General features: G+C 39.3%; 3 protein-coding genes across 3 annotated transcripts in view; all 3 read right to left on the minus strand.

Moving 5' to 3' along the window:
* Positions 1–4,544: 4,544 nt before the first annotated feature.
* On the minus strand, positions 4,545–34,240 carry ptk6b (PTK6 protein tyrosine kinase 6b). Its single transcript, XM_034131819.1, has 8 exons — positions 33,610–34,240; positions 32,035–32,156; positions 29,132–29,295; positions 27,043–27,208; positions 11,969–12,130; positions 7,510–7,691; positions 7,266–7,419; positions 4,545–6,092 (listed from the first exon to the last, which is right to left on the minus strand). The coding sequence occupies exons 1-8, from the start codon at positions 34,041–34,043 to the stop codon at positions 5,911–5,913; spliced, it is 1,566 nt and encodes a 521-aa protein (XP_033987710.1). The 5' UTR covers positions 34,044–34,240; the 3' UTR covers positions 4,545–5,910.
* A 2,093-nt stretch (positions 34,241–36,333) lies between these two features.
* On the minus strand, positions 36,334–57,262 carry zgc:194282 (tyrosine-protein kinase Srms). Its single transcript, XM_034131799.1, has 8 exons — positions 56,248–57,262; positions 53,028–53,149; positions 49,764–49,930; positions 45,849–45,996; positions 43,796–43,954; positions 40,502–40,683; positions 39,277–39,433; positions 36,334–38,200 (listed from the first exon to the last, which is right to left on the minus strand). Exons 1-8 carry the CDS (start codon positions 56,628–56,630, stop codon positions 38,001–38,003), a joined length of 1,518 nt encoding a protein of 505 aa, XP_033987690.1. The 5' UTR covers positions 56,631–57,262; the 3' UTR covers positions 36,334–38,000.
* A 7,154-nt stretch (positions 57,263–64,416) lies between these two features.
* LOC117483484 (nucleolar protein 4-like) overlaps positions 64,417–72,089 on the minus strand; it is a 146,975-nt gene continuing 139,302 nt past the window's right edge. The window contains 7 exon segments of the mRNA XM_034131842.1: positions 64,417–65,759; positions 66,997–67,195; positions 67,197–67,229; positions 68,239–68,352; positions 69,596–69,784; positions 71,073–71,255; positions 71,926–72,089. The exon segment at positions 71,926–72,089 is cut by the window's right edge and continues 92 nt beyond it. Of these exon segments, the coding sequence (XP_033987733.1) occupies positions 65,515–65,759; positions 66,997–67,195; positions 67,197–67,229; positions 68,239–68,352; positions 69,596–69,784; positions 71,073–71,255; positions 71,926–72,089 (1,127 nt within the window). The 3' untranslated portion in view covers positions 64,417–65,514.

Consider the following 72,089-nt stretch of genomic DNA (forward strand, 5'->3'; position numbering starts at 1 on the left):
AACGATGGCACTGATGGTGCTTTAGACACGTCCTGCTCTTAGCTTTAAAATATAAAAAGATGCCACAAAGGGTGAAGCGGTTTACGTTGTCCTTGTGTTAAAACTTTTCTTTTATACTCTTGTCGCGTTTCTCAGTTTGTCTTCTTGTAGGATTTTTGCACGTTTTAATGAAACATTTAGGCTCTAAAGTAGGAAGCCGTTGCTCTTAAATTCTGTTGGCATTACATCAACATCCTTTTAGTTTACTGTAAATACTTTGGACTGCTGAACAACTTCTCCCTCTCCTAGTTTTACTCTCATTACTTATTTCTCGATCTTTGAGAAATAATGATTTCATTACATAGAGACCAGATGTTGAGGCAGATCACTTATTTGGAGATTTTAATAGATTGTAGGCGTTAGATGGTTTGGCCATTTCTCTTTTTTTATCATATCACAGGAAATGTCATTTTTAATTTGAAGCATGAATCACTGTTGAGGAAGCAGTGGGATGAACAATTAGACTAAAATAGGAGTAGCAGTCCTCTCTGAGCGAGTTTGTTCCTACATCAAATGTTTGTTTTTCAGAGTGTTACGTTCCCTACTGGGCTAGGGGAACCAAAGGGAAGTAACTAAATATAAAATGACCTGGCGAGAGAAAAAGGAGAGGAAACTGATCTCTGAAGCCACAAGATGGTCTTTTAATGGACAAAAGAAAAAGGGCTCACCAGCCAACTTGCAAAGCAAACTAAGATAAACTAGAACACAAATATACACTGGAGCACATCTCCTAATAATTAACAAAACACAGGTCTCACACAGAGACAGAGAAACAGAGTGAGATCATGTTACATCCTGGAAAGTCTCTTCTTCTATTCTTATCAACATGTGGAAACAACGGTCTAGTGTCCTTCCTGTCATTTTCATTCTTTCATTCTCTCAGACTTGATAAACATCCAACCCCTGTGAGACGACTCCTCATCATGATGACTTGTATATTTTCTCACTTCCACCTTGTAGTACCTCTTCATGCAGATAGTCACCTTTTGATTATTCCAGGTTTTGAAAAATCAATTTTAGAGATTGTTTGCGTCTACTGCATTTTTGTTTGTAATGCTCCCTGGATGGATTGTCAAAAATAATTAATGTGGACTAACAACAAAAATAAACAGATGCCTGCTATTTTCAGTCATACAAGATTAACCAGAAGACAGAAAGACATTACAAAACGTCCTGAACAACAACAAACTGACACATTCATCGTCCATATTGAGGATTAACCCCATTGGTAACATCTGTTTAAATCTTAATAATCCTTTCAGTCTCTTCCCGCCAAATCAAGCTGGGCTTCAAGCTAATTTGCAATTGCAAAACCAGGGATTTGGCCCAAAAATACATTTTGCCAATTGATTTTCACTGGGAAAGAGACGTCTGTAATCAGCAGACAGCAGATAATGTGTTTTGAGGTGAATAAACTTCCCGGTATGCACACTTGAATAGAGTTCATGTCAATCATTGGTTCCTAAATGTTGTAAAACCTGCTAATCCTGCCAAATCCAGAGTTAATGTCCCTCCTTAGTTCCTGTGAATGACCCGAGACCGGTAGAGCAATGTTGGCTTCATGCACCACTGAGCACCTTTCAAGATACATAGAAAGTCAAAGTCAACTTTAATGTCAATTAAGAGAGATCGAAATAACGTTTCCAACAATCGCGAATACAAAAATACAATTATACAAATATACAAATATGTATATCCTATGTACACAATCAACATACAGTGCATTCAGTTCTCTTTATACATCCATGCCTCAAACAAAAACATTTTATATTGCACACTATGTTGATATCTTTGTTACATTTCTCCATCCTCAAACGCATAAATGTATCACCTTTATGTTTGTGTGCATGTCTTTATGTGCTTCCTTCTGTTGCAGAGCTCTGTATATGTTCCTATACTAATAACCAGAACATGTAGTTCCAGCAAAACAACACACGCACAGTGCATGTGTTGTTGCACTGCACTCACATTACACAGTATGGGCATTACTAACACCGATGACAGAACCCCGCCGCGCTGTGTTCTCCTCGCTGGGGCATTTCCTTGTATGAAGTTTAGTCTGTACAAAGGTCACTCTGCATAAAGGTGACGGGAAGCTGGAGTGCCAGGAAAAGAGTGAAGAGACTGTAAACAAACTCCTCTTCATTTCTCCTCAGAAAGAGATGTCTAAGTAATCTCAAACATTGTATCTTTTAATGCAAACTAAGGCTTTTCCCTTTAAACTGTGGGTTTTTTCTCCGGAAGTGTTTCCTTGTACGATGTGAGGGTCTAAGGACAGAGGGTGTCGTTTTCTCATACTGAAATTCTGCACAAACTGTGCTGCTGTATTTGCTGTAAAGTGTCTTTATTGTAGGGTATTTTTATTATATGTACAGCACTTTGGCTCGACCAAAAATCGTTTAAAAATGTGCTATATAAATAAAACTTGATTTGATTTGATTTGATTTAGATCCCATTTAGTGTTTCTGTTTAGTTTTAAGCATTTTTTTAAAGTTGGAGAAACTAACTTTTACTGGAAACGGAGGAGCGGGGGGAAACACTAACATTGACATGTTCTATGGAAATGTGTGTTTTTTTTACATCAGAATACCAAATGTGACCTGTTTGTAACTTATTACTATCAGTTTTTATACATATAAATGGTAAAACTAGAGAAGTATATTACAGTAAAGATGGGTTCTTGAGCAATGTTCTACAGTAACAACAGTAAGCACTGGCCTTCATTGCGATTATGAAGTGTTTCAATTGACTAAGATAAGCAGATCTTAACCAGACTGTGGTATAGTATCACATGCAGATATTATAGGACTCAACCAAAAAATAAAAAAACCTGATTGAAATGTGAAATCTGTAAACCTGAATTATGCAGAATCATCTCTCATCAGCACGAAGAGATCTGAGGAGACAAAGCATCTTTTGTTGAACACACTTGACCCCACATGTGTTGCTGATCCAGTTTGTTCACAGTCAGCGCCTGTCTGCATGTCGCGTCATCACGGTGAAATAATGTCTGTTCTTGTGGCTCAATGTTATGTGAGCAAGGGTAAAAGAGAGTACATAAACCAAAGTAAATCAGTGTAGTCTTTTTTAATGTATTCTAATCTGAACATACACACATCACACGACTATTGTCAGAAACAGTGGGACCTATTGTCCAAATATCATGAATACCCATTGTGTATAAACATCAATACATCTACTCAGACATATAAAGACATGTATGTTTTTGCTACTTTTAACGTTAGTCATGAATATAATATGATCCTATGAATATAATGTTTACCCTTTTTCTTCAGAGTGACTTTTTTGAAGTGAGGGTGCTTTATTCTCAGTGTTTTGTAATAAGTTGGAACACAGTATAAAACTCATGCTATCTGCTTTAATGTAATGTACATTTAGTGTGTGTGTGTGTGTGTGTGTGTGTGTGTGTGTGTGTGTGTGTGTGTGTGTGTGTGTTTTGTTTGAATGGCATTCTGCTGTGGGGCCTGCCAGGCGCTCAGGGTGAGCAGGTTCAAGGCAGCTGTCTGATGAGGGGAAACACTACTGGAGGAACTGGATGATAATAAAAAAAAGGAGTCTTGGCAGTTTTCCCATTCGGGGGCGGGACACTCCCAGAGCTTATGATCACAAAGCTGAATGGGGATCTGATCCAAATATTCTGTATTCTGAAACCAACATTTTAAAAACAGAAGCAAGAAAACCTGTGATGAAAGTTTTATATCTTGAGAAAGTACTGTTTTTCTGTGTTTCATGAAAAATGAATTGACTGTAGCTGTTTGTTTAGTTAGCTTTGTTGTTTGACAGTTTGAGCTCCTGAAATGCCCCCCAAAAGCTTTTTTCAGAGGTTAATTTATTGCAATGCATTGTGTTGATTACGATTTCCTCTTTAAGGCTTTGACGATTTGTGTTTAGTGTTGAGGTCACTCGGTTCACCTAAAGCTGAGGCTCAGACCCTATTTCAGAACGTACTCCATTCATAGAGACCTCAGTTAACCTCACACACACACACACACACACACACACACACACACACACACACACACACACACACACACACACACACACACACACACACACACACACACACACACACACACACACACACACACACACACACACACACACACACACAAACAATAACCTCCTGGATATACATATGAAGGAAACTGGAAAGAGTCTGTACGTGCTGCTGAAGTGGAGACTTCTGGCTCAGAGTCTGAGAAGAAAACTTCAATCGTGTTGTGCGACACACTACAGGGGAATAGGGTAAAGAGGATATAACCATTTAGTTTCACAATATTTCGTACATTTATACAAGTATCTTAACATTTCCCTGAAATGTGATGTTTAAAATGCCAATACGTATTGTCTTATACTAACTTTTGGTCAATTTAGGATCAATCTACAGACTCAATTTGGCAAAGTTAGTTAAAAGAAACACCTACATTTGTTCCTTGGATGTTTTCTTTTGAATAATCTGAAGGTGAGCAATAAAAGACACACACTTTTCAATACATAGTCATTATTATTACATTAGTTATAGATTCAGAACGTCATTGCATATTAAATGGCACAAAAACAGGTACAATACAAAAGGTATCCTCTACAGAGGACCCTATGCAGTGAGTCACGTTGTGGTGGCATCAGATTTCACTGCAGAAACGTTCACAGAAGTTGTTTGGGTGAGGCGGGAGTTTGATAAGAGTCCAAAGTCAGACAGTCCTTCTGCTGCTGCAGTGAATCAGTTACATGTCTGACTCTAAAAATAAGGTGAAGGTGTTGCAGTGCGTTTCATCAGCAACATAGATGATAAAACACTTTGACAATTTAAAAGAACTAGTTACAAAATGGGACAATACTGTAAATCAAAATATGTTCAAATATAGTTGATAAAGTAGTTTATTATTGATAGTTCAGGGACCCTATAAGCCTTCCTAAGATTAAGGAAGAAGAAATACATTCATATCACACAACTTTAAGCAACCTTTTTGAATACAATAATGACTCTTTGGTCTCATTGCTTGTTTCAAGGAGTGCTGATTTGTTACTGATGCAAGAACTGTCTTTAAGATGGCAAAGGTAGATTAATGTGACTTCTTATCCAAATTCCAGTTTATAGTAGCTTAGATTTTGGTTGTTTTTGAGAGAAACTGTTGAAATACTGGATGGGTTTGTTCTGTAGGAAAGCAATTAGGAGTCATTTGTGCAATAAAAACATCACTTATTAGAAAAGAAGGCAAGACAATCTTCAGATGTGACTGCGCTGCCCCTTGCTGGTCAAAGGTTTATATTGCAGACAGCTACAGAGTTTAACAAGTGAGACATTTGATCTTGCAAAATGAGTTTGTTTAATGCTTTACAAAATATTTTGCACAAGGTTGCTGCTTTTGAGGTTGTGGTGTATTTCTCTTTAATGCTTTTGAGGTTGTGGTGTATTTCTCTGTAATGCTTTTGAGGTTGTCATGACGCAACATATTAGTTGAAGAAACGGGAAACTGTTGGCAACACAGTCTGAGTTTAGGGTCCCTTTAGAGCTCAAATGAACATATTGAATGTATTTTTTATCTTACAAGTAGACCATAACCTAAAGATATTACAATATATTGTTACATACAACTAGATAACACTTCAAATGCTCACAAGCTGAAGAGATTTCTTTTATTTTTGCTTTAAAATGACTAATTCTTCTTTTCAAAAGGTTTCAGCTTTTTAAAAAAAACAAAAAATCATCAGATTATTCAATGATGGAAATAATTAATAGTTGCAGGCCTTGTGGACTGAATAAAAATACATCAGGCTTTGTAGGTTTACACATTGCACACACACACACACACACACAATCAATGTCCTTTCATGCAAAAGCCTGAAGAATCACTCCAACTCATAGAAGCTGCTGTCCAGTTTGGTTTTGACGGTCTTGAAGTCCGGCCGGTCATCAGGCTCGAAGCTCCAACATTGCAGCATGATTTTATAGAGCAAGTTGGGGCAGTTGGACGGCGCCGGCATCCTGTAGCCGTTTGACACCTGCTCGTAGGCTTCCTGGTTGTTAAAGGCTGAGGGAGAGGAGAAATGGTGATGAGAGGTCATTTATATCCATTTAAAAGACCTCTAGATACACCTGGAGGCCTCCTAAATGTACTCTTGTGCAAGCTTTAGTTGTTATTAGGTTGTGAAACTTTCAAAAGCAAGTACTGCAGACGTATCTCCATCATTCACACAGTAACTATACAGTACATGTCACTGCTAAACCACAAAAGTATATAAATATAAATGCTAAACATGGTTGTTTACTTTCAGTTCCCCAAAATGGTTCATCTTTGTAGGGAAATTGTTACTTTATTTCATCATCTTTAATTATATTCAAGCACTGTGAACCTTAAAATGAGCAGAATGTGTTGAGAGAGTTACTAAAGTCAACATATATTTTCTGTAAGGTTAGTAATGGTATTAGGGCTGTGGGGTTAATACTTTGAAGACTAAATTCTGGATTCGGTCTGTGTAATTTCCTGCCACGTTTGCATTAGATCAGGGGTGTCAAACTCAAATACACAGTGGGCCAAAATAAAAAAATCGGTACTAGTCGAGGGCCGGACTGGTTAAATGTTTATTGCAAAACTTATTGAAATTAACTTATTGCACATATTAAACCTGGAACTAACAAAGCTTAAATTATTGCCTATTGTTTTTCAACATTAAACATTACATAATCAGTTGCATTCATTTCTTATGGCACTATCTGCAGCTTTTCCGGAGTCATTTCTTATGATTACATTTTTCCACAGGCCAACAACAGCTTCAATAAAACCATTTCCCTCAAAGAAAAAACCAAACATGCCCTGTTGTCTCAAGAAAGAAAGTGCAGAAGGAAACTCAGTTTGCTGCTCTGTGATGCTAGTTCAACCAGATACTTGGCATCTCATCTTGGGTGCAAGTTCATCAATGTTTGGGGTCAGGCTCTGAGCTGAGGAAATCCTCAAGTTGAGTGAAGGTGTGCGTGCAATATACCGGCGGGCCAGATCTAATAGTAATTAAAAATTATCCTGCAGGCCGAAATTAAATCCACCAAGGGCCTGATTTGGCCCCCGGGCCTTGAGTTTGACACATGTGCATTAGATAGACCCGCTGCACCCCCCTAAGAGGCATCAACAAATGTGAGCATTAGGGTTGTGACAAACACAGGGGCAATGGCTTTAAATGATAGTTTTGCTACATGTTATTCCACCAACCTGGGTAAGGAGTGCCTCCACATGTGATAATCTCATAAAGCAGGACACCGAAAGACCAGACGTCCGACTTGTTGGAGAACTTCCCGTGGCTGATGGCCTCAGGAGCGCTCCACTTGTAGGGAATCTTTTTATCTTCTGTGATGTAGAAAGGCTCCTGGAGGACAAATGCTTTGTCTTAAACAAACTGCCCGCTTGATTTGACTTCAGAAAAGACTCTTTATAACCCTTCCTCCTCCTCCCTTACCTTGATCACTCTGGCCAGTCCAAAGTCGGCCACCTTACAGATGTAGTCCTCCCCCACCAGGACATTTCGAGCCGCTAAATCTCTGTGGATGCTGTTCTTTTGCTCCAGGTACGACATCCCATCAGCCACCTGGGCTCCCATGTCAACGAGGGCCGCAATGTCTTGATTACGCCCCTCTGGACCTGAAACAATAAAAAGAACAAATATAGTTTAAAACTAGGGCTGCACAATATTGCAAACATTTAGTTATTTTTCACCATAAATGTTGTATATTTAACATTAAATGCATCAATCTGGTGCACTTTGTTGGCACAGTTAAGATGCTACATCTAAATGCTAGATGCTAAAGCTAAATCTTGGCACATTGTGTTTTTTCCTTTTGAATCAAGTAGCAAATCACTGGTATGCAGACAGGCATGACGGGTTTTAGGTCATTTGTTCTTATTTGCATATAAGCAAATAACAATGTCAATGCTGAAACGCTATCTAGTGCAGTGCGATAAAAACTTAGAATCAAGATGTTACATAGAGTTAAAATAACCTTAAGGTGCATGTGCATTTTTTAAATCATATATTTATATAGTTATTCAAGGTTCAAGGCTTTTATTGGTCATGCGTACATAGCTACAGTGTAGTTATGACGATGAAAATCTTAGGTCACAGGCTCCAACAGTGCAACACAATAAAACAGAAAAAACAGAAAAAAATAGTGCAAATAAATACAAAAAGAATTAAAGCTGCAAGCAGCGTTGAGCGGGTCTTCGACGCTCCGCAGGCTGTTGTCCGCACGTCGAGGTATCATGCAGGAGTTTTCCGGACTCGGCCGTTGGCAAACGTGGGAAGTTTCAGGCCGATCGGACAACGTACATACATACGTACGAGTTACAGCAGTATCATAAACATTGTGTTTGATGGCGAGTGATCTGTCGCCATGGCAACGGCATTTGATGACAACACATAATACGCCTAGATATGTTGAGGGCTGCATCGGTATAAAACCTGTGAAGTTTTGGGCCGTTTGGAGCATGTTAACTGGAGTTATGTTTTTTGGCGAGGGATACGTTGTCATGGCAACAGCTTTTGAGGAAAACTCACTATTGTTATATTGAGGTGTTGAGGGCCGGACCATTAACTGTCATCTGAAGTCTGGTGCCGTTTTGAACCTTTTCCATTGACTTAAGACAACTTCATGTTTTACGGCGTGGGATGCGTTGCCATGGAAACGGCATACGGTGAGATCTCAGATTTCGCGTAGAGCTGTTGAGTCATGGACCATTAACTGTCATCTGAAGTCTGGTGCAGTTTGGAAGCTTTTCCATTGACTTAAGACAACATCGTGTTTTACGGCGTGGGATGCGTTGCCATGGAAACGGCATACGGTGAGATCTCAGATTTCACGTAGAGCTGTTGAGGGCCGGACCATTAACTGTCATCTGAAGTCTGGTGCCGTTTGGAAGCTTTTCCATTGAATGAAGACAACATCGTGTTTTACGGCGAGTGATGCGTTGCCATGGAAACGGCATACGGTGAGATCTCATATTTCACGTAGAGCTGTTGAGGGCCGGACCATTAACTGTCATCTGAAGTCTGGTGCAGTTTGGAACCTTTTCCATTGAATTAAGACAACATCGTGTTTTATGGCGAGTGATGCGTTGCCATGGAAACGGCATACGGTGAGATCTCAGATTTCACGTAGAGCTGTTGAGTCATGGACCAGTGATATAAAAGTGAAGATTGTGGGACGATGGGACCGTGTCCATTGGATTTACAGCGACACCGTGTTTTATGGCGAGGAATGCGTTGCCATGGAAACGGCATACGGTGAGATCTCAAATTCCCTAACCCTAACCCTAACCCTAACCCATTAACTGTCATCTGATGTCTGGTGCAGTTTAGACCATTTCCCATTGACTTAAGACAACATTGTGTTTTATGGCGAGGAATGCGTTGCCATGGAAACGGCATATGATGACATCCCAGAATACGCGTAGAGCTGTTGAGGGCCGGACTAGTAGCCATGATCTGAAGTCTGGTGCAGTTTGGAACCTTTTCCATTGAATTAAGACAACATCGTGTTTTACGGCGTGGGATGCGTTGCCATGGAAACGGCATACGGTGATATCTCAGATTTCACGTAGAGCTGTTGAGTCATGGACCAGTGATATAAAAGTGAAGACTGGGGGACGATGGGACCGCGTCCATTGGATTTACAGCGACACCGTGTTTTATGGCGAGGAATGCGTTGCCATGGAAACGGCATACGGTGAGATCTCAAATTCCCTAACCCTAACCCTAACCCTAACCCATTAACTGTCATCTGATGTCTGGTGCAGTTTAGACCATTTCCCATTGACTTAAGACAACATTGTGTTTTATGGCGAGGAATGCGTTGCCATGGAAACGGCATATGATGACATCCCAGAATACGCGTAGAGCTGTTGAGGGCCGGACTAGTAGCCATGATCTGAAGTCTGGTGCAGTTTGGAACCTTTTCCATTGAATTAAGACAACATCGTGTTTTACGGCGTGGGATGCGTTGCCATGGAAACGGCATACGGTGATATCTCAGATTTCACGTAGAGCTGTTGAGTCATGGACCAGTGATATAAAAGTGAAGACTGGGGGACGATGGGACCGCGTCCATTGGATTTACAGCGACACCGTGTTTTATGGCGAGGAATGCGTTGCCATGGAAACGGCATACGGTGAGATCTCAGATTTCACGTAGAGCTGTTGAGTCATGGACCAGTGATATAAAAGTGAAGATTGGGGGACGATGGGACCGTGTCGATTGGATTTACAGCGACACCGTGTTTTATGGCGAGGAATGCGTTGCCATGGAAACGGCATATGGTGAGATCTCAGATTTCACGTAGAGCTGTTGAGTCATGGACCAGTGATATAAAAGTGAAGATTGGGGGACGATGGGACCGTGTCCATTGGATTTACGGCGACACCGTGTTTTATGGCGAGGGATTCGTTGCCATGGCAACAGCTTTTGAGGAAAACTCACTTTTGTCATATTAATGTGTTGAGGGCCGGACCATTAACTGTCATCTGAAGTCTGGTGCAGTTTGGAGCATTTTCCATTGACTTAAGACAACATTGTGAAGTTTTGGTGGCGTTGTGAGCATGTCAGTTGGTGTTATGACATCATCGTGTTCCATGGCGTTTGATGGGCCTAGCATCGAGCGAACGCGAACTTTGGCGCCAAATAACGGCTGCGCCGTGCGAAAGAAAAAAACTTCCGTGATAACTTTAAATTGCCAATGTCTGGAGATGCTACCTGACGAATTTCGAGTCGTACGGGTAAAGTCCCTGGGAGAAGATAGATTTTGCGCGGAGGACGAAAAACGCGATAAATGGCGTTTTTTGACGCCTTTTTCGACGCCAAATTCAAAATGGCCGACTTCCTGTACGTTATTTTATACCCCTCCAAGAGGCTTTTTTGTTTGTCTCCGCACCTTAGATAGGCTTAGCGAGTTTCGTTCGGTTACGTGAAAGTTAAAGTAGGGGGAGTTAACGTTAAAAACGGAAGTGGGCGTGGCCTACGCAATTTTTGACGTTAAGTTCCGGGACCAATTACACATCGCAATTTTGCGCACTTCTGACGCGTGTGCAAAATTTGTTGAGTTTTCACATATGTGGCGGGGCTCAAAAGTGCGCGCGATGTTCTAAAATAAGAATCAGAATAATAATAATAAATAATCGGACCAATATCAATAATGTGCTAGTTTAACAGTGACGTGGGCTACGCCCACGTCACTGTAGGCCGTGGGCTACCTACTGTCATGATTTAGGCCACTTTTAATGGGCTTTTACCCGTCTTTTCCCCTGTTTTTAGTGGGTTTTGCATGGTTATCGCTCGCTTCGCGAGCGACTAAATTGATCGTAACGATATTAATTATGCGAGTTGCACTCACGTGGGCTTCGCCCACGTGAGTGGGCTCGCGCGGACTATCTGCCGTCACTATTTCCGAACCTTTTCTGTGCTTTTGCCGGTCGTTTTCCCTGTTTTTGGGTGTTTTTAGCAGGTTTATCGGTCGCGCAGCGACCGATTTCAATAGGGTCTTCGCCGACCTATGGTCTCAGACCCTAAAAATAGTAAAAAAGTGAAATAGTGCAATAAGAGTCTATACAGTATGCAAGTGATTGAATATGATATATTAGATAAATAATTTCTAAATTGCAGCTAGATTAATGTTATGGATGTTGTTTCAAAAGTTCAGGTGTTATAGTTATAAATTAAAATTTGAAATACTGAAAATGTAGTTTATACCTACAAAAACCTTCGAGCCAGAAGAACAATCTTTAACCCCTTGACCTTAACCCTGGGGTATAAAGCTCACACTCTGGGGTATAAAGCTCACACTCTGGGGTATAAAGCTCACACTCTGGGGTATAAAGCTCTGTATTTCTTCCGTAAAGACAGAAGTATGTGCCACAGTGAGGGTTTTACCTCTGAGGAAGTTGAGCAGGCTGCCTTTCTCCATCAGCTCGGTGATGATGTAGTACGGAGCCGAGGCCGTGCAGGTGGCAAACAGAGAGATGAGGTGACGATGGCGCAGACTTTTCAGGATCTGCACTTCCCTCTGAAACTCACGGTGGTTCAACTCAGAGTCTGGAGAGAGAAACAGGCCGACAGATGGAGAGAGAATTAAAAGCGTGTGAAACAGAAAAGAGGAATAAAGAGAAAAGAGGAAGAGAAGGAAACCATGTTAACCGTTGGACACATATACCACACTTAAACCAACGATGGGATTCACTATGTTTGGTGGTTTCCTGATTTTATAGTCTTTCAAAAAAGATAAATCATGAAGCACTGCTTTATTTGTATATCTTTGTATCTTCATCAAACCGAGTCCGACCCTTGTCAATTAACTACAGGGGTCCCTCAGGGCTCTGTTCTTGGTCCCCTCCTCTTCTCCTTGTACACAAACTCGCTCGGATCAGTCATTAGCCCGCATGGTTTTTCATACCACTGCTACGCTGACGACACCCAATTAATTCTGTCCTTTCCCCGCTCAGAGACCCAGGTCGTCGCACGCATCTCTGCTTGTCTAGCGGACATCTCTCAGTGGATGTCTGCTCACCACCTCAAGCTCAACCTTGACAAGACTGAACTGCTTTTTCTTCCAGGAAAAGATTGTCCCACTCTTGACCTAACAATCAACATCGGCCCCTCTGTTGTTTCCCCGACTCAGACTGCAAGGAATCTGGGTGTGACCCTAGATAACAAACTGTCCTTCACTGCAAACATCGCTGCTACAACCCGCTGCTGCAGATACACTCTTTACAACATCAGGAGGCCCTTATGAAACAAAAATATATTGTAATATATTGGTAAATATAATACAATATATTGGATCATACATTTCCATATATGGGAAAGTAGTCCTTATATTTTTAAATATATTGCAATATATGCATGGACCATGTATGGCTATATATTGATACATATAAAAAAAAAATATTGCAATGAAAACAAAAACTGCACTATACATTTATATGTAATAGTTTTATTGAAACACTCATTTATCTTTCATGAGTTTACATAAAATTGAACAGATATTCATAAACAGTTATCTCACTTCGTTTTGTATAGTTACCCACTTTATATATGAACATATGTTTGATGGTAGCCTACATATAAAAAAAGTACAAATTGTCCATTGAATGATGGAAAATAATATACAGTTTATAAATATATATAGACACACACATATATGCACGCATATATATATGCATATATGCACGCATATATATATATTCATATATGCGTGCATATATGCACGCATATATATATATTCATATATGCGTGCATATATGCGTGCATATATATATTCATATAAATATATATATATGCATATATGCACGCATATATATATGAATATATGCACGCATATATATCTATGCATATATTACGGCCGACCGGCTATTTGGAGTGGAACGCACCCACGGCAGACAGCCCAAACAGTATTCCAATGCGCCACTTCCGGCTGATTTCGGGGAGCCCCCCCCCCCCTCTCCAGCAATAGATTGATCTGATTGGCAGATTCAAATCTGCGTTGCTGCCTCTGTCTGTTGATTCTGTCGCTGAGTGTCAAAGAGAAAGCATTCATCAGGTGCTTCGAAACGGAAAATTAAAAAGAAACGAGAGGAAAATACAGCACCAGAGTCAGGTATGTGTGTGAGCATTTAAAACTATTTTAAATTGAAATAATTCTGCATGTACACTATAAGTAGTCTAGTTGCTTAATCCGTATGTCCCGTCTCTCGGCACTACACCAGCTACATTAGCTAACGTTAGTTAAATTAGCTATGTTAGTTCCCTCGTGTATGAGTGTATAACCGGTCCGCAGCTTTGTGAACATTCAATTTCGAAGATTTTCGATGTTACAGTCAACTGAAGTCGACCCAAAACAGCCAAAAATAGCGGACCTTTAGATCGCTAACATTTTAGCATAAGTCAATGGAGTTTAACATAGCGAAAACTAGCCCCACGGCTAACGGACATTTTCTGACTGGTGACGATGATGAGCTAGTTTAGTAATGTAACCACAGTTAGTCTATGTCTTGTAAATTCCCCTTGTTCTCCTTGATCTGCATTATATCGTTCGTGTTTTAGTCAGGCACATTTAGGGACAGCTAAAGTAGTTCAGCTACGGGTCTTCGAGCTGGTTACACATGTGCGTTCAGGACATTATTGCGCATCGTCACATGCATAATTACCATCGTCACAGAGAGAATGCGTTCGTGAAGAATGTGAGCATATATGCAGATCTTTAGTGTTGGTAATGTTATAAGATTGTATGCATAGTGTCCTGCTCAGTCAGTGTGTTAATGAGTCTTGATGTCCCGTTTTTAGTTTCTATGTTGTTCAGGAATTGAGCTAATGCTAGCTAGTTAGCTAAGTTAAGCTATGATAGTGTGTGGATGAGATGCTAACTTAGCTTTTATTAGCCGTGTGTTTGCAACGTGTCTAATGTGTTTTAGCACAGGGTTCGCGCGGGGTCTTAAAAAGTCTTAAAAAGTCTTAAATTTGATCATCTGAATTGAAGGCCTTAAAAACAGGGTTCCCGCGGGGTCTTAAAAAGTCTTAAAAAGTCTTAAATTTGATAATATGAATTTAAGGCCTTAAAAAGGTCTTAAATATGGCCAAAAAAATAAGAAAGGTCTTAAATATGATTTAGAAGGTCTTAAAAATGATCGGATTTGAAAGGTACTTCTGTGTTGCGATAGCGTCTAAATGTGTTTTGGGGGAAATGTCCGGGCTGCAAAGTAACCAGTATGGTAATAGCCTTTCAGTTCCCCCCAACAATTTGTATTGAAATAAATCAACATGGAACCAGTAATCACTAACTTTGTTTCCGCCGGCCCCTTATTGGAGAACACCCAGCTAGTAACCTAGCAACCAAGCTTCAGCTCGCGGCAGACAGAAACTCATGTATCTTCGAATAAATATGGGGAAGTGTAAGTTCAACCGTTATTGGTTGGAAAACATCGAATTTAGTGCTTGGTTGAAACCAGGGGAGGGGAACGTGTTTAAAGCCCGCTGCACCTTTTGCAAAATAAATTAGCGTTTGTTTGGCTAATGTAGCGTTAGCTAGTGCAGCGTTAGCTAGTGCAGCAGCTCCCGCAACAACACATTGGGACCTCCGGGCAACGTTTGGGTCTACGTCAACCCTAAAAGCGGAGGTGCTGTAGACGCTAAATACCGTAGTTAAACACCAATCATACAACAGCAACGATGAAAGATTGTAGCCAAGGCAGCAGAGCTCTGAATATAGCTCTTGTCACTCTCTCTCACACACACACACACACACACACACACACACACACACACACACACACACACACACACACACACACACACACACACACACACACACACACACACACACACACACACACACACACACACACACACACACACACACACACACACACACACACACACACACACACACACACACACACACACACCACACACACACACACACACACACACACACACACACACACACACACACACACACACACACACACACACTAGGGCTGCTCGATTATGGCAAACATCATAATCACGATTATTTTGGTCAATAATTGATATCACAATTATTAAATACAATTATTAATTGACTTTGAAAACATCCATTTATTGAACTTTAAAACAAATAAAAATTTGGACAGTATCTTTTTAACTGTTGATTACCCTGAACGTATAATTCAACTGAAAAAATAAATAAAATAAATGATACATTTAAATAAATAATATCAAAAATAATAAATACCAATAAACAAGATCAACAAATATTTTGGAGCGCACTTCCACAAGCTACTAAACATATACAAATATGATAAATAAAAATAAATTAGACAAATTAATTAATCAAATATGTTGTAGTGCACTGTCACAACCTAGCAAAGCAAAATAATCGATTATGTTGTTTCGTAATTGCGATTAAAATATGATTAATTGCACAGCCCACACACACACACACACACACACACACACACACACAAGCACACAGAGACACACACACATACACACTTTTTGTCTAACACGCTAACACAGTTCTGTACTGTTATGCTGTTATGTTCAGTCATTGTTCTTATGTTGAACATGAATACATTTATGGGACGTATTTCTTCTTTCATAGCAATTTTCCTTCATACTTTCTTGCCGTGAAATAGGTCTTAAATTCTATTCAAAGTGGTCTTAAAAAGGTCTTAAAAAGTCTTAAATTTGAGTTGGCGAAACCTGCAGGAACCCTGTAAAAAGGTCTTAAATATGACCAAAAAAATAAGAAAGGTCTTAAATATGATTTAGAAGGTCTTAAAAATGATGGGATTTGAAAGGTACTTCTGTGTTGCGATCGCGTCTAAAATGTGTTTTGGGGGAAATGTCCGGGCTGCGAAGTAACGGTAATAGCCTTTCAGTTCCCCCCAACAATTTGTATTGAAATAAATCAACATGGAACCAGTAATCACTAACTTTGTTTCCCCCGGCCCCTTAACGGAGAACACCCAGCTAGTAACCTAGCAACCAAGCTTCAGCTAGCGGCAGTCAGAAACTCATGTCTCTTCGAATCTACTTACAAATAAATATGGGGAAGTGTAAGTTCAACCGTATTTGGTTGGAAAACATCGAATTTAGTGCTTGGTTGAAACCAGTGGAGGGGAACGTGTTTGAAGCCTGCTGCACCCTTTGCAAAAGAAATTAGCGTTTGTTTGGCTAATGTAGCGTTAGCTAGTGCAGCGTTAGCTAGTCCAGCAGCTCCCGCAACAACACCGTTGGACCTCCGGGCGACGTTTGGGTCTACGTCAACCCTAAAAGCGGAGGTGCTGTAGTGTATACGCTAAATACCGTAGTTAAACACCAATCATACAACAGCAACGATGAAAGATTGTAGCCAAGGCAGCAGAGCTCTGAATATAGCTCTTGTTACTCACTCACACACACACACACACACACACACACACACACACACACACACACACACACACACACACACACACACACACACACACACACACACACACACACACACACACACACACACACACACACACACACACACACACACACTGCTCGATTATGGCAAAAATCATAATCACGATTATTTTGGTCAATAATTGATATCACGATTATTAAATAACATTATTCATTGACTTTGAAAACATCCATTTATTGAACTTTAAAACAAATAATAATTTGAACAGTATCTTTTTAACTGTTGATTACCCTGAACGTATAATTCAACTGAAAAACCAATACAAAAATTAATTAAATAAATGATATATTTAAATAAATAATATCAAAATAATAAATACCAATAAACAAGATCAACAAATATTTTGGAGCGCACTTCCACAAGCTACTAAACATATATAAATATGATAAATAAAAATAAATTAGACTAAAATTAATTAGATCAAATATGTCGTAGTGCACTGTCACAACCTAGCAAAGCTAAATAATAGTTTTTTTCGATTATGTTGTTTTTGTAATTGTGGCAGGCCAAAATCGTAATTGCGATTAAAATACGATTAATTGCACAGCCCTAACACACACACAAGCACACACAGAGACACATACACACTTTTTGGCTAACACAGTTCTGTACTGTTATGCTGTTATGTTCAGTCATTGTTCTTATGTTGAACATGAATACATTTGATTTGTAAGTAATTATGGGACGTATTTCTTCTTTCATAGCAATTTTCCTTCATACTTTCTTGCCGTGAAATAGGTCTTAAATTCTATTCGAAGTGGTCTTAAAAAGGTCTTAAAAAGTCTTAAATTTGAGTTGGCGAAACCTGCAGGAACCCTGTAGCAACAATTAGTATTGCTGTTGCTTATTATTAATAACCATCGTCTGGTTAGTTATTGTAATTTGAACCTTATTTCTATTTCTGTGTATTTTGCAGAAACCATTCATTCATTCTCTACTCTACGTTAGGCTATGTGTTGTGGACTAATGCATTCAAGTTAGTTCACATTTTAGTTGTTATTGCCCCTGCTGACAATTGTGTGGATAATATGTAGCCTACAATCAATGGCATTTCACATTTTGCTCTCCAGTGTATGTTATTTTAATGTTGACCCATAATACTATATATCTATATATTTTACAGGAGCATTGTTGAAATTCATAGGTCGAACTAAGCCTGCAGAACCACAAGTCAAGAGGACAGAGGAGCCAGATAGCAGTGGTGACTGAGACAGAATAAATAAGGAGAGAGGGCCCATGCAGAGGCAGACATCAGTAGTGAGGAATCAGACCCAAAAGATACGAGGACAGAGGAGCCAGATCGCAGTGGTGAGGAACGCACTGTCATTTAATTTCACTGTCATTTTACTTTTCACATATCACTTTATTCACTATTCAGCTTAGTTATCCTTGCCATGAAGGATTGAATGGATGAATGTTCTATATTATTTTAATGACAGATTGAACCACAGCAATATTGTTTTAGAGATTTTATATGTTTAACTGCTATGCCTGTCATCTCTGCTCTGTGTCATTGTGTTGTCTCCTGGGTTCTGTAGTGCCCGGAGTCTGTCTTTTTATTTTTTTCCTCCCAAACCCCATCCCCTCAGGACGCCTTTTGCCTCCTGTCAGGTCATCATTGTAATAAGAATTTGTTCTTAATTGATTTTCCTGGCTAAATAAAGGTTCTACTACTATTTATTCAGTTATTTTATTACTGGTACTGCTAATTGCATTATGCGTATTGTTGTATATTGTATATATGTATGTATTTACTACTACTACTTACAAAATCGAGGGTTGTAGCTTTGTGTCAGTACATATTTCAGGGTTTTTCTATGCCTTTGTTCATCTAAATTCTAATACTCATAGGCGACTACCACTCCTGCCGATGCCGAGGCCCAGTTCTCCCTTCCAACCACCCCAGGCTCATTGTGCTAGGTAAAACTCTCATTCAATAAAAGTAGTCTTTTAAAGGTGGGGTAGGTAATTTTGGAGAAACCAGCTCGAGATCGCTAGAATTTGAAAATACACAGCCGGAAAAAATGTGCCACTTCCTTACAGAGCCCCTCCTCCAACACACACGAACGCGCACATGACCAATGAGGGCACGAGATAAGTTTGTGCACAGATGGAAGGCTGACAGGCAGGTAGGCCATCCAGTTATTTTAGCCGGGCTGGCTAAAATGATTGGTCGTGCTTTTTACAGTACCACGGCTTCCACAGATGATATTTTTTTATGGATTTTTTGTCAAAGCACTTAAGATATTCATTGCTATCGGGATGTTAAGAGTATTCCATGGAATATAACAAAAAGTGTATCTCGAGCCGGTTTCTCAAACTTACCTACCCCACCTTTAAAGATGAATGCAATTACATTTAAAAAAAGTTTTAAACAGAACTGTTACAGATGCAGATGCTTGGTCCAAATTCCATAAAATATACCAACCAGTAGCGCCACACTCAGACGAAAATGTACAAAGCCTATTCTTCCACTATTTGTATTCCCACATTATTCACCAAGCCAGCCCATGCTTTAATATAGATATTATGGATATTGTTATAATTCCTGCTGTCTTTTGTGAACTTCTAATTATTTGTAATTGTTCTGTTCCACAGATGCTGTAGTAAACCACCATCCAGGGACCAAGACATCAGATATAAGAACATCCATTCACACAAGAATTTGTGAGTAAAGGCACGAAAAAAACAAGATTGACGATCAAATAGGGTACAAGACTGTTTTTTTGGCCCTGTATGAAATAACAATGCATCATTTATTAACTATACCTATACAAAATGTAATACATTTTCCCTTCATTATGTAATAACACCTCCTTTTGTAATAATTTGCCCATTATGTAAGTTCAATGCCAATATGTAATACATGTCGCCACATTTTGAAATATATTATTACATATTGCTGTGGTTATTACAAAATGAGTTGCAAACAATAACATTACAACTGTTTATTTATTTATTCAACCATGAATCATCCTTAATCATAATTTAAAAATATTTCAGTAGAATATCTTTCATTGGCCAAAACTAGATCAAGTGTTACCATATTCATTAGCCAACATGTATATCAACATCAATTTTGGGATATATTTACAGTTTGGTTATGGTTACATAATGAATATTACAGTTTTTTAAAAGGGCAACTCACGCATTTTGTAATAACCATTGCAAAATGTAATAATTTATTACAAAATGCAGGGAAATTTATTTTATATTGCGTTCAGGCTGTTACAGAATGCAGCAGATTATTACAAAATGTGGGTTTTATTACATAATTACATGAAAATGTTCTTGAGTCATTACATAATGTGTTGTTTATAGGCCTTTTCTTTTATTCTTTCCTTGTCCTTCTTTTAATGAGTATTTTGATAACTGTTACACATTGATAGAAAAAAACAAATTAAGCTTCTCATTATTCAGACTCAGCTCTCAGCGCTTAAGCTTCTTTTAAATGTTGATAAAACCAAGGTAATGCTCTTTTCAAAAACTAAAAAGACACCAGAGCCTGTTTTAGATATTGTAACTACGCAAGGGATAAAACTTGAAGTGGTTACCTGTTACAAATACCTTGGTATCTGGCTTGATGATTGTCTCACTTTTAAACTTCATGTCAATAACCTGCTTAAAAAACTGAGGGTTAGGCTAGGTTTCTTCTACAGGAACAAGTCCTGTTTCTCACTTGAGGCCAGAAAAAGGCTAGTCACTGTGACCTTTTTACCTGTACTGGACTATGGTGATCTGATCTATATGAATGCACCTGCCCATTACCTGATCAAGTTAGATGCCGCCTATCACAGTGCACTGAGATTTGTGACAAACTGTAAAGCATTAACCCATCACTGTACCCTGTATGCAAGGGCAGGTTTGCCTTCACTAACTGTACGGAAGCTCAGTCACTGGTACATTTTTATTCCATCCTACATCTGCTCCCTGATCTCACGGCGAATTGTAAGTGGCTACTGCCTGAGATCGAATGCTGTGGTTTTATTAAATGTGCCAACTGCTTGGACTGTCTTAGGGAAAATAGCTTTTAGATGCGCAGCTCCGCTAACTTGGAACAGTCTGCAAAAGGAATGGAAGCTGAGCAATTTGGTTCCACTAAATGTTTTTAAAGCAAGGATAGATGCTATCCAATCGGAAACTGTTGGAACCTGTAAATGTTACTAGCTATGTAAACTGTAGTCACTGTAAATATGCTGTATGATGTCCTTTTTTGTTTTTCTGTTATGTTTATATGTATTCATGTGGAACCTACTTGTAGCAGGTCACCCTTGAAAAAGAGATCAATGATCTCAATGGGATTCACCTGCATAAATAAAGGTTTGAAATGAAATGAAAGATTTTTTTTATCAGAACATGCATTTCTCCTCATTGTGAACATATATTGCACTCATGTTCAGAATATATGGTACGTACATGGTCTTTTATAAATCTGAATATATATATATATAGTGCATACATGTCCCCATATAAATCTGAATATATAGCGCATACATGTCCCCATATATTTGTGAATATATATAGTACATGTCCCCATATAAATGTTAATATATAGTAAATGTATGTTCACATATATACACAACCAATATATTATATATATTTACATATATTACTCAATATATGGAAAGCGGCAATTACTGATGTATTATCACATATATTACAATATATTATCACAATATATTATTCAATATATATTGTAATATATTAACACAATATATTATTCTATATATCTTCAATATATTTTCAATATATTTTGTAGATATGAATAAATATGTTTTTCATGTTGATTATTAATCAGTATCAGTTGGTGTAGCCAACAGCAAGATTTCCTTTATTAAATCTTTTCAATTAACCAGTAAATCAGAAAACAAAATAATGCAATATATTGACAGTTAATATATGGGGAAATATATTTTCTTTGCGTAAGGGGGATACGTCCCCTCCTGACCCAGAAAGCGACACAACTTCTGGTCCAGGCTCTCGTCATCTCACGCCTAGACTACTGCAACTCCATCCTGGCTGGTCTACCTGCATGTGCCATCCGACCTCTGCAGCTCATCCAGAATGCAGCGGCTCGTCTGGTCTTCAACCTTCCAAAATGTTCCCACATCACGCCACTCCTCCGCTCACTTCACTGGCTTCCAGTAGCTGCTAGAATCCACTTCAAGACACTGGTACTTGCCTACCATGCTGTGAATGGATCTGGCCCTTCCTACATCCAGGACATGGTTAAACCATACACCCCAGCACGTGCACTCCGCTCTGCATCAGCCAAACGGCTCGCTGCACCCGCACTGCGAGGGGGACCCAAGTTCCCATCAGCAAAAACACGTGGGTTTGCTATCCTGGCTCCAAAATGGTGGAATGAGCTCCCCATTGACATCAGGACAGCAGAAAGCCTACACATCTTCCGGCGCAGACTGAAAACTCATCTCTTTCGACTCCACTTCGAGCGATAGAATTACTAACAAAGAATTACTAACAAAGCACTTATACACTAATAAAGGACTGGCTTATCTAAAGCTAGTTGAGTAGCACTTGAAATGTTTTGGCTCTATGAAACCTGATGTACTTATATGATTCTGTTTTCTTCAAGTTTGTATCTTCTTGGTCGAATGCACTTATTGTAAGTCGCTTTGGATAAAAGCGTCAGCTAAATGTAATGTAATGTAAAAACCATGTTAGCTGGTAATTAAACAATGTATTGAACTGTAAATATATATATATTGATTTCCTTTTGATAAAAGAGCGGCAAAAAGAATCTAAATCTTCTCAGCAAATTGCATATTTATTATTCTTGTATCTTATAGTAACTTTTCTTGATTTTGCTTGTTTTAAGAAAAGGCCAGAAACAGTAAAAGTCAAACCGAATAGTTTCAAAGCAGCGCACACCAGTTTCCCGATCTGTGTAGTCACTATCATAAATTCAAAATATGGAGCCACTGAAGAAGATGTAGACAGCTGTTATTTAAAATTCAAGTCAACACAACAACATGAAAAATACTTCTCCAGTAAAAGCTCACTGTACTTTATGACAGATAAATATTAGAATAAATCCAACTGTTTTGCATAAATATTGTGGTAGCAGTGTGGTTAAAATAAACACTTTCATGACTCAATCTGGCATGAAATGAATGCAAGAGCAAAAGACGCTCTGTAAAGCTCTTTTTACATCTGCCTCAAGATTATTGCAACAACCATAAAAAAACATATCAGCCGCTGCTAGTTCATTCTTTCTATTTTCAATTTTATAACGTTGTGTTAAAGTGGTTAGTAGATTAATCAATGACTTCTGGGGTTGTCAAGCAGCATCTTCTGATTAAAAGATTTCTGAGGAAAATGTTCCCAATTTCCCAAACAAGGGGAAATAACAAAACATTCCAAAAAAGGCAAAATAATAAAGTGGGCTGTAAATATGTGTTGTGCCAAAATGTGATGTATTTAGGGTCAGATTTCCTCACCACACCACAATTAAAAACTATATTCGGCATTCATTCATGATGGCGGCGCGTGCAGACGCAGCGGCTTGGCTCTCTCTGTGACTGCAAGCACCACTATTTAGTCATACTTATGGCTACTTTACTAATATATATTTAGACTGTAAGTGTAAATATGCACATTGAGTTTTATCTCGTTGCACTGTCATCGCTACTACCTCTGTTTTTACCACCCATTTTATTACTGCAGTGAGAGTTGCCAAAGGAATTTCGTTGTACTTTGTATGATGACAATAAAGATATATTCTATTCTATTCTATATACAGACAGACAGACATTGACAAGCAAAGAAGCTTTTTAAGACTCGAAACAATGCATTATAATTTAAAGTGTTCTTATTTTTATGAACTATTGAGCACATTCAGGGTATATGGAATCCTGAAGTCTAATTTAATACCTTTTAAGACCTTTTTTAAGACCCTTTCCATACATTTTAAGACCTCATCGCCACTTGGAGTTTCAACCGGTTACATTGGCGACACACTTTACCGCACATTTACTATATACAGTATTGATTGTCCTTCCTCCTTATCTTCCAACCATTTGGACGCAGACTTGCATTTCCCCATAACGATGTTGTTTAACAACCGGCGTAAACGGACCTTCGCGCGCTATCAAGCAGTGAGCGTGCAATGTCCTGTTCAGATGACGTCACATCCAACGGGATGCCATAAATAAACTACACAGAATCACACTACACACTTACGCAATGATTACATTCAGGCAGACTATAGAATACAACCTCTTTGGACAATTCATATACTTATTGAAAACAAGCTACAACATGTAATACCTTGGAAAATGCCATTTAATACTTTTTAATAGCCTTGATAAATTGATTTATCAACTTTGAATACTTTTTAAGACCCCACGGACACCCTGACATTTAGATATAAAATTAAATAGCTTTGTTAATTACCAAAACAGTTACATTTGTATTTAACAATTAGTGAGGACCACCACTGTGTTGGCAGGAAAGTCATTTATCAAGTAAAAATGTCTAAAATCTACTTTGTTTTGTAAAGCCTCTACTTAATTTGAATGGTAATTCAGCCAATGATGTTACAACTTGTTGTTGACCTTCAATTCTCTTCACTAAAACGATACACAACAATGATTAGTAAATATTACGTTTTATTACATTAGTTATCTGTGTCATAAACCATTGATCGAAAATATGATCTAGAATCATTTACAATAAACTGGCCGGGGTTTCGGTCTAAAGGTATATTTAGACAGTGATTCATGGAAATAAGAAGATAGTTTAGTTTCTACTTCCTGTTTGGAGGAGTTTTACGGTATTGCTGAACAATGAGTCATCAGGTCAACCAATGAGAGAGCTGCCTGACAGACTGAAGTATGAGTGGCTTTGCTTCACGCCTCATAATGGTCTCACTGACTTCTCTAACAGCGGTGTAGGAAGTTTTGAGATCCTTCCCTTAGTAGAAGTACTAATATCACACTTAAAAAAGTGCATTCACAATGTTATTTATGTAAAAGTATGTAAGTATAATCAGGAAATCGTACCTAAGGCATTAAACGTAAGAGTTCTTAATGCAGAAAAAGGTCCCCTGTGGCTGTTCCAGTATATAAGTGGATTACTAATTCCTCCATAAATAAATCAGATTCACCATGTTGTCAAGAAGAAATTGAAACCATTTTTCTTTCATGAAAACTCTGCTCTTATAGTCAAACTCCTCATATATATTTAACATACTTTTAACTATCAGATACATGTAGTGGAGTATATTATCCAGGTGTATATATTTCCCTCTGAAATGTGGTAGAGTAGAGATAGAAAGAAGCATGAAAAGAAAATACTCAAGTAAAGTAAAGTACATAACCAATAGTACGTGAATACAGTACTTGAGTAAATGGAATTAGTTTAATTCCACCTCAGCTTTCTACAGGTGTTTGTTACAATATATATCATTGTAACAATTCAAACAATAGTGATACACGTTGGTGGTACATACTTTGAGCCAAAAGATGATGAAAATCTACTCAACCAGGAAACATAATGTTACTCATCGTTGCGCAACAAAGCAGCAATTATATGTTCAGTGAATCAGAGTGCCACTTTAGCTTGAAGAGCCAGTTACAATTTCCAGCTGAGAGGCGTCTGAGGATTACCGTGAAGATCTAACTACATACTTCTTATGTCTATCATCAGTTTCTCTCAAATGTGGTCCAACATGTTATCCACAATGCATATTTGTATTTTTGCACAACACTGTTAAAGGTCCCATGTCATGGCCATTTCTACTGATCATAATTCCATTGTTGAGGTATACTCAAATAGATTTATACTGTGCAATTTTCCAAAATCACATTGGTTTCTCATACAGCATCTCTGTAAAGTATGTGTATTCACTCTCTGTCCTAAACGGCTTGTTGGAGCTCCTGCCCCCCCCTCCCTATGAGCCCAGTGGCCGTCTGCGAGACAGCGAGACACAGCGAAACCCAGCCCGAAACCAGCCCAAGCACACACACAGCCTCCCGCAGTCTCAGGGAGGAGAAATCGGCGGAGCTGCAGCTGAGAAAAGATTGAGTGTGTGTGTGTGAGGAAGTCCGCGGATTGGTCAATTTGGACCAATCCACGGACTTAACGTAACGGCTGCGCGGACGTAACGTAACGGCTCCACGGATTGGTCCATTTGGACCAATGGGTCCATTTGGGTATGGGCACGTCACTGTACCCAGGAAGAAAAAGAGAAATCTCCAACGAGGCGTTCTGGGGCAGCATAGACAGGTCTTTTCTGTGTTAGAGTTTTACTCACTACAGGGTGTACTTTGAGGGTTTGTGACTTTGCAGACCGTTTACATGCAGACAAACCTTCATAACACACAAGGGGACGGGTAATAACCGGAAAAGCATCACATGGGACCTTTAAGAAAACAAAAGCTGTGTATTTACTCAAGAACTATATTTAGTTTATCTTTCCTTTGCAGATTTACATTTTTAGTTTAAAGCCAAGGAAAAGCTAATTCATTTCACATTTGAGAAGCTAGAAACCACGAGGAAATGCCACTTTTGTGTCAAAATTACTCAAATGAATCATCAATATGAATCAATGTGACTTAATGTTCCGATTTACTCAGATTACTTTGATTCAAGAGAATTTAAAGAAGTCAAATGTATTGTGTATTTCTCTAAAGCCTCTAATTCTTTCTTTAGGATTAAGCCTTTACATACCCATAACATCTGAATGTATCAAAACATTTAAATAACTATAAAAATAAATAATGACAGGGTCAACAAACTATTTAGTTGTAAACCGTCACATTAAAGTGCTTTCACCATACATCTGATTCTTTCTAACCCATTTTTAGACAGTTTCCCTTTTTTCTCAGCCTAGATTAGCAAAATATTGCATGTAAAAGGAGCTCCAATAAACATTTCTGTATTTAAAACATTTTCAAGCCGTTCTGTTTGGTTTTTGAAGAGCTTAGAACCTAAACAACTCCTCATGTTCATAAATATATTAAATCGAGCTTTAAGAGAGAGGAACAAATACCGCTTTTGAGGATCTTGATGGCGACATTGATGTGGTTTTTCCAGCGCCCCCGGTAGACGTCAGCGAAGTATCCGCTGCCCAGCTCCTCCAACAGCGTGAACTCGTCTTTCGGGAGCTCCCACTCGTCCACCGTAAAGTGACTCAGATCTGTGGTAGGAGGCTTTTTCTGATGAGGGAAACACACGTGCACGCAATTGTTGGTCATAAAGGGACATAAATACAGATTATAAATGCTAGACAATGCATGAAAGCTAACGTTTAAAGTATATTAGATCTGTTTCAATCTATCATTCAATTTCAGGATCACTGCATGGAAATGTGAAATATGTAAACGTACGGTATATCTTGAACGTTTGGAGCTGCAACTGTGTTCTCCTTTTGGACAATCACTTTCTGTACTAATTGTTTAGTCTTTAAAATGTCATAAAATAGTGAAATATGATCCTATTAATTTCTGTTAAGTTATCCAATGTCTTATTTTGTCTAACTTGCAGTCCGAAACCAACATGTATTTAGTTTATTATCATGTTGGACAAAAGCAACAAGTAAATCCTCGGACTCAGAGCTTCTGCTACAAAATGTGTTAACAATGCACCTTCATGGCAGGATAGGTCTATTTTTCCAAGTCTGTTTTAAAACAGGACAGGTCTTTATTTTTACATTATGAGTATTTCCATTCACTGCTACTTATACCCTTTACTCATTACATTAGAAAAATGTTGCATTTGTCATGAGTACTTTGACTTTTGTTAATTTAGTTGTATTTTGATGCTTACAGTATATGTTTGTTCTTTTACTTCCTTATAACAGTGTATTTCTACATCATAGCATTGAGTTTGACATGTCTCTGGGACTTAGTGTTGCATTTTTATTTTGAAGCATTATAGTTGGCTTCCTGACAACTTCTGCATATTTGTTGCATGATTTCCTTTTGTGAATTTCGCATTGAGGCTCGATTGCAACAACATAACACACCTCCACTCAAAAGAAGTACAACAGCTGTACTTAAAGTGGACCTATCATGCTATATATAAATGATATATTGTAGGGCCATACCTATATAAGGTATATTTATACGTTTCTGTTTTCAAAATACCAAACAGATCATGCATTTTAGCCATGCCTCATTTCGCTCTATTTGCTGTTCTCCAGCCCTGTTTTTGCAGGGGGCTGATTCTGTGAGCTGCAGCTGACCACGCCCCCCTGCAGGAGAGCGGAGCGCGCTCTGATCAAGTCAGAAGAGGGGGAGAAAAATAGATCTCCATCCTCCGTGTTTTATTATAGCCTATTATTATATAGAGTCGTTATTCATTTGTTTTAAAGCTCAATAAATAACAAAGAAGACCTTTGACCGGCACTTTTCTAATTTTGTCCGGAAGATTTAAACTTTAACGGTCATCTTGACCTGCGAAAGAAAACCTAACTGAAACTCTGCCGCACGGTCCCCTCGTTCCTTGGAAGAGGCGGAGAGGTGGGTGTTTGTCATCTGCTGGTGGACTAACCGGAGAGAATTACAGTGCTTGCCTCGACGGGGAGGGATTGCATTGAATTAAAGCAGCAGGAGCAAACGCTTGCCTCGGGGAGGGAGAAAAAAAGCCACAGCGGAGAATAAACAGAAGGGTAACCATGGTAACCATGTGCGGGAAGTCTTCTTCGCTGCTTTTGTGGCAGACTACAGCGCCACTTACAGGCCTGGCATATGTACTACAGCGTCTCCAGCGCTTTCAAGCGGCAATGGCCGGCCGTGGCCCAACCCCACATTCCCCTGATAGGTGGAGAGTTGGCCCAATAGCCGTAGCGCCACTGTCCTGACGTCAGGACAGTGTTCAAATCTGGATCAGTTTTTATCAGATCCGTTGCAGCCCCTTTTTTTAGAGATTTGGGTATGGAGGAAAATAGAGAGGGTTGTGTTTTCTGACACTTGGTGAGTTTCCTGGAACACCGGGGACACATATTCATGTATAAAAGACGTACAAAAGTGCATTTTGCATGATAGGTCCCCTTTAAGTTTGAACTGTGTCCACACTTCTTGTTTTCTCATATGCAGAAGAAAAGAGGAACAATAAAGATAGAGAGAATAGCCTCCTACCCTCTTGCAGGGGTTTCCCAGCGTGCCGGTGTTGTTCAGGTCGTTGGCACAGTAGTGCTCCACCAAGTCGATCAGGGAGGTGACCTGGAGGTTGTGCTGTATGTAGAAATTAGCCTCATTTGCTGTGTGCACCTTGAAATGCTTCACCCGAACGCTCATCTTCACTGCAGAAAGATTCACAAACATACAGACAGTCAGAGAAAAGCAGAGGTCATTAGAAAAGTACAACACAAAGACCTTAGCCTCACTTACATTTTTCTCACTTGGATTTATCTTAATATTGGTTAATAGACCTATGAGTACTAAGCTGCTTAAAAAAAAAGCACCAAAACAGCATCTGAGATGTCTCACAAACATGTATCACAGAACATCCTGGGAACTATTTTAGATTTTCAATGATTGGTCAGGGCATATAAACATGTTGAAATGCTTCATAACAGGTACAAAAACAGAGTTTCCGCAAAAGATTTCAAAGAAATGTAAAATAGAAAGCAAGCTGATATTGTATTGCAGTTTCATTCCGAGTTGTGTGTTACAGGTTTGGCTGGTGTGGCTCTGGTAGAAAGTGTTGTAGGTCATGTTGAAAGTTACGAATTAGTACCCTGCATGATATGAAGGAAAAAAATAAATAGTGACATTTTCTGTGGTTACGGTTGTGCTGTTGCTCTTTGAAAGGGCATCAGTGACGATAATATACAGACGGCATTTAGCAGGAAGGAAGAAAATACAGTCAGAGGTATAACTTACCTGAACTTTGTAAATTCTGGCAGTGTTCACATATATTTTACATACTTGATATACGTGCATATTTTGCACTTGAAATTAGTGTTTTTTCATTCATGTGCTGCTACTATAGTGTCACGTGCAATATTTCCGGAAGATGTATTTATTTATCTATAAACATGAATTAGACAGTATTTGATTGAGTATGTGTAAAACTCTTATCTTAGGTTGCTAGTTCTTTCCTTCACAAACTACCACATCCTAAGGCAGACTGCTATCATTATATTTTACACATTTCAGAATCTTTACAGCATTACAACAGCAAAGTGACAGTGAAGATGAAAGACAAAAATAAAATAAGTAGGCTTGGATATTAAATCATAAAGGCAAACACACTTGTATTATAATAAAATAAGTAGCAGCAAAATAAAGTAAGTGAACAAGATGCCAGTAACAATATTAAATAGTAAGTGATATTGCACAAAAGCAGTTTGTATCTCACTCTCGTTTTTCTAAACTGAAGCTAAACTCCCTCCTTCCTCACTCGATTTTAAAGGTCCCCCCTGCTGAAAAAAACAGCATAGACCAGCTTAAGATGGTAGCTGGTTTTAGCTGGTTTTAGCTGGTTTTAGCTGGTTTTAGCTGGTTTAAGCTGGTGTTAGGCTGGTGTTAGGCTGGTTTAGTTGGTTTACCAGGCTGGACAAGCTGGCCAGGCTGTTCTTGCTGGTTCAAGACCAGCCTGGTCAGCTAAACCAGTATAGCCCAGCATGGATGTCATGCTGGGCTATGCTGGTTTTAGCTGGTATTTATGCTGGTCTACCAGCAGTCTTGCTGGCGAAACTGAAACAGACACAGACAGACAGAGAGGGCGGGACACGGGGGAACGGCGAGACGGCAGTGGTTGAAACAAAGCGGTATGTTTTGACTGGCACCAACGGTCGAGGAGTGAAGATCAGTTGAACGTTTCTGTGACTCCGCCCAGCGGCTGCTCTTCTGAGAGGCACCGCTCTGACAGCTCTGTCTACTGGGAAACGCGCTAAAAGTCCTTCTGGAGGTAAGCAACGCTACACAATTTCACCAAGTCTGAGAGTAAAAGCTTTCTCGAAGCTTCGTTTAGCTTTCTTACAACGTTACGTTAATGTTAACTTAACCTTACGTTTGCTAGGAGGCTAGCTGTCTTAGCTAACAACAGTTAGCAGCTAACGTTTTCTGCAGTTTGTGTTTCCCCCTGAAAAACGTGATGTAGGTAAGTTAACTTAAAGTGGACCTATTATGCTATATTTGAATAATATATTGTAGGGCCATACCTATATAAAACATGTCTGTCAAGTTTTTTTTTCAAAATACCAAACAGATCATGCATTTTAGCCATGCCTCATTTCGCTCTATTTGCTGTATTCCAGCCCTGTTTTTGCAAGGGCTGATTCTGTGGCAAATGAGCTGCAGCTGACCACGCCCCCCTGCAAAGGAGTGGGGCGAGGCACGAGCGTCATGTTACCATGCTGTTACCATGCTGTTACCATGCTGTTACCATGCCACGGCAACCTCTCAATCCCCTGATAGGTGGAGAGTTGGCCATATAGGCGGAGCTCCTTGTTTCTGACGTCAGAGATATTTCAAATCTGTATCAGTCTGTATCAGATCCGTTGCAGCCCCGTTTTTAGAGATTTGGGTATGGAGGAAATACTTGGTGAGTTCCCTGCTGCACCGGGGACACATATTCATGGTGCTAGTTGGCGCGCCTTACACTGTAGGTGCACCGCGTTTGGGGGTGCGGGTGCGGGTGCTAGTGGAGCCTCGCAGATGGGGGTGCTGCAGCCCCCTCAGCACTCCCCCCCTCAACAATGGAATTATGATCAGTAGAAATGGCCATGACATGGGACCTTTAACACATTACCTCTATCAATATTATAACAACATTTTAGGGTTGACTATTGGCACTTCCATTAAATATTAACACAATACCATTTTGGAGAAAAAAAACATTAGTAATGTTGATATGATCAGCCATTAAAAACCAAGAAAACACAACACTTATATTACAATATCCACAATCTACCATGATATCTAGTCTCATATCACGATATCCATATATATATATATAATGTTGCTATATTGCCTAGACCTAGTGATACGACACACATCTCGTTCCCATTTCACCACTCTCCTTCTCGTCTCACCTGACAGAACGTATCCCACGTGGTCTTTCTCGCTGTGCCGGATGAGGAAAGCTCCCGAGTCATTTCCTGTTCCCATCAGGTGGCTCTGAGCCTCAATGCGGTTCATTGTCCCGAAAAACCACCTGGATCGTGACAGAAATCCATGAATAAAAGTCAAAAATAGGAAGTGGTCATCTGGTTTCAAATTGTAACTCTTTGATTATCATAAATAAAATAATGGTTGCATGTCCATCCATACAAGTAAAAAGAGATTTAAAAATGAAATAAATTCGACATTAAATGATAATAAATACATAATCACAGTTTTAAACATATTAAAACCAGCAACTCTGTAATTTAGTTTAAGACCACAGCAGCTGTGGACATGTGGGAAAAAGTACTCAAAACTCAAAGTACACACTTCCACGTTGAAGCAATACACAGAGAGATAGAGACAAAACAAGAAGTGGTGAGGCTTCACTGCTTAGAGACACTGACATTATGAAAGGTGTTATTGACATGCTCACAGTGTGACTCACAACAGTCATGAGGGGTATGTGATGCAGAAGAGTCAGAACAATAATAACATGGAGAAACTTCTCTTGATACTCCTTATGTTAAGTTGTCATTGTATAAAAGCTCACTTGGTACCTTTTCATGGTGCATTCAAAACCTTATTAAAAAAAATAGTTTTCCCCTTGTGATAGGTGCCACAAAGTGATTTAGAACAGGTTATATAGCTCACGTTATTGCTCAACGATTAATAGGTAACAGTTAGATTACCGTCATTGTGACTGCGTCATCACTGCACCTCTAATAGGCCAAAGTACCTTTCTTAATAACATGTTGGATTCATGTAACTGTAATGTATTTAATATCAAATATTACTAAGGAATACAAAATAAATTCCAAAAATGATTTGGCAGGCCTCTCTGCAGTAACTCCAAAGACTCGAAAGCCTCATGTTCAGGTCCCATGATGTTGATTTACATTTTAGGAGGTAAACAAATCTATGTGCAAGTAAAGTCAAACTAATTTTATGATCAAGATCAAGCAAGAGTATTTTGCAGTGATTTTAACCCATAAAATGAAAGTGTAGAGAAGATTAAAGCCACACTCACTTGATAATGCCTTCAGTATCTATTAAGAAAATGCTCAATAATTTATTATTGATTGGTTTATAAAGGGTCAGGGCTATGATGCACACCTGTACATCTTGTAGAGAACTACAGAGTCATGTAAAGATACTCTGAACTCGATGTGGTATTGTTAATATCACAGATTTATTTGTGCTATAGGCCTACTATAGGTCAGATTATTTTATCACTGCAGTATGCTGATGGTGTCAAGAACTTGATGCATTTATACGATGTGCATCTTGTGATTTACTTGTCAACACAATGTGCAGCGTGTTAATAACTAATTGTTAAGGATATGGCTCCCTTTTTTATGGGTCAAGCGAATCGCAAATTAGGCAACAGTCTGTAAAATCTGAAATGTTTTATGGTTGCAAATGACCCAGTTTATTTATGTGTATTCAAATGACCTAGATAAATAGTTTATGGTCCGTTTCTGTATTTTGCCACCACCACTCACGGTTGCGTTTGCAGAGAGTCGGCCGGGTCCAGGTAGTTTTTGGGCACGACCCCGGTGTCGAGCACGCGCCCGTTCTTGTCGATCCTGCGCGCGGTCCACCACTCCCCCGTGCGGCTGATGACGCTGAACAGATCCCCCTCCTGGAAGGACAGCTCGTCCGGGTGCCGAGACTCAAACGACCACAGCGCCCGGAACATGGAGCCGCTCTCAGACCCCTTCTCCAGCGGGGCCGGGCTCGGTGGGCTCGACCCTCCGGTACCGTCACTGCTGCTGCCCCTCACCCCTCCGGTACCGTCCATACTGCTGCCCCCCCCTCCACTACTCCCTCCTCCTCCTCCTCCTCCTTCTGCACCAGGAGGAGGCTTCTTGTCGCTGAAAATCCTCTGCCATAGTGTTTCCAGACATGGGCAAGCTTTCCGTAGACACTCACCCATAGATGACCATGAATGCTCCCGTACCCCCCCTCCTAGAGTGGCCGCCCCGCTCGGTTTTGGAGCCTTCTCCCTCTGCTGCGCGTGAGCTGGCCTCACCTGTTGGACAGGTAGAGCGTGATGCCGAGTGAGGAATCCTGGTGAAACCGCTGCCTGTGGGCTTATCCTCTGAGACTGATTCTGCACTGAACGCTACTTCCTTATGCCAGGCAATAATAAAAACACGAGAACTCCGCCTATAAAAGGACACAGGCGTCAAAACCTCACACTGGCTAATGTCAGATATACTGGTAGATTTAGTTCTGATTGTTTACAACCAGTGGTGGAAAAAGGTAATCCGATGTCATACTTTAATTTAATTTAATTGAAAATACTTGTAAAAGTCCAAAATAAAAGTAGTTTAATAATAATTAGTACTTCTAATAATTAATGACCCACTTCAAAATAATGTATATTGAATTACTTTATTATGATTATTGATGCATTCATTAGAATTACTCATGCTGCTGATTATTTTAACCCAAATGTCAATCTTTATTTATTATACAATAGGCCATTCTGCTTAGTGAGCACTTTAAGTAAAAGTAACATCATTAAAATAAACTTGATGTACTCCAACTTAAACTTTGAATGCATGAATGTTTTACTTGTATAGTGTTACGGCTGTATGTATTCCCTGTTTCTTTTTCCCTTTGGCTCCTCTACCCAGGTGTGCTGCATTGCTGTAACGAGGTTCAGACGAGGTGCACCTGGAGAAGGAAGTGCTTAAAAGCTCCAGTGCAGCAGCAGAAGGGGGAGGCCTCTGGTGTGGGGACTGCTGTGTTTCTGCCTCTCATCCTAGGATGGATAATTAAACATTTGATGTGTTGGTTATAATAAATCCTATGGATTTGATGATTTTAAAAGGTGTCTTTTTGGGTCAGTGGTGGAATTGTGTTAGCCCCATAGGGCCATTTTAAGGGTGGGGCGTAACAATAGCTACAAATGCAAATATCACTGGTTTGTTCAAATAACGCAAGCTGGGAATTTGCTTTTTCTTTCTGTCTGAGCTCACCTCAATGTGGAGACAAAGCTACTATAGTGACGCAGAAATTCCAGCTTTTAAATTGCACAATTACTTTCATACTTTGCCCTGAGTGACGCACTTCATCTTTTCACAGTAGCTCCTCCCAGTCAGAAAGGTTTTTTTCTGTGAATTCAGAGAAGATGTCATAAAATGTGTCTCACTCCTAGTATCTCTGAAGCAGTTTATTCAAACCCCTTTTCAGTTATTTTATTAATCTTGCTTGACCGGATCAGAACAATGTCAGCGAAAACAACTTGAAACTAAAAATGACAGACATTCCTTGAATACACGGCACACCTTTTTTATTGTGCATTCTTTGACTCCTAACTGTATCTGCTGCCAAGATATCTTACCCACAGTAATATCATTTGAGGTTAAAGGTTCTCTTTTGAACTTTGCCCGGAATGAACCACATTTTTGTTTTTGTACAAGCCGCAGTTTCTTCATCATGTAGTAGACTTTATCTAGCTGTGATTCAGACCTTTTGTTTGAGGACTTTTCAACAGGGCCACATGTTTTTTCTCTTCTTACCATTTGCTTGAGTTGGAGGATAATTTAATTTAAGGAACTTCAATTGTAAACTACATATTTCACATGAATGTAACGTTACTGATGTGCATTGTGTGTCTTAAAAAAAATATGCATAGTGATTGTTAAAAGTGGGAATTAAAATATTGAATATGATGCCCATTACTGCAATGCTTGATACTTCACAGTACAACTGGGTTGATGAAGATGATTAATTAGTAATGATTAGTAATGTATTTAGAGGCTGATATACATGTACTCTTAGAGGAATAATGTGGTCTTTTTTTTTTTAAATCCAAATGCAATTTCTTTAGAGATAAACATAGTAAGACACTTTGTAATTTCTGCTTAAAATCCTGGCATTCATTGGGTACTTTTTTGGAAGACTGGAAGCACCAAGAGACGTACATTTGACTAATGTCTGTGTTGGCTTAAATAAAAAGCCATGGCTGTTAAGTTTATAAGAAATCAATGTAAAATCATACAGGGTGCTTAAAAGTGTGAGTGATAAAACCTGCAAAATAGATTAGAATAGATCCTTTCTGGTTTTTTCTCAGTAAACTCATTCTTCTTTAGAGTTGTACCTCAATCTTCCTTTCCCCCCCCCCATTTATATTTTTATAAAAAAGTTGTATTTCTTTGTTTGCAGTTAAAATACAGTGGAAGTTGTGATTAAAAAGCACAGGCACATTTCAAACAATACTTTAAATATTTTATTCTTTGTACTACTAGTGTTTGGTACCCAATGGCATTCAGCCTAAAACACACAACTCAATCTTGTGATTTGATGATTATGGCTAAAGTTTCCTGAACGTGGCTTTGTTGATTGTTTTCATGCATAAAAGACAAAAGTTGCATTTGTCTCAATTCCCCTTTGGATATTGTTAATTCACTGTGCAGGTCTTTAAGCCTCATACATTATTCCATATTTGTCGTTTTTACAGTCCAGTTTGAAGTGTGTGGACAGTATGTGGTGTAAACATAGGCACTCGAGTTGTTACCGGCCATTACAGTGGACCTCTTCAAAGTTTAATAACTTAAAACCTGTACACATGGCTCTATGGCCCACTGACCGTTAAAGCACCGGGTCAGACCCCAACACATTGAAAGATAAAAACAATTCCCCATATTATTCAAGAAAAACATTTATCCAGGTGTAACATGTAGCCAAAACCTTCTCAAATTCCTGTAACAGAAGGTTGGCAGATTAAAATACTTTATTTTTGTGGTTAAAAACAAGACAACAACGTTCAGCCACGCTAGAGGACCCATGAAGCTGATGGAGAGGAAGTTGATTTGGATCATTAAAGTCTAATGGTGTTAAAAAAATTCTCCCTGAGCTATTTTGTCACACAAATATAAACTGTTAAACTCTGAATAGTGATCATTTCAAGACATCTCAGACTCAAAGAACTGTACTTTGGCTCATCGGTTTGAGTTTAATTCTGACATAGGCGTAATAAGTTTTCTATATTTATCCAGTTGAGTATGCTACTGAGTTTAGCATGAATGTTATCTGTTGAGCTAACAAGTTAACATGCATCCATCTTTTTATTCTAAGCATTAAAGTACCATGATAGAGTATTGGTTTATTATTTAGAGAGTCCTTTAATCTTTAAGTACAGCGGAAGCTGTAGGGAGTCTGTTCATAGTGTTGTAAAAAGAAAATTGTTATTTGTTGCTGATGCTAGATAAAAAGTCATCAAAGTTGTTAGTTTCATCCTTTGAGGATCACAAAGGTCTTAACAAAATATCATGGCATCAGTTAAATGTCAAAAAAATCTCTACACAGGGCCGCTAGCGTGGCTAAAAACCCGAAAACCTCTTAACTATTGCACATAACCTCCATTTTAGCTTTGCAGTCCAAAGGCAGGTGATTAAATAAAGTCCTTACCTGTGATTTCATAACATTTCAAAATGTGTGCATTCACAAACATGGCACATCCAGAAGTAATAAAATATCATTTATAAAACACAAAACGGGTATAAAATTAAAAACAGTTGGTTCTGTGAATGTGCCGAGGGTTTAAGTGTTCAATTGTTTTTAGGAGTAGGAGTGTATACAAACCTTTCTAAGGTGATAGTCTTTTAATTATCTGCCTTGCTTTCTTTGAGCCTAAGATCTTAGGTATTCCTAATTTTCTTTCCTTGATTTGGCGAGCATCTTCTCCAAATGTCCAGTTCTGATGCTCTTCCCTCTGTCTTCTCACACCGTGGTGTTTTTAAAGTACAATTACCCTGTAGTGGAAGACGTTGCATGCATCCCCGTTTTCTTTCTCTCCGCATATTTGCAGTCCATCCAGCAGTTGATAGTCCGTTGCAGATCTGCTCCTGCTGTCCCCTTCTTCCTCCATGTTTCACTTCTTCTACACCTCTACAGTCTTGAAGTATATCCTGGCGTATATGGAGTCCAGCTGGCTGTGCAGGGCGTGGAACGAGGGTCTCTTGGAGGGCTCTGCGCCCCAGCAGTCCATCATTATTCTGTAAATATTCTGCGGACAGCGGCTGGGACAGGGCAACCGAAACCCAGATGACAGCAGATCCAATACTTCCTTGTTGTTTTTTCCTAATGAGAAATATAAAAAGCATGAGTTTGGGAGCTGACCAGTTTCTCAATCGTTTTCTTTTGCAGGCAGGGATATTTCACCACTTCTAGGAAACATCAGGAACTCAACTATGAAGTCAACATTACTTATTCAATCAAGGTATCTTCAAAGTACATGTTATGATAAAACTTGTTTTTATATAATAAGACTTGTGTTCCTCAATTTATATATTTCCAACATATGAAATGACCAAAACCAACAACGTGTGGATCCGCCTACGAGTAATTTTCTGACTTCCTGTTTGTGGTACTTACGTTTTAAAAAATGGTAAAACATATAAAGATCTATTTTTTTTAAAGTATCAGTTATTTCCTAAAATAGCTGGACACTGTAGTCTTTATCAAACAGGAGGAAATGGTGCATTTGTTGTAGACTATTTTGAGCTGAGGATTAATCGGCGTGTGGTTCTCAAGTGAGTGTTTGTGACAGCAGGACATGTGGGACTGAGTCAAAAATAACGTGTGTGTGTGTGTGTGTGTGTGTGTGTGTGTGTGTGTGTGTGTGTGTGTGTGTGTGTGTGTGTGTGTGTGTGTGTGTGTATTCAGGAACAAGTCACCCAGTAAAACAGTGTGGCCATTATAAAATATCCCCAAGAAAATATACCAAAAAATACGAAAGCTCTTTTTAGGGTAACGTTTAAACCCTTTTGTAAAATAAAATGGTTTAATTGTGCATGGTATTTAGCGGTTTAGAACAATGTTATATCTTCTCCCAACACTTTACAATTTGTCTAAACAATGTTGTCTGTGTTTTTCAGCCCAAGCACATTCACTCTTATTTCTACCTTTTTTTCATATGATTTGTTGACAATGAGTAAGATACAGACAAATCAACAGTTGATCAGCTTTTTGGATAACGTAAACTGCATTATCCAATGACATCATTCCATTGTATTAACTTGACAGAATGTAACCACCATTAGAAACAATTAATTGCACACTATCACCCATTGTATAACAATAACCTGTTTATTAACCAGTGGGAAAGTAATTAAATAGTTCTCCATAAAATAATAAGACTGTACACTTCAGTATACCTTCATAGGGCATCTTGCCGCGGGACAGCATCTCGTACAGCAGCACCCCGAACGACCAGACATCTGATTTTACGGAGAACCGTTGGTAAATTGCCGCTTCAGGAGCTGTCCACCTCACCGGGATCTTTGTGTTTCGACTGGCTGTATACACACTGTCCTATAGAGAGGAAGACACAGTGAAAGGTTTACAGAATATATGAACTTGGACTTTAAATCCGCACCGTAGAGCCATTTCTGTTTTTTTAAATTCAAGACTTTCTTCATTCTCCATGAAGCCCCAACAGTGGTTTGACTTGACTGAAAAACAGGAGACCATCAATCATCTGAGAACAAACTTTTTACTTGCATAATTGATGCATTGCCTTTGTGTAACATGTTGGATGAATAATTCACATTTCAAAACATCCGTATAGTCCCTATGTTTCCAGTCAACCCAAGTAATGTTAACTCAAAACCTCTACCCATCCACACTGATGAATGAGGCAAAATAGGAAGATTGAGAGTAATAATACACAAATATTTCCCTCTTAGCTAGATCATAAAGTAACAAAACCTGTCTAATGATTCTACAGGGTGTCTTACTCTTACTCCATAGCACTGAGATCAGGGTTTCTTGTTTTTTGGGATTATTTCCGTTGTTTCTTGTTTTGTACGGTAACATTAGCCAGCTGCTAGCAGAAGCCATGTTGCTAACAAAATACGAACAAGTACATCGATCTTCTTGTTAACATAAAATCAACAAACAGAAAATATGTTATCATTATTTTTGGAAACAAATGCGTTGTGTTAAATGTGAAAAATGAGAGTGGCACCGACATTAACACCGCTTGTTAAAGGAAGGGAAATAATGTTATATTTCTGCTCTAAAAAGTTATTTCTTCGCTGATTTGAAGTATTTCCATGTCCTGGAAGCTCTGTATGAATAAAACATCTTCGTCTTATTACACAGACACAGGGTGAATTATGCAGACTTGAGTGCTGTTTCATTATACTGGACAGATGGAAGGAGGAAGGAGTTTTGAATGAAGTATAAATGAGTTTGTACAGAAACAACAAAGCACATTATACATATTTAAAAAAGGAACACGGATAAAGAATTAGCGTTATTCTAAAATAAGAAACCGTTCTTGACCATTGAAACAACCAGATAACCTATTTCTATCATACTATGTGTTCATGCTCTCTCTTCCTCTCTTAATCTCACACACACACACTCCCTGCTCACCTTAATGATCCGAGCCAGTCCGAAGTCGGCCACCTTGCAGACCAGGTCGTCTCCCACCAGGACGTTTCTGGCAGCGAGGTCTCTGTGGACGATGTTCCTGTCTTCCAGATACGCCATGCCCTCTGCGATCTGACTGCCCATGTAGATCAGATGAGCTGATGTCAGCACCTGGCCTTCAGCAGCTACACACACACACACACACACACACACACACACACACACACACAGTCAGCTGAACTAGTGAACAGGATGGATTGACAATGAAATGGCAGTAAAAAGATCATATAATTGGCATTGATATTTGTTCCCTATTGAACTCGATTTCATAATCACTCACTACAGCAGTTGATGGACTGCTTAGCAGAGATAAAATCCTGGCTGAGCAAAAACTTCCTCAACCTCAACGAGAGCAAGACCGAGGTCATCTTTTTTGGACCGCAACCTCCAGCCTCTCCGGTTGATATTCTGGGCTCTATCAAAAAAAACATCCTCCCCTCGGTCATGAACCTTGGAGTGACCTTCACTAGCACTTTTAAATTCGACAAGCAGGTCAGCACCGTAGTAAAATCCTGCTTTTTTAAAATAAGACTATTGGCCAAAACCAAGTCGTATTTATCTTTTAAAGACTTAGAAAGGGTTATTAACGCCTTTGTAACCTCGAGACTGGACTATTGTAACGCTCTGTATGTGGGTATGGACCAGGCCTCAATCAAACGCCTGCAGCTAGTCCAAAACGCTGCTGCACGTTTGCTGACTGGCCACAAAAAGCACGACCACATCACCCCTATTCTGGCCTCACTACACTGGCTTCCAGTTCGGTTCAGAATTGATTTTAAAATCCTTTTATTTGTTTTTAAAGCACTAAATGGGCTGGCTCCGGCCTATATAGCTGAACTGCTCCAGGGCTACACCCCAGCCAGAGCTTTAAGGTCTGCTGACCAGCTGCTGCTGGTAGTGCCCAAGACCAGGCTAAAAACCCGAGGGCACCGAGCCTTCGCAGCAGCTGGCCCTAGGCTCTGGAACACTCTGCCCCTCCATGTGAGGTCGGCCCAGACCCTAGGGGTTTTTAAATCAAAACTAAAAACACACTTCTTCTCTCTGGCTTTCTAGTTAGAGCGGAGCACGACTCCTGACTTTTCCGTGTGTTTTATTTTTATTTTGTTTTTAAGATATATCTGTTGTAACTTATTGTCGTTTATTGTGATTTGTAGTAATGTGTTATTACATGTACAGTACTTTGGCTCGACCAAAAATCGCTTTTAAATGTGCTATATAAATAAAACCTGATTTGATTTGATAATCCTTAGCTTTTTCTGGAAAAAATCGACTTAAAAGATAAGTTAAAATGTAACTTAAAATGTATTAACAATACATATTATTGTCTCTCAATGTATATAGTAATGATGTACTGATATGTATGTACAGTAGTATGCAAAGTCAAAGTGACAAAAGACAACTACATTTGCTTTAACGTATCATTATAAAGTACATTATTGCACTATGGCTGTAGAATAAGGACTTTATTGGCATTGCCCTAACACACACACACACACACACACACACACACACACACACACACACACACACACACACACACACACACACACACACACACACACACACACACACACACACACACACACACACACACACACACACACACACACACACACACACACACACACACACACACACACACACACACACACACACACACACACACACACACACACACACACACACACACACACACACACACACACACACACACACACACACACACACACACACACACACACACACACACACACACACACCACACACACACACACACACACACACACACACACACACACACACACACACCCACCCACCCCTTGATAAGTACAGAGGCTAGATGTGAATGTGCTGTGAATGAGTGCCTCATATTTTCCTCATGAACGCAGGACATGCTCCAAAAGTCAATGGCTGTAAATTACTCGTAACGCTTTGATGCGTGCGGCTGTGCAGAGAAGCAAAAGAGGAACACATTACTTTGTTCTGCTCCTGTTGGCAATGATCCGCTGCAGCGTTAAACTGTTTACCAAAGGATGTGATTTGCAACTGTTCGTTGCCGTTTACACACGTAATGCTGGAAGATCCTCTTTTGCATGAATGTGATTACTGACAAACTGCTGTTTTACTGCAGAGTAACAACTTTACTGCAGCATGTTAAACACATTGTACTAGATTTTGAATGAAGAATTTCTTCTCTATTGTTGTGTGGCAGGTTTTATAGAAGCATAAAGTATTACTGCAGCAGCCATGACACTCAGCCTGAAGAATAAAACTGGAATGAGTGATATCTGAGTCAAACCGCTCACACTTTGCTCACTAAGACTCCCTGTGATTAAAGCCTTTTGTAAAACGTCAGAACAATATTTCTGCTGAGCGGAGCTGCCAGCCGACAGATTATAAGTCCATTTTCTTTGGATTCAAGGGGAGAGATTTATCAGTCGCTTGGCCTAAATACCGCTTCAGAGAGCATTTCAAAAAATGTCTGAGGTAAGGGCTGAAATTGTCAAACCCAGGAAAAGATTTCTGGTAAATTAGCTTCCCATTTTAAACCTCTTTACGTAATAAAGCAGCTGTGGAGTCTCCTCTCTTAGGAAGCAGTTGTGTGGCCTGTGTTAGAAACAGGAAATAAAGCAATCTCAACATTACTGGAAAATCTTTCTCATCAGATCGAGGCTCAGGTATGGGTGTGGATATTTTTCATGGTGGAAACTAAGTGCATTCACTCTTGTATTCTACTTAGTACCTCAGGATTGTACTCAAGTACTTACATCTTTAGCTACTTTAAACTTCTCTCTTCGTCTTAGAGGAAAACATATTTTTACTAGACTATATTTATATGACAGCTTTAGTTTCTTGGAAGATTTGTTAATGAATAAAAACTACAAATCAACTAAGGAATTATGAACCATTACCAATCATTACAAAACATTTGTATTATTTTAGATGTACTTACTGAGCAGTATCTAAATGACTTGTCTTGCAACAGCTGCAACATTGAAGCAATTCATAATTATCCTCGATTATATAATAAATATGTATATTCTGAAATAAGTACTTTACTCTTTTGGTATTTTAAGTACATTTTGATCCCAATACTTGGACATATTTTGAACACATGACTTTTCCATTCTGCAGTATATTACTACACTGTGGTAGGAGTACTTTTCCTTAAGTAAAAGATTGGATTACTTCTTTCAGCACTGGATATTTATCTGTTTGTTTGTTTGTGTGACTTACAGGCGAGGTAGGACTTGAGGCTCCCCTTGTTCATGAGCTCGGTCACGATGTAGACGGGCTCTCCTCTGGAGCACATGGCCAGCAGCTGGATCAGCTTCGGGTGGTGCAGGCTCTTCAGCGCCTGGACCTCCTTCACAAACTCGTCCTGCTTCGTGTCCTCTGGAGGAGGGGAAACACAATTATTGGTAAATGTATACTTTATATGATTATCTAGGTTGTCATTTTGTTAACTGGTGTCCATGATTGACTCATTTCAGTTTTTAAAATGTTTTTATGATCTCCAACTAACCTTTTATTATTCCTACAAAAACTATTTTAAGCAGCTTTTCTTTTACTCTGAGTCTTTACCCTCTTGTTGTCTTCGGTCAAATCTGACCGATTTACTACTTTCTTCAATCATAACTTTTTTGTTTTACATTCGATTGCATTAAGGCTTTATGATATCCTTCACAGTAGACATTTGAACATATACAATTGCTGATCATCACTTTCATTGAATTTTGGATGATTTAGTCAACTTTGTAACACCCATGGTGTTCCCGGTCAAAAATGACCGCCATAAAGAAAAGGAATTAGTAACCATCCGGATCAGATAAAACACACACACACACCCACACACACATACTCTAGATGTGTCCCCCCCCCTTATGTGCCCAATCCCCCCATGTGAATCACACCTGGCACTCACAAACACACACAGAACAATTTGATACATTTCCCGCTCTTATGTGCCCATCCCCCCACATGGATCACACCTGGCACACGCAATACATGTTCAGTGTCTATTCTTTGTATATTATTTACTGCAGTTTTTCATGTATACCAGTAGTCTAATACAATATTTACAGATTGAAAGGGTGTTAAATTAAATGTGGTGATGATTAATGGTGTTTGTGTTAATGTAATAGCAGTTAAAACAGGACCGGTCAAATTTGACCGCGAACATCAAAGTAAGGGGGGGGGGGGGGGGGGGAAACGAAGACAATAGGAGGGGTAACATTTTCCTCTCAATATCTCTTTCTGCCATTTGTTATCAACATTGCTCTCCGTCACGTTTGTGTACATCCTGTTTATCCATTCATCCGTCTATATTTATCTCTAGCCTACCAATATAAAATTGCCATAGATGACCAATCAGGTAGAATGATTGTGTTGCATTGCGCTAATTCCTCTGTTATTCAAGACAGAAAAGGGATTAATGCTCACATAAAACCCACAAACGATCAAATATCAAGGTCCATTGTGTTTTGTTATTTTTTCAGCCTGACACAGCGTTATAGAGTAACCCAACACCAGGAGGAAAAGCTGGTGTTTCACTGCCCTCTCTGGTACAGTTAGGCAAGGTGTTAAGGATTGAAAGAAAGGACAGAAACCATTCTTCGTTTTCAGTATCAATTTCCTTTTTGAAGGTGGGAGTGTTCAGAAGTGGGTAAACAGGAGGCCAGCAAACACAGAAGGGTGTTTAATAACTCTTTAATGGCTGCCATCTGCAAGTAGTACCCTGTACGTTTTTGACCTCTACTTATGGAGCCGATTTGTTATGATTCTGTTCCCCTTTTGTGTTTAACTGCACACATTGTTGTACACATTTCTGCCCAGGGTTTTCCACTGATCTACAGGTGGGGGGTGTTACTTTGTGTAAGGTTTGAAGCATTAAGGAAGATTGCAGGATGGCAGACACAGATGCAAGTAATGCTGTTTTCAAAATGTTCAAAACAATCGGCATCATCTTCCTCATAAAACAATTGCAAAGCAGTTCAAATTGTCTTCAATCATCAGAGATATGTATATACATATTTGCATACATATTTTTTTTTTTATTGCTTTTTATTAATTCTACCGTGTTGTGTAATGTTTATTTATACTGTTCATGCTCACTGCTTGTAGCACTTCGGGATTTGAAATGAAATATGAAGTGCTTTATAAATGGAACCCATTATTATTATTATATTTTATGTTGCATTTGGGATTGTGGGAAACGGTATTTCGATCTCTCCGTCTGTACACACAAAATGATGGTCAGTCACATGCTTCATTATTCCTGCTTTCCTACCTTGTTTCAGCGTCTTTATGGCCACTTTCTTGTTCTCAGTGGTCCACAGAGCCTCCCACACCTCTCCAAAGTGCCCCTCTCCCAGCTTCTTCTGCAGCCTGAACTCCTCTCGAGGCCTCTCCCACGGCTCCATGTCGAACAGCTCGCGCTGCACAGAGACCACAGGGTGAGTCCAGACCACTTACACTCAGAACTGTCTACAGAAAGGATGCTCTGTGCATTTTAAATATTGTTTGATTCATCAGTTTTGAAAGAAGTCCCCACTCTGCACATTACAAGGTGCTGAAACACAGAACTGGACTGTGAATGATGAGAGCTGCTTGGTCACATAATGTACATGATACCTGGTGACATGAGCCCTGATACTGCCGAGTAATCATGAAACCAGTGTTGAAATGTGATAATGGACCAGAGCGGAAAATATGCTTTTGATTCATTAAATGACATTCTGGGCACGTTGCCTTTAACTTTCATTGATGTTGTGATATCTGATGTACTTTCCTGAATGCTGGTCTCTATAAATCAACATGACTGGAAACACGAGAGCCTGGGTTTATCTTTTCCTGATGCAAAAAGATTTTAATGCCAGTCAAAATGTCCTTCATTTGATAATGATTTTTTTTTTTAAAAGCCAGACGAAAAAAAACTTTCGATATTTGCTAATATTGTCTTTCATTTATTTTTTCTTAGCTTGTTAAATGTTTTTGCAGTCTCACGTTTCTTAATTCTTTTCAGAGCAATTTAAATATTGATGATGACATAAGCAGCATGATGCAAGGTAAGTGAAAGAATAAATGGGCGGAAAAAGGCATGAATTCAAAGATTTTATGACAAATCTATTGTCAGTAAAAATCAGGTGCTACAAAACATTATGTTCTTAATATCAAGTGCTTTGATTAAAATGAAATGAAAAAAATCAAAGTGTTAATCAGGTGATACAAAGGCTTGATTAGACCCATTCAAAACAAGTTAGTAGCCGTTGAATACTCTGACACACAATAAAACACATACAAAGAACACTCAAAATGAAATTATTCTGACTTATTCTTCCATTTTCAAATCTTACACGAGTGTGTCATAAGTCATGTTGACTAATAACAAAAACAAAATTGTTATACTGTTGTTTCATCCCACTTCATTTAGAATTGTGACATAATCTCAGTAATGGCTTCAGGTTTGAGAAATCTACCCACTTGTTCTCTCTCAGTCAGTCAGACAGTTTATTGGGCGTTTTAAACAGCAGGATCAATCTGCTTTTAGTCAGACATCTCCTTAAAACAAGCCACAAACCACGCTTTATCAGTTTTTATTGACCATGTCTCTTAGCTATGTAATTAACAAAAACAAAAAGGCGTGCCAAATCAATAAAAAGTGATTGAAAGCCCCATTAGTGTCTCTTTTTACTGGAAAAACCTTTAACTGATGGAGCGGGGAGTGTCTCATCTTCGAAAAGCAGATTATTCTTGTGTTTGAAGCCTAAATGATGAGTGGAGCACGGTGGCTGTCTGAGACGCTGACTTAATATAAATGATGAGAGGAAATACTTCAAAAAGCTCTTCGGAAAAAACAAACAACTGAGTCTATTTATAATTACATACTCAGGATTCAAAAGCTGTGAACCTCAGGATGCCAGATAAGTTAGGAAGAGCTGTTGTGTTCTCAATGTATGTCCTGCTCACAGTTTGAAACCCAATGGTGAATGTGGTTAATTAAAAAAGACCAAAAAATGACTTATTAAATGTTAAAACATCTTTCTTGAAATCACATTAGCTTGATTAGCTGCAGCCATGTCTTGAAATGCCAATGGGACGCTTACAAATCAAAAAATACATTCACTAGTAGATGATTACAACTTTGACTGATTATAAAATATAAATAAGCGAATAAAACATTATAAAAAAGGCAAAAGAAAAACTATTAGAGTAGTAGTATGTCAGTAGCCGATTACAACTTTTACTGGTAATAAGGTATAAAATGAAAAGGCAAAAGAAAAACTATGAGTAGTTTTATCAGTCAGTGTTTTACTCTGTTTGCATTAATGAAAGCAAAGTGTTGAATTTGTGTGTGTGTGTGTGTGTTTCTGCCTCAGTGTGTCCGTGGCCTCAGACTCACAGCCTCCTCTGGAAGGGAAGAGAGAAGAGGGAGAAATCACTGAGAGGTTTCTGATCCAGGGGAAATACTGAATTAACGTCCCGAACACTACTTGATGCTCGTCTGTAAAACGGGACGCAACCTTCCTTAATCCTTCAGCGTCATTCTATATTTGTAATTTGATGACTTGCTGTTTTAAATGGATGGTTCCTCTGTTTGCAGTGAAACGTCTCCAGATACTGAGACCTCGTCTTCTCCCGCCGGGCTGAAACTGATGAGCCATGAATAAAGAATTCATCTCTCTGGGGGTTTCATGTGAGCTGCTGTGCAGAGATAGCAGGCATAATTACAGCCTGCCACGTGATTTCATTTCTAAAACTGTTCCAAATATGTTTGCCTCTTGGTATTAATTCATGCACACAAAGCACAAGACGGCACTCATCAAATCCCTGCTGCAGAGCAACAATAGAACGATGAGTTCAGGGTCTTTGTTGCACTTTGTTACAGATTCCTACTCGCAGAATTAGAAGAGATACTGGAAATTAAAACTGGAGGTTTAGCTGCCGGAAATTTGACTTTTATCTTTTGAATTATCACTGGAAACTGTTAAGAGCCATGAGTGGCTGCTGGCTTTGAGAAATACTACAAAAGCAGTTCTACGAGAGCTAATCCAGTTTAGTTTTAGGCAAGATTTCTCCTACATATAATGTCATTTGCAGAAAAAAAGAAAGGCAATGAACTATTATGTTTTTCACTGGTATTCTTTGACATACTCAAATATGTAGTTTTTACGCCTCATCTTGACAAACTATGATATTTTTCCGACTATACAATTACTTTTTTCTACATACTATACCATGTCGTTTTCTTCAGATATTTTTAGACAATACTATTGTTTTTTTTCCTGATATGTTCGACATACTATACCTTAATTGTTTTATTGAATTCTACTCTGCAATAACCCAGTCTGTTTATTGTATTTACATACTGTACAATGTCGTTTTTCCTGAAAATATATGTTTTTTTCTGCATACCACGCTGTCGACATTTTCGGGATACTATACTAAATTGTTTTTTCTGATATTTTTCTACGTACAATACTATGACTTTCTTTGGACATACTAGACTAGGTAGTTTTTTCTGATATTTTTGACACTATTTAATGTGTTGTTTTTTCTTTGCATATTTTCGACAGACTATACCATGTCGTTTCCTCTAATATCTCCAACAAACTATATATGTGTTTTTTCCCCCAACATACTATACTATGACTTACTGTACCATGACTTTACCAAAGCTTCTTTCCCTTACAAAATTCTGCATTTTTATTTTGCTTTATAAACTTAGTAGCCGGATACTTAACCTATGTTACCACAATTTCCCTGGTTCAATTTAAAGTCTTTTTTAAATTTACATATTTAACTTCCGTGACATTTTAACGATTGTGCAGTGGCTTTTGTGATAATTAAATCGTCATGTTGTTCCCTTTCATGTACTACAAGTACTGTAATGACAATAAAGTCCTTGAGCCATCCCTAAATGGTCCTCTATGTGAAGAGTGTTTGGTGGAAACTGCTGCTGCTGGAAATGAGGTTAATGAAAACATTTAACCAGATCCTTCTGTGGAGCTGAGGAGAACTGCTGAGTCTGGAGAGGATGGTGTGTGTGTGTGTGTGTGTGTGTGTGTGTGTGTTGCTCACTACATATACACATCATTAGTGTTAGTATTGATTAGTGTGGCTTTAAGGTTACGGACCGCTGAATGCATTATGTAAACGAGGGCCCTGACAGGAATAGAAAACATTGTGTTTCTTTATGTCCTACCTGCTGTGCACACGGCTCCTCGAGCGGCACTCCGAGGCTGCGAGGGTTCTTCTGGTAGTACGAGATGAGCTCTCCCAGAGTGCCGAAGGAAACTTTATCTGAGACGAAGTACGCCCCGATGAAGGAGCGCTGGATCCTGAAGTGGTACACCTTCCCCTCGCTGCGGGCTGCGAGAGGGAGGAGAGTTATTGTGAGCACATGTAGTCAATGTTTTAACACTCAAAGAATCACTCAATCATTAGTCTTTCTCACAACCAGAACATCTGTTGTTTGTTTAGAAAGTTATTCTGGAAAGGACAGCAGGGATCAAGCAGAGCAGTTTCATCATCAGACATGTAAAACAACATTGATATTCTGATAGTTACTGCATTCAAATTTGACTACATTTGTTTTTTTAGACATCTAGTTTATAAACATGACACCCACTGTTTTAAAGAATATTTCAGTTAATGTATTCAGGCTGTACTTCTGAACTGTTCCACATTGAAATGATACATAATCTCATGATTTGTGTTACTTGTGGTTTATCTCACAATGCATGTGCAATCTTCTACATACTACATACTATATATATATATATATATATATATATATATATATATATATATATATACACAGTATATTTATATATATATATACACAGTATATTTTACTGTGTTGTTAGATCATACGGTTTTCAGTTGATTGGAAGCATTACAGTATTGCCCATGAAAACATTTCCAAGTGTATCTTATCTTAAATATGTGAAACACATCTTTTATAGAACAGAGAGATCTGATAAAGACCAAATTATCTGTTATCTTGTCTCCGTTGCAAACACCCAATTTATTATCCAAGCTGACAAAGGTCTTTTTAAAACAAAAGGAAGGAAGCTAAAGGGCGGCAGTGGGGATTAATAAAGTACATCTTCTTCTTTCCTCTTCTAAAGAACTGTGGTTTGAAGTCCAGATACACAGACATAAAATATAAAGAATAGAAACACTACCGACACTATGAGTGTAGTCCTCACAGAAAAGCACAAACCATATTATTATACTCTCAAAGAAGAAGATGGCCGTGTTTATACGTTCGAGGTGGAGACAGTAAATCATACAGGAGTGTTTGCATCCAAGCAATAAAACAGAATTATTGAAGGTGTGGTGTTCTGCCTCCTCTCAGGCACGTGTTCACACACAGACTACTGATGATGCATATTTCAGCAGGACTAGCACAGTGAACGTCTAACTGCAGCGTTTTCCCCCTGGGACCTGAAGGACCTTGAAAAAAAGAGAGGAAGGGGGGAGAGGGGGGACGGTATAGAAGGAAGGAAGTGGACGGAGGGATGGGGAGGAAAGGATGCAGAAACCAAAGGGAGAAATCAAAAAAGAGAGGAGAGGAATGAGCTGGAGGTGGTGCAGAGGACAGAGAGCGATAACAGAGGCTTACAGTCACAACTCTCTGGAGGTCCATTAGAGAATCTGCTGTGAGCTCATTCATAAAAAGTGTAGTTTGTTCAAGAAGACCAGCTTCCAAATGTAGGTCACTACAACTGAACAAAGACAGTAAATACTGCGGTCTAAATATACCAGCTAACACTTCACTATTTTCCCGAAGACACGGTCGGTTTTTTCCCTAAAATAAAAACTGCTAAAATGACTAACGAAAGAGTTCAACCTTTTGGTAATACTCTTAGGGTAACTCTGGGATTACAAATAGTAACTACAATTTCAGAAATGTTACCAATATCGAGTGAGGACGCTGCAGATTAAAGTGCTTCAATTCATCACTTGAAGGAAGAGCGCACCATCAATGAACAATCACTACAATTGCTGGGTTTTGCCAGGCTTTGATTGTTGAGTGTCTGACAACATTGTGGAAAGGACTGAGACAGGACGAAAAAGAAAAAAGCATGGAGACAAGGCTGATTGTTATTCTATGAGAAGTCTCGTTCACAAATCTTGGGTCCCATCTATATTGTTGAAGAAAGCCAAATATTCAAACATGACGGGGAAAATTCTTTAGATATACTACGCTTTCGGCACGTTTAACACAACAAACCCTGACAACACTGGCTCTCGTCTCTCCAACTCTCAATCACGTATTCAGCCAATGTGCCCATCAAGCTGGAGCCATTAGGTGATATGCTTAGCTTAGCATGAAGAGTTCATTCAGTGGTAAACATCAATTGAACTCCGTCTAAATCCAGAAAGATGAAAAAATACACTACAATGCTTTAAAAAAGGTGTCTAATTTAATTTGTAGGGTACTGTTATTCACAACTGTCCAAACATAACACTGGTCAGTCTCTGGCAAAAATAACCAGCAACAAATCCCCAAAACAGAGATGAGTGATTTGTTTTCAACACCAAATCCTCCAAGTTCAAACTGCAATCAGACGCTTTAGCCCCCATCGACCTCCAACATGGCGTCCTGAGGGCGAGATGTGACACCTCCCGCCCTCTAGAGTGGGAGCAGAGGGAGAAAATCGAAGGGAGGGATATTAAGGTTGACGCTGGCTGGAGACCTTGAGAGAGAGAAGGGCGGTGGAGGCAGAGGGGTGATGGATGGAGGAGAGAAACAGAGGAGGCAGGAGGAGAGAAACAGAGGAGGCAGGAGGAGAGAAACAGAGGAGGCAGGAGGAGAGAAACAGAGGAGGCAGGAGGAGAAGAAATGCAGCATGTACCAAAACATGATACAGTGGCTGAGAGCTCAGAGCACTGCAGCTGAAGAAAACACACAAAAACACACACACTTGGAAAGAACCCTGAAACCAAAGAAATCGTAAGCCAACTCATGAAGGAAAAACGCTGCAAGTACAGAGGTATAGAAAGCAAACAAATATCACTTTTTTCTGATAACGCGTTTCTGATATCACTGGCGGTTTTTGCTATATGCTAATTTAGCTTAATCTGATATCAGCTAACTAATGGTGACAATTGTTAGCTACTTAAGCTAGATTTTGCTCTTTAACAGACATAATACCTCTTCTATACAATTGCTATGCTAAATCATTAATATCTCAGACAGCATAAAGCTTCTGAAATATCTTACATTTCATGTAGTAAAATACAGAGTTTGATGTTTGCTTAATCAAAAACCTTTGTAATTGTGGTTTTCGACACTGAATTACTTTCACAGCAAGCTACACTACAGCTACAAGAAACAATAACAATAAATAATTGGGAGTATGAAGTCTGTTTTGAGTGTAACAAATACAAAAAGGAGAGCAAGAGTATGAAAATAAGAGGGAAAGTCAGGTTTGTGGATGTATGATGTGCCTCTTACCAGAGATGGTGTACTCGTCACTGTGACTCTCACTGATGCGAACCAGGAAGGAGCCATCTTTGTTTTGGGAAGCCAGCAGCAGCTTTTCAGCTTTCCCACGGTTTATGTTCCCGTAGTACCACCTGCACAGAGAAGACACACAGAGGATGATGAGGGGGGAGGAAGAAAGATCGTGAGATGAATGTATGATCGGATGTTTAACACAATGAAAAACACATCAATCATGATTAATGGAAACAGAGTAACATGTGATCAAATCAATGAATGAATATATGAATGAATTAAAGGACCAAAGAAAGGAAGAACATGCACAACACACAAAAGCAGAATGTGTGTGTATGTGTATCACACGCATACTGTATATCACATTTTGAACAATGCAATCTGATGATCACAGTGAAGGAGGTAAACATTACAGTAACACAGTTTAACCAACAGGTCGGGTCACTTGTATTCAGCACAGTGTGGATGACAAGCCATTTGTCCCAGAATAAATAACATAAGTGTTAGGCAGTTGAGTTTTACCTTAGTTGGTCTATTTTTAAATATAGTTATACATTGTGAAAGGTAACATAATTTGAAGGAATATTTATTTGCTTAAAAACATTCAAAAAGTAGTTTTGTTGTCTTGAGCATAGACAATAAATCAAAAACACATCAGCAGATTAATCCATTGGGAAATAATGAATTATTACAACCATTTAAAAGAACTAGCAACAATAAATAAATACTAGTTAATCATTATGAAGGATTAATAATGGTCTAACTCCAATATGATTGTACAAATATGAATGATAACTATATACCATTAGAATTACTACAGGGTATATACACTCAAAAGGGACTATTTAAAGTACATTTTGCTGATAGAAGATCATCAGTTTTACATGCAGGAGTTTTACTTGTACTAGAATATTATTACTTTGTGGTACTAGTACTTTTAGTCAAGTCAAGGATCAGAATACGTTCACCGATTAAACCCATCATACATGAAGTTAATATCTCTAACAGAGAATTGTTTCGAAAGATTTATTCAGAGTGTTTAAACGTGTTGTTTCAGTACGTGCTGCCTGTTTGCTGGGACACAGAAACTGACCTGTATTTACTCTAAGTTATCAGGAGGGCGGGTCCGACTGCATGCTCAAGTTTCACTGACAGTAACTACTGTACAAGCAGCGACTTAAGAAACAAAGAGATCCGTGAATAAAGCACTACAGAAATATTGTTCTCTATGGACACATTTGAGATTAAAATGGAAAAGGTGAACATTACTGTGAAGATAAACTCAAGCAGCAGCTGTGCACTGTGATAAGATGTATTGTCATGAAATTATGTCATTTAATTGTATGATCATCAGGGAGGCTGCCTTTTGTGCCATTGTTTTATATTGCATCATACCAGGAGAGTGGTTTGTAATTCCTTAAATAAATAGGGTGGAGATAATATTACGAGAAGCTCTGAGTACATTAGGTGTGACTAGAAACTGAGCTTATCTTCTTAAAGGAATCTTAGTGATAAAACATTATGACTACTAAAAAGGTGCTTTGATCTTTAGATTCTATAAAAAGAAACTAGCACACATTTGTCTTATTTATAGTTTCCGTCAGGCTCAGATGTTCCTCATTGTGTCAGTATGAAGCTTTATTATGAAGGAATACATTATGTTATGCTTTGGTGTTGTGTTTAAAGGCGGCCTAGCTCATTTTCAGGGTCAAATTTGTATTTATTGCCTCTACTGTGACATGTTTACATGATTTAACGTTCAAAAATCTCTTTGTTTTCCTCATACTGCCTCTTTTCACCCTCTGTCTGAAACCAGAGACCAGTCTGCTGTGATTGGCTAGCTGGCCTTTAGCGGGACATCACCTACGATGTGTTAAAGTGATAGCCAATTGAAGTGTGGGTGTTACGTAATGATGTCATCATGTCACGTAAATAAACAAAGGAGTCCGATGTAGGTGTTCAGGCACAGGGAGAGTGTGGAGAGAAACTTTGGGATGTTAGCCTTTGCAGACATGCACACAAACTTATAAAAACACACTACTGGAAAGGGAAAACCCCCAAAAGCATAATAGGGCCCCTTTGGGGACAGTGGGACATGTGAGGATCACTGAGGGATCTGCAGCATGAAAACAGACGGGGGGTAAAACTTGGAGGTCGGCTCTGTGAAACATGAGGAGTCTCTAAATAATGGACGACCTGCAGCCTCTCGCCTGCTCTCAGCTGCAGATCTGGTGATGCCAGGAGGCTTCAAGAAAGACTGGGCAATATGACTCAAATCTAATATTGCAATATGTTTGACCAAATGCCTCCCTTGATTGCGATGGTAGTGTAGAATTGACCACTGAGGCCTTCACAAACAGTTTTACACAACGAGAACTTTGATAGTAAATCATCATTATTTGGAATATTATCAATAAGTAGGTTAAGGCAAATAAAACGGCATTGTAACTTAAGAAAATGTATTAAAAGTTTTTTGTTTGGTATAAAACCAGCCGTTTGAATAAGTTAACTTGGGCTTTGGGAAAATTGGTTTTAAACTCATGAATCAAATAATGTATCAAGAAATTAATTAACAATTGAGTAATTGCTAATACAATAGCTCAATTGGTTTCCTTCCAATTGCTGTTTTTGTCCATATAAAAAAACTAGGCAAAATTAGATGGTGAACCAGTGGATTTTCCCCATTTTTGTAAAAAACAAAACAACTATTAATCAGTAATGGGAGTATTGTTGCATATTTATATTGATCCTCTACTAAACAGTAAAGAAAATAAGCCAAATGGAGATTGGTTGATTGACCATTTAAGATATAGTTTCAGTTATAAATATATTTTAATATAACAATTGGACTCTATTAGAAAAAGGCCTTTATAAGTCAAATCAAGTCCAATAACAGAACATTTGCCACAATAGATCAGGTGTAATCGAACCCTGAGATTACATTGATCATTTTTGTGACTGAACCAGTTCATGACTACATTTCCTGCATGAAAGCAGGAGGTCAACCCTCGGTCAGCTTTACCAGGGTGTCTCAGTTATCAGAATAAAAACAGGTGTATGGTCATTTTGAATATTTGAACCTTCTGTGCCTTTAAATGTATATCAAACACATGCGAATTTAACAGATCCTGACACATTCAAAAATGACACATAAACATCAGTTCTCAGCGAGATCAGGTGAGACTGAAGAACATTAGAGGATTATTTTCAGACTCACTTGTGTTTGGCGAACTCGTCCTGCAGCAGAGCCACGTAGTTGGCTGGGATCAGTCCGGACTCCAGAGACCCGGTCAGCTTCTTAGCCAGCACGTACTCCCCCCGCTTCTCGATCACCGACAGCTTGTCCCCCTCCTTCACCGTCAGCTCGTCGTTGCTGCGGGCCTCGAAGTCGAAGAGCGCCGCGTAAAGCTGCACCTGCCGCTTCTTGGGCGACGGGACGCGGATGTCCCCGGACACGGTGCGGATCTCCGCCGTCTGCGCGGCCGGGTTGGCGATGACATGGTTGTTGTTGTTGGGGACGTTCGGGTAGCGGAAGTCCGGCCAAATGTAGTTCCAGAGCCGGCTACAACACGGCATGCAGCAGCGACAGCAGCCCTCCATCCCGGGACATGAAGCGGCGGCGGTTAGTCCAGGTTCTTCCGCTCAATGAGACGCTTCAGGCTTCCTCAGTCCTCTGAAACGACGTCCAGCCCGTCAGTCCTCCGGTTTCTCTCTCTTCCTCTGGCTCTAAACATAATGCCCCCGCCAGCAATACTTGGGTAGACTGGCCGGAGGAACCGGTTTTTTCTGTTGAGATCATGGATCTGAGCTCCGCGCCTGCAGTGCGCACGGTGGCTGCGAGAATGCGGAAACGGCAATGGAGGGCATCCAAGTCGGATTGGTTCCCCGCGAGGAGTCGGCGGTGTGAGCAGAGAGCACCAAAGAATGAGAGCATGGCTCCCAAAAACAAAATGTTAATCCATCGTAATCTTGTGGAAAAGATGAAGCGGCTGCAGCAGCTGATGCTCGGTGCAGGTGTTTAATCCACGAGAGGAGGAGAGGTGAATCAGCGGCCAGGTGCGTAAAAAAAGTTTGGGTTTGGCGCTGCGCACACCTCCTGCTGCTCACACATCTGCGTACTGAGGGAGGAGGCTGCTGACAAACTGTGTGTGTGTGTGTGTTTTAGTGGGAGAGAATGTCATTTTGGTTGAGTAAACGTTGGAGTCTGTGTTTGCTAAACAATTGTTCTTGCAGTATTATAAATCTTTGGTCCATTATTAAAACACTTTCTGACATGTAAAACTCCATGACGGCATATTATTACTTGATGAAATAAATATATTTGCAACAATTCTGACAGTCACTTAATCCTTTTTAATGATTTTCAAAATGATTTTCTTAGCTTTTTATGATGTTGTTTATCGAACGTTTATTTGGTTGCAGTTGGTTGGACAGATCAAGAATAAACAAGAAGACAGCAGCTCTGTCACTGGGAACTTGTGATCCACATGCTGTCGTCTGACATTTTATAGACTAAACAGTCAATTGATATGCTCACCTGTAAACAGTATTTTTTATTTCGAATACAGGTCTGTGATGATCAGTAAAACTAAAGGCTTCTCATAGTCCTGCATGATCCCACACACTAACTATAATGTTGATTCAGCTTCAAACGTTTTGATGAAACCTAAGCCGTTATTTAATGTTGCCTAAGACTTAAAGGAGTAACCATGTGCTACATGTGTTTTAGCACAGCCTGAATGTGGGATGTCTCTGAGCAGGAGGAGTTTTAGGACACAGCGGGCTTTAGGTCCAACTGATGACCTCAGCATTAACTGATGAGTTGTTTCCTGTGATTATCAGTGGGTGAAGTGTTTGTGTTTGATTGGCTCTCCATGGTGCTCAGTTAGACACCCAGCATGTTGAGGATCTCTGGAAAAAGGTTGGCGGTTTCTTTAAGTTGTGTTGAGGGTTAGGGTTGACTTTTTCATGTCTTTTCTACATAAACATGTAGACACACAAACAAACAACAGACATGTACAGTAAGAAATGTGTTTAGCATTTAGAGAGTTCGGAACCATTTTGAGTTATTTTTCAATGGATAAGTGTATATGTGTTTCATTTATAGTAAAACGTTAATGCAAAGTAAGCTGTATAAATGTCCCTATAGGACAATAGAGTGGAAGTAGAAAGCAACATTAACAGAAAGTATTCAGGTAACTCCAAAAAGTATTTGTGTAAATGTATTCTGCTACTTTCTAATAAAAGCAAGTAACAATCATGAACCTTGAGTGTGGAATATGAAATAAAGACACGGCTCTGTTTCATAGATAGCACACCGTTTTATTAGTATATTTAGCTTTGTGACGTACAGCTCGGGAGAAAACAAAAAAACAAAACTAAATGGTCACAATTTTTTCAAAATCCAGAAACATTTTAGCCTTAGCAGAGACATCACACAAAAGAAAGCTCAGTTTTTCAATCATTGGTTTCTTTGTCATGGACCAGAGTGATATGTTCTCGTTGTTGGGCTCCACAAACGCCCGTACCGCTTCAACAAACAGAAAAAAATAACCCTAGATTTCATTTCTTTTTTTTTTCTCCATCATTTAAGTTGCTTCACATATTATCAACACTTTTCTAAAGAATCAAAATATTTAGCCACAGGTACTGGAAAAAAGATATCCACTGTTATATATAATAATAAACACAATAAATATAAAAAGAATTTTGATATAATTTATATGGTATCAAAGAGAGAGGGAAATGGGCTTCCAGATAGACTTGTTTTTACAAAAGTGATGTCCTTTTTTTTCTTCCTGAGGTTGAGTTTTGTCTTCTGCAGTTTAAAGTTTTGCTAAATATACTAATAGACTAAGAGACCCGACACACAGGGTCTGTAATGGCTTATCATTCACTGAGGAATCATCTCCACCCGATCGTGGTCACACCAGCCGAGGTCATGGTGGCCACGCTGTGATTTTGTGTGCTGTGGAGTTAGCCGAGAGGTCAAAGGTCAGCCCCCTCTAAGCCAACAAACGCAGCTCGACTCCCCCCCTCCCAAACAATCGGTTTTGTACGGGAACATCACGCTTTCAATTTCAGATGCGCAACGTTTCTTCACCAAAACACAAAAAAGTAATCAAGCAAAGACTAGCTGTTAGCATTCCTCAATGAAACATAGGGGCACCTTTAGCACAATTGCTAACTGAACGCTAACAAGGCATTTCTAAAAGGATGCTTAAAAAAGTCTGGTGAAGAAAAGTGCTCTGACTGAAATGAAAAATGTCAACGTGTCCCCGCATGCGATAGGCTTATGTGTGAAATGGTGATACTTGTGTTTTAACGCAGTCCCATTTCCCTTCAGTGTGTAGTCAGATTAACTGAAAACAGGGATGAGGGTGGAGAGAGAGAGAGAGAGAGAGAGAGAGAGAGAGAGAGAAAGAGAGAGATGAGAGGAAACAAAACAAAAAACAAACCAGAAAGAATCGCAAAAATCTGTACATGTAAACATCACACTTCCACTGAGTCAAATCATGAGGAGAATACAGGTTTTACATTGGTATTAGGTACAAAGCCCCGACGCAGGAAATCAAGACAATCAAGAGTCCGGTACAAAGTCAGGTGAAGACAGAAAGAGAGCAGAATCAAGTATCGCTAACAATTAGAAAATAAAATAATCTCAAGCACCACCGAAAAGGAACAAATAAAACAGTAAGACAAACGGCTCAGAAAGCCATTGTTTGATTCAGACAGTAGCTGTACACCCTGCCCTGATAGAAAAATAAAAAAGGTCCATTACTTTTTCTCCTTTGAGTTTTTTGTATGTTGAGCTTTACATCTGACCAGACTGGCTCAAGAAGTTTGGGAGCTGACCGGCATCACAGATCATCTGGTGGTTTCAGGTTTAAATTGCACAATGATGTCTGAGTTTTAAAAAGAGATCTGTCTGCAGCTACCACAAAGCACTCAGACTTTTAAAGGAATAGTTTGACATGTTAGTTAATAGGCTTTTTGCTTTCTTGCAGAGTTATATGAATAGGTCAATATTGAGAGTGGTATCGATTTTCTCATCCAATCACGGCAAGAAAGCAAAGAAGCGTATTAATCCCTTAAATGAGGTTAAATTAAGGTTATTGGACAAATAGAAACAAATTATACTTGTTTTTTTCAAGTTCTAATTCCGATGTTTTCACACTAAACACATCGTATAATATGCAAATAACTAAAACAAAAAGTCAAATTAAGTGGATTTCTTCTATAAAAATGTAATTAAAGGAATGCAAAGAAGCACATTGTGTAGGCTGGAACAATTGTAAACAAATCAAATGTAATATAAAAATGTTAAATAAATAAATATGTGGTAAAAACTAAAAAGAACTAGGGGAAAGTTACGGCGAAGCTCACAGTATTTTGAGATTTTTTCTCTTTTAACAAACAGTTTTTATGCTTGAATTGGTTAAAATATGTTTCAACTTTGTTTCTTCGTAGGAAGTCATAACATGTGCAACACAAGAAACGTCTATGTGGAGGTAACTTTGTGTAAAAACAATTAATTTAAATAAGGTTCTTCACTTGAAAAGCAAGCCCATATTTAGGACTGTTTTTGAAAGCTGAATAACCCTCCACAGTCAAAGCTGCATGTGTTTACAGGAGCTATACATCACTGTAACTTGGACCTTTACATTAGCGATAATTTATGACATTAATACTGTTCCTCTGCAAGGTCAGGAAGTCGCTGTGACCTTTTCTCTTCCTCTGGCCTCAAAAGATTGAATCCTTTTTACAGTGGATCAATGCTGGATCGTGATCCTAAAGTCACGTCTCTGTGTAAACCTTTGAGAGACATTACACCCACTGAGGAGCAGTTATTGAACGGTAAAGGTCAACATGCAGCTTGAATTCTTATATCCTTCATAGAGCTGTTTGATTTTGGTGGTAGAATAACGCTTGATAGCTGAACGAGCAGATACATGTTTGTGATGCCGGTCAGGCCTCGCGTTGTTGACATCCATGTTGGGAATGTGCAGTATAGGCAAACAGAGTGAAGCTGTTGAAGTATTGTACAAAATATCTTCTCAAAAAAGACCACTTCACTTGCACTACAAAAAATATCTATATAAATAATAATATTGAAAGGAACATTGATAATCATAATGCAAAATAAAAATGTGTTGGCCGTTAGGAGGAGAACGGACGCTCTGATTACGGCTGAAACACTCAGTCTGAACAACAGGCCGTCGCAAATCAAACAGCAAATTACACCTTTCTAAAGATTGTCATTTGCCTATTTATTTTTTTGTACAGTTTTTTTTGTGGTGCGGTTCTGCAACTTTCTGACTTATAAGTAAACTGACCTGGGCTCAGAAACACGTACAGTAGAAAACACTAAGGTTGACACTTAGGAACCGGTGAGATAAAAGTCCCCAACGTGACCCTCTGGCTCTTCTGACCGACTACTTGATTATCACTTCAAATACTTCAACTCGGGCACTTTGTTTCGATTCCTTTTGGGCGATCTCAGGGGTCCAGTCGTGTGTGCTAAAGTAGTTATTCTTGGAAATGTTAAAGAAGCTGTTTAGCTGAGGAGAGAAACAGCGGGGTTAACTGCAATAAGAGCCTCTTTACAGGGAGACTAAAATAATAATACTTTCGTCCTCCTTACCAGACCTCATTAGTACAAAAAGAAAGAAAATATGTTTAGACACATTTTTGTTTTCAAGCTGCAGTTTAAGAAATACAGCCTGAGGATAATTCAATCTTAAAGACTGGGGAGGTTACGTTGTACTGAATCATTTACTCCAACTGTGGCTGTGTTCCTTTCTTTTTGATCTAATATTTGAGAATGTACATTTGCTGATTTCCTCCATTTCTTAAAAAACACTTGAATTGAATGGATGCTAAGTTAGGGAGAAATTAGAGGAACATTTGATTGTACCTCAGTGGGTCTCACAACATGTTACATTGTGGGATTTCCTCTAATTCAAATCATATTTTTTCAGGGATAACCTAAATGTACTGTAGTGATTCATATTTGTGTGTGTTGTCACCTTTAAGAGCATTTTTAAAGGTTGTCTGGGTCATTATATTTTTGCATATTTCTCTCGTGTCATTCGATGATCAGTACACTTTTGAACAGAGTTTCCAGTTTGGGGAAAAAGTACAAACAAAACAACTTTTACAATTCTATATCTAATCAGCCATAAATCAAATCATTTACATTTTGAACTGATCTGGAGTTGATGTGTTGGTTTGGACATCAAATGTAGATCAGTGAGAGTTTGGATGGAGGTTTGTTCAGATATGAGGTGAGATCACACCTCCTGAGAGACACGCTCCAACATGTCCTCCGCTCTGCAGGCTGACATGAAACACAATCTAACACCAGTGAATGCTATGATTATCAACTGCATTGCAAAAAAACACACCGCTCCTCTTTCACGGCTCTTGTCTGACTTCAGCAGTGCAAGTCAGGGAGGGGGGGGGTACACACAGAGAGCACCCCCCCCGCCCCTTCAAATCACAGATGACTGCTGCTTCGCTCAGTGTGCAAAAAAGGGAGCAAATCACGGTGACATGACAGTAGAGCTGAGTAGAAACCACAGGACAAGCACAGCACACAGAGCGATGGCTCGGAGGATTTAAGTCACGCTTTTGTTCAAATGCAAACCTCTGATACTTCAGGAGTTCATTGATAAACCAGAAGTTAGGAGAAACTCCATAATGTGGTTTCTTTTTACCAAGAGACAAAACTAAGTGGTGGTTTAAAAAAAGTAAAGTAGCTTCTTTCCAACGTGACAGCTAAATAGGAAACTGGAGCCAGCTAGATTAGCACAGAGACTATAAAACAAGGGAACAGTTATAACAAAATCTGCTAACCGGCACCTTAAAAGCATATTAATTAGAATGGTATATCCCACTTGTTTACTCTTTAAAAAGAAAGTCAATACATGTGTTTTGTTTTATAAGATGTAACGTCTTTTTCAGCCAGGTGCGGTACTGTAGGATCATTTTCAAACCTTTGTACAGAGCGTAGTTTCCCGTCTTTATGCTAAGCTAAGCTAACTGGCTGCTGTCTCAAAATCAATCTGTCATCTCACTATTAAATACATAACTATTCTTTTAACAGGATTTACTTGATTTTTCTGTATCTGTGGTGATTCAGTGGTATTTTCTTCTTTCTTTCTGGATTAAATGAACCAACAAAATGTCCCATCATAAAAAAACAAACAAACGGTTAATCAGGATTAGAAAGTGGACTGTTTTGCTTCCTTGAGAGGTTTAAGTGTGTACTTGTTGGCCTGATATGGAGTACCACAGTGAAGGTGCAAGACTCCACTAATACATCCCTCCAGAGGATGAAATACGGCAATACAAAATAAAAGGTTGAAGGAATTCACAGTTAGAAAGTCACACAACACAACATGAATCAAGCCCTATGAAGCAAACAAAAAACAAAGAAACCAACCAACCGGTCAGAGAGACGGGGGATGGGGGACGGGGGGCGGGGGGGGAATGAAAGCAGGAGTGTTTTCAATGAGTCCTGCTGTTTTTGCTTCGTTGGTCGGTCGGTCGGTCGGTCAGGTTTTCACGGGCACTGCGGCTAGCTAACGCCCGGCTTTGTTGAGGTTTCAGGTCTATGGCAGAAGGTCCGGCTTTTGTATAGCAGCAGCAACATGAGAGTTCATCATTATAATCATAATAATAATAACAACAATAATAATGGCCATCTCAGAGTTTAACAGACAAACACAGTAAGACTCCTCCTCTTCCTCTTAAACCTGGACCAAACCAGGGCGGAGGAAGAGGGGGACGTTTAGGTCCATGAAGAAGAGTAGGTCCAATGAGAGAAGAAGAAGAGAGGGAGAGGGAGGGGAGGTAAACAGAACGATGCTGAGGTTTCGTTGGCGTTACGTCTACATTTGTAAAAAGTAGAAGCGGGAGGTAAAATTGTCCACCAGTGATCAATATTTAACCCCTCCCTTCCACACACACCCTCCTCTCCCTCCCATTAAAGGAGAGAGTCACACTCCTCTCCCATCTGATTTCTCTCAAGTTTTCAAGATGAACTGATTATATACAGCAGCACACGAAGTAAACCCGCACAGATGAAAGAAAAAAGTTCTAAGATGTCAGTGTTCAATCATCAGTTCTTTGAAATGCTTCATCGTTTCCACATTACAGGTCATTTTGCGCAATAAAGTTTGATTCTCCCCCCCATGATATATAAACCTTGAAGACATCAGGTGGTAGATGTTACCATTCACTTGCAGAGTGAGAGTGTGTGTGTGTGTGTGTGTGTGTGTGTGTGTGTGTGTGTGTGTGTGTGTGTGTGTGTGTGTGTGTGTGTGTGTGTGTGTGTGTGTGTGTGTGTGTGTGTGTGTGTGTGTGTGTGTGTGTGTGTGTGTGTGTGTGTGTGAGTGTGAGAGGAACAGAAATTGGCAGGTCTGATCTGAGGTATTTCCTGGCGGTCAACATGGCGTCTTGGATGCATAAGTAGCAAGTTGCTCCCTGGGTAAAAGGGGTGAGGAGGAGGTGAGGTTTCAGGTGAGGGAAAAGTGCTATAGGACACAGAGAGCTTATTTACAAGCGAGCACACACAAAGTTTCTCTCCCCCTTCTTTTTTCTTTTTTTAAACAAACATTTTCTTTTTTTTCTTTTCCAGTTTCCATCCTTTAACCCCTCCGGACTCAGAGTCAGTGCTTTCTGTCAAGATAGCTCAAACCGCTCCTTTCTTTCAGTCACTTGGGAAAAGTAAACAAACAAACAAATAGGCGCACTGGACTCCCAAAAAAACAAATGAATTCTTCCATTAAATCAAAAACACTGGTCATTTAACAAAGAGCTTCAGTAGTACTAACTCAGGAAGTCGTTATTTATTTGAAATTGTTATCATCATTAGACGGCGTTGGCCCGGGCTCCCATCAAAACTGTTGGAGCTCCAAAACTTCACTCCACCCACGAGGAGTCTTTTTATCTGAAACCGCAGCAGCAGAATCATCAGTCCTTTACTCTTCTTCCTTTGCTCCTCCTCCTCCTCTCTTCCTCTCCTCCTCTCCTCCACACTCCTTCTCTCAGAGTGTGGTGCTGATTATGAGGTGCTTCCAGAGAGGAGAGGAAGAGAATCCTTCAGAGTCCCAATGCTCCTTTTTTCTTCATTAGTTCCCTCCTCGGGCAGATAAACTGGATTGAGGATGTGGGGGATTGTTTTGGGGCTCGTTTGGTGGGACTTCTCTCCCTCCCTCTCCGTCCCCTCCGTCCCCGTCTCCCACTTTTTCCTCCAAAAAATGCAAAGTGGCCACAGTGTCCGAAGAGAAGGCAGATTTAAGGAGGGAGGAGTAAAACAGGAGGAGGTCTGGTTGATTAGGAGAGGCGGGGGACGCAGACATTCACAAACATGAAGGGAGATGTGTGTGTGTGTGTGTGTGTGTGTGTGTGTGTGTGTGTGTGTGTGTGTGTGTGTGTGTGTGTGTGTGTGTGTGTGTTCTCCCACGTTTTCCCCAAATCAGTTCTGCTGCAGGATGAGGTTCTCCAGCTCGTCGGCCGAGCGGAGCAGGAAGGCGGCCGACTCCCGGTAGCCGGCGATCAGCTGACGCACGGCGGTGATCTCTGGTTGGCTGAGCTGGGTGGAAGCCCCGCCCCCTCCTCCACCCCCGCTGCCCCGCCCACCCAGGCTGTTGTTGGTGGAGGCAGGGGAGGAGTTACTGATGTTGGCGGAGGACAGAGACTTCATGCTGAGGTCTGTGGGACCTGAATGTGAGGGGAGAGGAGGGAGACAGTGAGGGGGGGGAGATATACATGAGAGATGGATCGATGAGAAAAGGAGAAGGAGTGAAGTGAAAGGAAACAATAATACAAGGTGAAATGAAGAAAAGGAGAGGAGTCACAGGGAGAGAAAAGAGAAAGATCAGTCAGTTCAAAATGACAGTTATTAAAGCTTGTCCAGCCCCAGGTAAGAAGGGGGAGAACTTGTGTAAACTTCATCTTGCAGATAATGAGGGTTTGCAAACAGGACGCTAAACACTTAAACTGGACTTATAGTTGTGTGTTGAGAGTAAAAAGCATCTGCCTGTTGGTGCAACTCTCTAAGTGTTATAATGGCAAGAGATGAGGGTTGAATAATGGCCTGAAAGAGAACATGAAGCTTTCTATGACTAGCTAACCTGTTTGCTGAAGCTCTAGCTGATCATGTCTGTATGCATTTATGACACTTTGTCATCTCTTTATTCATTCATGTAAATAGTGTTCACGTGTGTCATGGCAATACTGTAACCTTGTAATCACGGCTGGGTGTGGTTACAGGTGACACACAGAACTCTGACCGCACCCAGCGGGGACACAGGGTGTGTTCAGGAGTGAAGCTTTCTAACTTGCAACCCTCTTTAAACTTTATAGACTATATTTCAACAAGATCTTGAGATCTATGAGAGATATGAAGATACCAAAATGGCTGTAACTTAAAACTATTGGGAAATAACGGATCTGTAGTTGACCGGTTAGCAAAAATATTGAGTTTTACTTTTGAATTTTGAAGTTATCTGTGACTTGCTTATTAAACCTTGATTTGAGAGTAAGTCTGCTGAGCATGTACAGTACGCTGTTTTGAGGAGCACTTCTTCCTGGAACAGTTACAAAAACTGATGGGACACTAAAGCCCCTTAAGAGGAACATGTACATCAGTTTGAAAAGGCTGTAGTATTTTAGCTCCATATTTCAGGAATGCTGACGTCAGTATCGTGTGTGTATGTGTGCGTGTGTGTTAGCTGTTTCAAACTGCCATCTGCTGCTCCTTCTCCTTTCACTGATCTCTTTTCTTCTGCAGCTCCTTCTCCATCTCCTCCTTATTCATCTACAAATTACCCACTAATGCTGCTTCCCTCCCCCCCCCCCCCCCTTGACTTCCTCTCTTTAATTCATTTTTCCCTCTCACTATGACATGTGGTCCACTTCCTCTCCATCTCTTCCTCCGCCCCACTATCATCCTCACCGTTGCTCTGACTAGCAGCTCCGGTCGTCTGGGAAACGGGGTGTTGCATGGCAGCGCCCAGGCCCGGGTATCCACGGTAACCGTAGCTGAGGCCGGCCCCGTTGATGTAGAGCTGGGAGTCCTGGGAGGAGAAAGCGGAGGCGGCCAGGGAGTAGGCCGAGTGAGCGAGGGACGCCGGCTCCCGCAGACCCCCCCCCCCCACCGGACGCTTTGTCCAGGGAGACGGGCTCGTCCTGGGGAGGAGACAGGGAGCCACGGGCGGTCAGTTTCAAAACTAAAAACAGCAATCTTGGAGGATAAAACATGCAACTAAATCTTTACTGAGGTAAAAGTAGAAACACTATGACCATAAAATGTTATTAAAGTCCTACATTACAATTGTACTCGATGTAAATGTACAAAAGTATTTGCTTCAATTTGTACTTTAGGTAAAAGTACTCATTCTTTAAAAAGGCCCCTTCCAGAATAATATAATGTAAAAAGTATGATAGATAAATGAGGATAATTAAAATGTAAAATAAAATGCAGTTACTAAGTCCTAGATATTTTCAATAAAAGGTAGATGATTTTGTATTGATACATTTATAAACAAAATGACATACAGTTATGTATAACGATTGGAAGGTTTAAGATCACATTTCTAAAATGTCCTAAAGATACAAGTGAAAAGGTTGTTGTGTAGTAGACCTAGTTTGTGAAGCAGGAGAGCGTGACTTTAAAGAGTGATGGAGCAATTCTGAGCGGTAATATAGTTATTTTCCAGTAAATTGCTTTATAGATATAAAGAAAACAGTGAGTATCATATCTCTCTCGGAGAGGAAAACCACCCAACCCTTTCATATAAAATATAATGGTGTGTTCCATAGACATCAGCGGTGATAAATCTTACGGCAGAGTGTGCAATAGACTGAGTCCACAAGTTTGAGAGTTGAAGAGGAATCCTATAAATCACATCACTGACTGACAGGAAAACTGCCTCCACAACATTTGGGAAATATGTTTGTGTTTCTGTATATACAAAAATAAATCTTTGCCTAAAGCAGCACAAATTATAAATTGTGTGAAATTTGAATGAGAGTTTCTAATCAATCAAGATGGAGACATATTTATATTGCATGACTCTCTTGATTATGAGTGTGATTATAGTAGAAATATCCTTAGGTCTATAGTTCTGCCTCTTTAAAAACATTATTTGAGCATTAAATACAAGACTTGAAGATCATCACACAAACGCTATCTTACGTGATAGGTGTCGAGGCGCATCCTCTTGGCGGCGTTGCGTGTTTCACTTTCGCAGGCGGCAGCCAGGATGTTCTCAGCCATGGCCGAGGTGAGGTGAGGCGGAGTGGGGCGGGTCTGCAGACACAAACATATTATGGAATTGAATTACAGAGGGAAAAAGAGAAAGTGATTATAATATATTTCCGTTAACAGACAGAACATCAACAAAGCGATGAAGGAAATGAGGCAGAGAGGGGCAGGAGGCTCCATACATATAATTGTTATACTACACTGGAATGATGTTGATTATTTACTTAATTTCTTCTGTTAAATGTTTTGGATTTGTATTATTTGCATTATATGTGTTCATTTTATTTTACTTGAATTGTCTTATTTCATTGTAGTCCTGAAATATTTTGTTCCTGGTTAAACCATGTCAGGCACTTTGTACATTTCCGTTGTAAAGTTCTGTATAAATAAAATAATGTTTTCCATTTGTAACTCTTGTTTGCATATTAGATTCTGAAATCTTAAACTTTACGTAAGCTTTGGAAAACAATGTATTAAAGCTATTCAATCCCAGAAAACATGCTTTGCTATTATATGCAGACTGATACAAATGGTATTTGAAGGCAATTTTGTCACAATAAAAATGAAGAACACCTTCCTGTGTATCAGGTATTAACACATAGTGCAATATGATGATTCACCACTGGGGGGCAGCAGAGACTTTTCAGTGACTGACACATTGTGACATATCTGTTACTACCTGGTAATAATGTTCAAAGCATACACCCCTCCTGCATTCGTACAAACACATCCAATCACACTGCCTTTGCATTATAACAGTACTGCAGCAAATACTGTTGATTAATTAAACATGTATCCTGGGATTTACTGATGTTAAGAACATATGACGGAATATGTATATATGTTCATTTTCATTCATTTCTTACTTCATAGTTTATATGACCCAATATGTATGCTCATTTTAATTCATTTCTTATTTGATGGTTATTCATCATTTAAAATTGTTATCTTTGATTTTATTAACCTGTGTGAATCTGTGCTATCCTGTTTTTCATCCTTTCCCTGTTGCTGTTTGAACTACTTATCTTATCTTAAAAGTACACTAAAGAAGGAATACCCATAGTCAATGTCATGAATTAAAAACAGACCTTAGCTAATGTTAAACTAATGAAAATCATACAAAACAATGAATTGTTTTTTGAGAGAGTTATTGGTGTGTTTTAGTCATTGTTGGTGAATGTTAGCCTTATAAAATCACACACAAAAACATACCATGTATATTCCTTAACAATAAAGAGATATTGGGCTTTTGTTTCAAAGACAGACATTCAGCCTCGCTGGTACGTACCTCCATGCCGCTCTTCTTCATGCGTCGGCAGGATTTGAGGTAGGTGCGGATGCGCTTGCGGGCGCGCTCCTGGAACTCTGGGAACTGTCTGCTGCACGACTCGATGATGGCCTGGATCTTCTCCTTAGGCTGTTTGGAGATGGGAACCATTCGATCCAAGTTCTCGTCCACAAACAGACGCACAAACATCTGCAGACAGAAAACACAGCAGTTAATGAAATGTTTTTAAATGGGTTATTGGGTTTTTGTTTTTTAGTTAATTTGTGTATAACTTGCTCCGTTAAGTTGTCTTATCAATTTGTTTGTACATGAAGTGGTATAATGTTACCAAGTACAAGAAGTAAATATTGTAATTTTTACTAGTATACTTAGGGTTGCAAAATTCCGGGAATTTTCAAAGATGGAAACTTTCCATGGGAATTAACGGGAATTTATGGGAATAAACGGGAATAAACTGGGAATTTTCAAAATTGAAGGTTGGCTCTTCATAGGGAACTTAAATATAGTTGGGGAAAGTATATTTGAGCATAATCTTGACTAAAACAAACAGATGCCATTCAAGTACACTTCAATCACATGCACATAGCACACTGCTTACTGCATGGCTATTGAGACCACACCCCCTACAGGCACTGTGCATTCCTCCATCACATGCACAGATGATTTCTTGTGGGGATCTTTGGATGGGGGGTGCATTTTTGTGCATTTTTGAATGAGTGGTGTTGGGGGGGGGATGATTAATATTTAACTCAACATTCATGTTTTTGTTCTTCAATTAAACAAATGATTGTTCAATAAAATAATTAAAACTTGTTCTGTTCTACTTACAAATAAATCTGTTGAAATGTCATGTTTTTTTAATTGTATCATTTTCCATGGATGTTTTCTTATGACAAAACAAAATGTTTTTATTTATGCTTGGATATGATTACAACACAGTGAACCCACAAGTTAGAACAATATAAAGTAAATAAAATGTGCTCTGCCTTTACCAGCAGCAACATATAATAAACATTTGAATTGCATAATGAGAACTTTAAGTCTGTTTTTATGCAAGTCATTTATCTTTTTAAAGTATCACTACTACATTTGAGTATATATTATTCTGGTGTACACATTTATATTATTGTAACTTTTTTCGTAGCTTCTTTCTTATCTTTATTTCCTGTTGTATAGATCATTCTTTCAAAATAGTTTTTACCCTTATTCTAGTTGTAAGTCCTTATTTTAACCTTATTTTAACCTATCTATTCTGTATGTATTTCTGTATTTGTGTTGCTGCATCAGCAGAATTTCCCCTGTAAGGATCAATAATAGCTTGCAGTATCTTGTTATTTTTTTAGGGTCTGTGCCATGGAGTGTGTTTGTGATTAATGACACTGACACATTTTACAGGATGAACAGTGTGTTTTTTACTTAATGGATATAAGGAGACACCTTATTGATCCCATAATGTAACACCCTCTCTCAGACTTACATTGAAGGCCTTTAGTCTCTCGGGATCGACTCCCTCTGCTTCGTTGATTTTGTCGTTGTCGTCATGGTCGTCATGGTCGTCATCGTCGTCGTCGGGGCCGACCTGGCGTCCTGTGGTCAGATCCTCGGCTCCCAACTCCATCTTCACACTGTCGTAGCTGCCGCCAGAACTGTACTGAGGGGACTGAACACACACATGATGAAGGGTTATATTAGAGTTGGCTATCTATGTACTGTCTACCTGATTTGATCAATATCAATAGGTTTAAGGGGTTCATTGTGTCAATCAAAACCTGAAGTAAAAGTGTTTTGTTGGGACACTCGAGAGACATCAAAGAGACAAATATCAGCTTAACAAACTAAAACATTTTATCAGTCTTTGGAAAGGTGATACAACAATAATTTGGAAAGAATATAAACCGGCAAGTTTTTCCCAAAAATCGACTTCAGTGATTTATTTAGGAAAAATGCAACATTTCTGTGGATCCAGCTTCTTCAATGTACTTATCTCTGTATCATTGACTTCTTGTTGTTAAAAGGGGTTGGACTCTTGGACACTGGACAAGCCACTTTTCCGTTGTCGTTTTTAAAATGTATAGTCTGAAGACATGGTGGTAAGTAGAATGTTTCTGTCTGTCTATTCCCCAAATAGGGAAGCAAGTACAAGAGCACTTGCAGGGGGTCATTAAGATTTAAAATCTCCGTCTTTATATAATAATAATTAAAGCTATATAATATACTTCTTGAAATCCTTTCTTACGTAATCTTATTGTAAACAATCACTTGTGTGTGTACTGTGTATGGATTTACAGTTTGTGTGTGTGTTTGTGTGTGTGTCTGCTGTGTTGTCTCACCTTGCCCCCGTAATCCCTGCCGTCTCGTTCCAGTCGCAGCTCGGCAGTGTGTGAGTGGGACTGCGAGTGTGTGTTGGGAGTGTGTGCATTATGTGTGTGAGGTGTGTGTGTGTGTGGCAGAGGCAGGGCAGGGTGTGGGGTCAGCGAGGGTTTGGGAGCCAGCG

The sequence above is a fragment of the Trematomus bernacchii genome, unplaced genomic scaffold, assembly GCF_902827165.1.
Source record: "Trematomus bernacchii unplaced genomic scaffold, fTreBer1.1, whole genome shotgun sequence".
Classification (NCBI taxonomy): Eukaryota; Metazoa; Chordata; class Actinopteri; order Perciformes; family Nototheniidae; genus Trematomus; species Trematomus bernacchii.

What these genes read in the sequence shown, in the direction of transcription:
- ptk6b (XM_034131819.1), bottom strand. Translation starts at nt 34,043, where the DNA reads ATGGGTGAGTGTCTACGGAAAGCTTGCCCATGTCTGGAAACACTATGG. An exon ending in CGTGGGATACGTTCTGTCAG is followed by an intron (nt 29,296 to 32,034) that starts GTGAGACGAGAA and finishes ATCTTTCTGCAG; the next exon opens with TGAAGATGAGCGTTCGGGTG. An exon ending in CCTGCTCAACTTCCTCAGAG is followed by an intron (nt 7,692 to 11,968) that starts GTAAAACCCTCA and finishes TTATTGTTTCAG; the next exon opens with GTCCAGAGGGGCGTAATCAA.
- zgc:194282 (XM_034131799.1), bottom strand. Translation starts at nt 56,630, where the DNA reads ATGGAGGGCTGCTGTCGCTGCTGCATGCCGTGTTGTAGCCGGCTCTGG. An exon ending in TGACGAGTACACCATCTCTG is followed by an intron (nt 49,931 to 53,027) that starts GTAAGAGGCACA and finishes TCCCTCTCGCAG; the next exon opens with CCCGCAGCGAGGGGAAGGTG. An exon ending in CCTCAAGTCCTACCTCGCCT is followed by an intron (nt 40,684 to 43,795) that starts GTAAGTCACACA and finishes GTGTGTGTGTAG; the next exon opens with CTGCTGAAGGCCAGGTGCTG.